Source organism: Eleutherodactylus coqui, chromosome 1, assembly GCF_035609145.1.
Source record: "Eleutherodactylus coqui strain aEleCoq1 chromosome 1, aEleCoq1.hap1, whole genome shotgun sequence".
NCBI lineage: Eukaryota > Metazoa > Chordata > Amphibia > Anura > Eleutherodactylidae > Eleutherodactylus > Eleutherodactylus coqui.
In genome coordinates, this window is record NC_089837.1 from 6,537,874 (window position 1) to 6,609,962 (window position 72,089).

The following is a 72,089-nucleotide window of genomic DNA, read 5'->3' on the forward strand; positions in this document are numbered from 1 at the left end:
CCACCGGCGGTACATAAATAAATCCCATTGCAGTGCCCTGGACAGCAGAGCTAACGTCAGATAAAATACAGATGGGCTATGGCCCACACTGCATGCCCCAGTCAGACTGTTTTTTTTTTATAAATAGTCACAGGCAGGTACAACTCCGCAATGGGAATTACGTGTGCACCCACAGCATGGGTGGCTCCCTGGAACCCACCGGCGGTACATAAATAAATCCCATTGCAGTGCCCCAGACAGCAGAGCTAACGTCAGAAAAAATGCAGGTGGGCTTTGGCCCACACTGCATGCCCCAGTCAGACTGGTGTTTTTTATAAATAGACACGGGCAGGTACAACTCCCCTATGTGAAGTCTGTGTGGACCAACAGCATTAGTGGCTCCCTGGAACCCATCAGAGGTACATAAATAAATCCCATTGCAGTGCCCTGGACAGCAGAGCTAACATCAGATTAAATACAGGTGGGCTTCGGCCCACACTGCATGCCCCAGTCAGACTGGGTTTTTTTTATAAATAGACACAGGCAGTTACAACTCCCCTATGGGAAGTTCGTGTGGACCCACAGCATGGGTGGGCCCAAGGAAGCCACCGGCGGTACATAAAGAAATCCCATTGTAGTGCCCTGTACAGCTGAGCTAACGTCAGATTAAATACAGGTGGCCTTTGGCCCACACTGTATGACCCAGTCAGACTGTTTTTTTTTTATAAATAGTCACAGGCAGGTACAACTCCCAATGGGAATTCCGTGTGCACTCACAGCACGGGTGGCTCCCTGGAACCCACCGGCGGTACATAAATAAATCCCATTGCAGTGCCTAGGACAGCAGAGCTCACGTCACATTAAATATAGGTGGGCTTCAGGCCACACTGCATGCCTATTCAGTCTGGGTTTTTTTGGGGGGGGCCATATACATTGAATACCGCGATGGGAACACTTAGTGCACCCATAGTATGCACAGACCCCTGTAATACTGCTGTAGCAAAGGTATAAGCTGACCCCACTAACAGTTATGTTGCAGAAGTCTAGGGAGACCATAATAATACTTCTGTAGTAACAGTATAGACAGACCCCAGTAACAGTTCAGTAGCTGAAGTATAGGCAGAGCCCAGTATCAGTTACATTTCAGTAGTAACAGTATTGACATTTCCGTAACAGCAGTATAGGCAGAGCCCAGTATTAGTGGGATTTCAGTAGTAACAGTAACAGTATAGACAGATAGACAACAACTATGTGGAAAAGCTAGTATTTTCTGAGACAAGAGAGGGGCATTTGATTGCAATGAAAAGGATATTCAAGGTACTGAATGTCTGCACTCCTCATCTCAAGCTGAAATATGGAACGGCTTCATTCATGTTTTCTGTTGTCCATTTCAAAGTGTTAGCAAATAGCAATCCAAGTTTGCGGCTACTACCACGCATCTTTCTTAGGAATTACCAAAGATGATCACAAGTAAAGGCCTCATCATCAGTCAGTCTAAAATTATTCAGGGAGTACGTGGTTCTCAGCTGGCCTGCTTCCACCAAGGATCGGTGCCTGCTGCTACTCTGTCCCTTGTCTTGCAGGGATGCTGTGTACTATAGTCACCTGTATTCCGACCTCAGCTGTACGCTTATCTTTGGACTTAGCATTACCAACAAGTTGGAAGCCACCATTGCTCTACCAGTCGGCTGAAAGCTTCAGCTAGGGATAACGGACTAGTACCGCGGTTTTATTTATTTAGTTTTCGGAATGTGGCCAGAATTAAGTGGGCCGTGGCGGGGGTGGGGGGTGGGGGTGGGGCTTTCTTATTGTGTCGTTTAAGGTGAAATTCTTGAACTGCCGTCAGACGGACCACTGTGAAAGCATTTGCCAAGAATGTTTTCATTGTTGGAGGAGGAGGAGGGGGATGTTTTTAAGGCAGTACGTGTCCTGTGCACGTCTCCGTGGTTATATGCAGCTTCCCAGTAACCGCGTTGGTGGAAAATTGTTGCGACTGTGGACCTAGTAGCGTGGTTTTATTTAGTTGGTTTTCGGAATGTGGCAAGGATGAAGTTGTGGAGTGTGGACATAATAGCGCGGTTTTATTTAGTTGGTTTTCGGAATGTGGCCAGGATTAAGTTGTGGAGTGTGGGCCTATTAGCACGGTTTTATTTAGTTGGTTTTCGGAATGTGGCCAGGATTAAGTGGGCTGTGGCAGGGGGATTAGTGGTGGGTGGCTTTCTTATTGTGTCATTTAAGGTGAAATTCTTGGACTACTGCCAGACGGACTACTGCGAAAGCATTTGCCAACAATGTTTTTTATTGTTGGAGGAGGAGGAGGAGGAGGAGGATGTTTTTAAGGCAGTACGTGTCCTGTCAACGTGTCCGTGGTTATATGCACCTTCCCAGTAACCGCGTTGCTGAAAAATTGTCGCTCCTGGGGACCTAGTAGCACGGCCTCACCACCATCATGTCTTTGGGAAGCCTCCGTTTCCACAACCCTGTAACATAGCAGTAGCAGCAGTATAGGCATCGCCCAGAAATAGTAACATTTCAGTGGTAAGAGCATGGACAGACCCCAGTAACATTTCTGTAGCAGCAGTATAGGAAGAGCCCAGTATTTGTAATGTTTCCGTTGCAGCAGTATAGACAGGCCCCAGTAACATTTCCATAGCAGCAGTATAGGGAGAGCCCAGTATTAGTAACATTTCAGTAATAGCAGTATTGACAGGCCCCAGAAACATTTCAGTAGTATCAGTACGGACAGACCCCAGTACCATTTCAGTTGCAGCAGTAGGGACACACCCCAGTACCTTTCCAGTAGTATCAGTCGGAAAGACCCCAGTACCATTTCAGTTGCAGAAGTAGGGATAGACCCCAGTAACAAGTCAGTAGTATCAGTAGGGACAGACCCCAGTATCATTTCAGTTCCAGCAGTGCCGACAGACCCCTGTAACATTTCAGTAGTATCAATAGGGACAGACCCCAGTAAAATTTCATTGACAGCAGTACTGATAGACCACAGTAACATTTGAGTTCCAGCAGTGCAGACAGACCCCAGTAACATTTCAGTAGTAACAGTAGTTACAGACCCCAGTAACATTTCAGTAGTAACAGTAGTTACAGACCCCAGTAACATTTCAGTTGCAGCTGAGCAGAAAGACCCCTGTAACATTTCAGTAGTATCAGTAGGTACAGACCCCAGTAACATTTCAGTACTAACAGTATGGAGAGACCCCAGTAACATTTCCTTGGCAGCAGTAGGGACAGACCACAGTAACAATTCAGTCTCAGCAGTGCAGACAGACCCCAGTTAGATTTCAGTAATATTAGTAGGGATAGACCCCTGTAACATTTCAGTAGCAACAGTGTAGACAGAACCCAGTGACTTTTCCGTACTAACAGTAGGGAGAAACCCCAGTAACATTTCATTTGCAGCAGTATAGACAGACCCCTGTAACATTTCAGTAGTATAAGTATAGACAGATCCCAGTAACAGTTCAGTAGTAACAGTAGGGAGAGACCCCACTAACATTTCATTTGCAGCAGTATAGACAGACCCCAGTAACATTTCATTTACAGCTATATAGACAGTATATACAGACCACAGTAACAGTTCAGTTCCAACAGTAGGGAGAGACCCCAGTAACATTTCATTGGCAGCAGTAGGGAAAGACCCAGTAACATTTCAATAGCAACAGTATAGACAGACCCCTGTAACATTTCATTAGCAACAGTGTAGACAGACTCCAGTAACAGTTCAGTAGTAAAAGTAGGGAGAGACCCCAGTAACATTTCATTGGCAGCAGTAGGGACAGACCCCAATAACATTTCATTTGTAGCAGTATAGACAGACCCCAGTAACATTTAATTTGCAGCTCTATAGACAAACCCCTGTAAAATTTCAGTAGTATAAGTAAAGATAGACCCCAGTAACAGTTCAGTACTAACAGTAGGGGAGACCCCAGTAACATTTCATTTGCAGCAGTATAGACAGACCCCAGAAACATTTCAGTAGTATATGTAATGACAGACCTCAGTAACAGTTCAGTACTAACCGTAGGGAGAAACACCAGTAACATTTCATTGACAGCAATAGGGACAGACCCCAGTAACATTTCAGTAGCAACAGATTGGACAGACCCCAGTAACAGTTCAGCAGCAAAAGTAGGGAGAGAAACCGGTAACATTTCATTGGAAGGAATAGGAACAGACCCTCAGTAACATTTCAGTAGTATTAGTAGGGACAGGCCTCAGTTACATTTCAGTTCCAGCTGTGCCGACAGACCCCAGTTACATTTCAGTAGCAACAGTATAGACAGACCCCTGTAACATTTCAGTTTTATCAATAGAGACAAACTCCAGTGATATTTCAGTAGCAACAGTAGAGACAGACCCCAGTAACAATTTAGTAGTAAAAGAAGGGAGAGACCCCAGTAACATTGCATTGGCAGCAGTAGGAACAGACCCCAGTAAGATTTCAGTAGTAACAGTAGGGACCGACCCCAGTAACATTCCATTTGCACCAGTATAGACAGACCCCAGTAACATTTCATTTGCAGCTGTTTAGACAGACCCCTGTAACATTTCAGTAGTATAAGTATAGATATACCCCAGTAACAGTTCAGTACTAACAGTAGGGAGAGACCCCAGTAACATTTCATTGGCAGCAATAGAAACAGACTCCAGTAACATTTCAGTAGCAGCAGTATAGACCTACCCCAGGAATAGTTCAGTAGTAAAAGTAGGGTGAGACGTCAGTAACATTTTTTATTGGCAGCAGTAGGCACAGACCCCAGTAACATTTCATTGGCAGCAGTAGGGAAAGACTCAGTAACATTTCAGTTCCAGCAGTGCAGACAGACTCCAGTGACATTTCAGTAGTATTAGTAGGGACGGACCCCAGTAACATTTCAGTACAAGCAGTAGGGAGAGAACCCAGTAACATTTCAGTTCCAGCAGTGCAGACTGACCCCAGTACCATTTCATTAGCAGCAGTAGTGACAGACCCCAGTAACATTTCAATAGTATCAGTAGGGGCAGGCCCCAGAAACATTTCATTAGTATTAGTAGGGACAAGCCACAGTAACATTTTGGTTCCAGAAGTTCAGGCAGACCCCAGTAACATTTCATTTGCAGCAGTATAGACAGACCCCAATAACATTTCATTTGCAGCTGTATAGACAGACCCCTGTAACATAGCAGTAGCAGCAGTATAGGCATCGCCCAGAAATAGTAACATTTCAGTGGTAAGAGCATGGACAGACCCCAGTAACATTTCTGTAGCAGCAGTATAGGAAGAGCCCAGTATTTGTAATGTTTCCGTTGCAGCAGTATAGACAGGCCCCAGTAACATTTCCATAGCAGCAGTATAGGGAGAGCCCAGTATTAGTAACATTTCAGTAATAGCAGTATTGACAGGCCCCAGAAACATTTCAGTAGTATCAGTACGGACAGACCCCAGTACCATTTCAGTTGCAGCAGTAGGGACACACCCCAGTACCTTTCCAGTAGTATCAGTCGGAAAGACCCCAGTACCATTTCAGTTGCAGAAGTAGGGATAGACCCCAGTAACAAGTCAGTAGTATCAGTAGGGACAGACCCCAGTATCATTTCAGTTCCAGCAGTGCCGACAGACCCCTGTAACATTTCAGTAGTATCAATAGGGACAGACCCCAGTAAAATTTCATTGACAGCAGTACTGATAGACCACAGTAACATTTGAGTTCCAGCAGTGCAGACAGACCCCAGTAACATTTCAGTAGTAACAGTAGTTACAGACCCCAGTAACATTTCAGTAGTAACAGTAGTTACAGACCCCAGTAACATTTCAGTTGCAGCTGAGCAGAAAGACCCCTGTAACATTTCAGTAGTATCAGTAGGTACAGACCCCAGTAACATTTCAGTACTAACAGTATGGAGAGACCCCAGTAACATTTCCTTGGCAGCAGTAGGGACAGACCACAGTAACAATTCAGTCTCAGCAGTGCAGACAGACCCCAGTTAGATTTCAGTAATATTAGTAGGGATAGACCCCTGTAACATTTCAGTAGCAACAGTGTAGACAGAACCCAGTGACATTTCCGTACTAACAGTAGGGAGAAACCCCAGTAACATTTCATTTGCAGCAGTATAGACAGACCCCTGTAACATTTCAGTAGTATAAGTATAGACAGATCCCAGTAACAGTTCAGTAGTAACAGTAGGGAGAGACCCCACTAACATTTCATTTGCAGCAGTATAGACAGACCCCAGTAACATTTCATTTACAGCTATATAGACAGTATATACAGACCACAGTAACAGTTCAGTTCCAACAGTAGGGAGAGACCCCAGTAACATTTCATTGGCAGCAGTAGGGAAAGACCCAGTAACATTTCAATAGCAACAGTATAGACAGACCCCTGTAACATTTCATTAGCAACAGTGTAGACAGACTCCAGTAACAGTTCAGTAGTAAAAGTAGGGAGAGACCCCAGTAACATTTCATTGGCAGCAGTAGGGACAGACCCCAATAACATTTCATTTGTAGCAGTATAGACAGACCCCAGTAACATTTAATTTGCAGCTCTATAGACAAACCCCTGTAAAATTTCAGTAGTATAAGTAAAGATAGACCCCAGTAACAGTTCAGTACTAACAGTAGGGGAGACCCCAGTAACATTTCATTTGCAGCAGTATAGACAGACCCCAGAAACATTTCATTTGCAACTGTATAGACAGACCCCTGTAACATTTCAGTAGTATATGTAATGACAGACCTCAGTAACAGTTCAGTACTAACCGTAGGGAGAAACACCAGTAACATTTCATTGACAGCAATAGGGACAGACCCCAGTAACATTTCAGTAGCAACAGATTGGACAGACCCCAGTAACAGTTCAGCAGCAAAAGTAGGGAGAGAAACCGGTAACATTTCATTGGAAGGAATAGGAACAGACCCTCAGTAACATTTCAGTAGTATTAGTAGGGACAGGCCTCAGTTACATTTCAGTTCCAGCTGTGCCGACAGACCCCAGTTACATTTCAGTAGCAACAGTATAGACAGACCACTGTAACATTTCAGTTTTATCAATAGAGACAAACTCCAGTGATATTTCAGTAGCAACAGTAGAGACAGACCCCAGTAACAATTTAGTAGTAAAAGAAGGGAGAGACCCCAGTAACATTGCATTGGCAGCAGTAGGAACAGACCCCAGTAAGATTTCAGTAGTAACAGTAGGGACCGACCCCAGTAACATTCCATTTGCACCAGTATAGACAGACCCCAGTAACATTTCATTTGCAGCTGTTTAGACAGACCCCTGTAACATTTCAGTAGTATAAGTATAGATATACCCCAGTAACAGTTCAGTACTAACAGTAGGGAGAGACCCCAGTAACATTTCATTGGCAGCAATAGAAACAGACTCCAGTAACATTTCAGTAGCAGCAGTATAGACCTACCCCAGGAATAGTTCAGTAGTAAAAGTAGGGTGAGACGTCAGTAACATTTTTTATTGGCAGCAGTAGGGACAGACCCCAGTAACATTTCATTGGCAGCAGTAGGGAAAGACTCAGTAACATTTCAGTTCCAGCAGTGCAGACAGACTCCAGTGACATTTCAGTAGTATTAGTAGGGACGGACCCCAGTAACATTTCAGTACAAGCAGTAGGGAGAGAACCCAGTAACATTTCAGTTCCAGCAGTGCAGACTGACCCCAGTACCATTTCATTGGCAGCAGTAGTGACAGACCCCAGTAACATTTCAATAGTATCAGTAGGGGCAGGCCCCAGAAACATTTCATTAGTATTAGTAGGGACAAGCCACAGTAACATTTTGGTTCCAGAAGTTCAGGCAGACCCCAGTAACATTTCATTTGCAGCAGTATAGACAGACCCCAATAACATTTCATTTGCAGCTGTATAGACAGACCCCTGTAACATTTCAGTAGTATAATTATATACAGACCACAGTAACAGTTCTGTTCCAACAGTAGGGAGAGACCCCAGTAACATTTCATTGGCAGCAGTAGGGAAAGACCCAGTAACATTTCAGTAGCAACAGTATAGACAGACCCCTGTAACATTTCAGTAGCAAAAGAAGGGAGAGACCCGGTAACATTTCATTGGCAGCAGTACGAACAGACCCTCAGTAACATTTCAGTAGTATTAGTAGGGACAGGCCTCAGTTACATTTCAGTTCCAGCTGTGCAGACAGACCCCAGTCATATTTCAGTAGCAACAGTAAAGACAGACCCCAGTAACAGTTTAGTAGTAAAAGAAGGGAGAGACCCCAGTAACATTTCATTGGCAGCAGTAGGAACAGACCCCAGTAACATTTCAGTAGTAACAGTAGGGACAGACCCCAGTAACATTCCATTTGCAGCAGTATAGACAGACCCCAGTAACATTTCATTTGCAGCTGTTTAGACAGACCCCTGTAACATTTCAGTAGCAAAAGAAGGGAGAGACCCGGCAACATTTCATTGACAGCAGTAGGAACAGACCTTCAGTAACATTTCAGTAGTATTAGTAGGGACAGGCCTCAGTTACATTTCAGTTCCAGCTGTGCAGACAGACCCCAGTTACATTTCAGTAGCAACAGTATAGACAGACCCCTGAAGCATTTCAGTTTTATCAATAGAGGAAAACCCCAGTCATATTTCAGTAGCAACGGTAGAGACAGACCCCAGTAACAGTTTAGTAGTAAAAGAAGGGAGATACCCCAGTAACATTTCATTGGCAGCAGTAGGAACAGACCCCAGTAACATTTCAGTAGTAACAGTAGGGACAGACCCCAGTTACATTCCATTTGCAGCAGTATAGACAGACCCCAGTAACATTTCATTTGCAGCTGTTTAGACAGACCCCTGTAACATTTCAGTAGTATAAGTATGGACAGACCCCAGTAACAGTTCAAAACTAACAGTAGGAACAGACCCAAGTAACATTTCATTGGCAACAGTATAGGCAGACCCCTGTAAAGTTTCAGTTATATCAATAGGGACAGACCCCAGTAACATTTCAGTAGCAACAGTATAGACAGACCCCAGTAACAATTCAGTAGTAAAATTTGGGAGAGACCCCAGTAACATTTCACTGGCAGCAGTAGGGACAGACCCCAGTAACATTTCATGTGCATCAGTATGGACCGGCCCCAGTAACATTTCAGTTCCAGCAGTGCAGACAGACCCCAGAAACATTTCATTGGCAGCAGTAGGAACAGACCCCAGTAACATTTCAGTAGAATCAGTGGGGACAGGCCCCTGTAACATTTCAGTTGCAGCAGTGCAGACAGACCCTAGTAATATTTCAGTAGTATTAGTAGGGAGAGACCCCAGTAACATTTCATTGGCAGCAATAGAAACAGACTCCAGTAACATTTCAGTAGCAGCAGTATAGACCGACCCCAGGAATAGTTCAGTAGTAAAAGTAGGGGGAGACCTCAGTAGCATTTTTTATTGGCAGCAGTACGGACAGACCAAAGTAACATTTCATTTGCAGCTGTATAGACAGACCCCCAGGAACATTTCAGTGGTATTTGTAGGGACAGACCACAGTAACATTTCATTTGCAGCAGTATAGACAGACCCCTGTAACATTTAAGTAGTATAAGTATAGACAGACCCCAGTAACAGTTCAGTAGTAACAGTAGGGGCAGATCCCAGTAATATTTCATTTTCAGCAGAATAAACAGACCCCAGAAACATTTCATTTGCAGCTGTATAGACAGACCCCTGTAACATTTCAGTAGTGCAAGTATAGACAGACCGCAGTAACATTTCAGTACAAACAGTAGGGAAAGAACCCAGTAACATTTCAGTTCCAGCAGTGCAGAGAGACTCCAGTAACATTTCAGTAGTATTAGTAGGGACAGACCCCAGTAACATTTCAGTACAAACAGTAGGGAAAGAACCCAGTAAGATTTCAGTTCCAGCAGTGCAGTCAAACCCCAGTAACATTTCATTGGCAGCAGTAGGACAGACCCCAGTAACATTTCAGTAGTAACAGATGGGGAAGACCCCATTAATATTTCATTTGCAGCAGTATAGACAGACCCAAGTAACATTTCATTTGCAGCTGTATAGACAGACTCCCAGGAACATTTCAGTGGTATTTGTAGGGAGAGACCACAGTAACATTTCATTTGCAGCAGTATAAACAGACCCATGTAACATTTCAGTAGTGTAAGTATAGACAGATCCCAGTAACAGTTCAGTAGTAACAGTAGGGAGAGACCCCACTAACATTTCATTTGCAGCAGTATAGACAGACCCCAGTAACATTTAATTTACAGCTATATAGACAGTATATACAGACCACAGTAACAGTTCAGTTCCAACAGTATAGACAGACCCCTGTAACATTTCATTAGCAACAGTGTAGACAGACTCCAGTAACAGTTCAGTAGTAAAAGTAGGGAGAGACCCCAGTAACATTTCATTTGCAGCAGTAGGGACAGACCCCAATAACATTTCATTTGTAGCAGTATAGACAGACCCCTGTAACATTTAATTTGCAGCTCTATAGACAAACCCCTGTAAAATTTCAGTAGTATAAGTAAAGATAGACCCCAGTAACAGTTCAGTACTAACAGTAGGGGAGACCCCAGTAACATTTCATTTGCAGCAGTATAGACAGACCCCAGAAACATTTCATTTGCAACTGTATAGACAGACCCCTGTAACATTTCAGTAGTATATGTAATGACAGACCTCAGTAACAGTTCAGTACTAACCGTAGGGAGAAACACCAGTAACATTTCATTGACAGCAATAGGGACAGACCCCAGTAACATTTCAGTAGCAACAGATTGGACAGACCCCAGTAACAGTTCAGCAGTAAAAGTAGGGAGAGAAAACGGTAACATTTCATTGGAAGGAATAGGAACAGACCCTCAGTAACATTTCAGTAGTATTAGTAGGGACAGGCCTCAGTTACATTTCAGTTCCAGCTGTGCAGACAGACCCCAGTTACATTTCAGTAGCAACAGTATAGACAGACCCCTGTAACATTTCAGTTTTATCAATAGAGACAAACTCCAGTGATATTTCAGTAGCAACAGTAGAGACAGACCCCAGTAACAATTTAGTAGTAAAAGAAGGGAGAGACCCCAGTAACATTGCATTGGCAGCAGTAGGAACAGACCCCAGTAAGATTTCAGTAGTAACAGTAGGGACCGACCCCAGTAACATTCCATTTGCACCAGTATAGACAGACCCCAGTAACATTTCATTTGCAGCTGTTTAGACAGACCCCTGTAACATTTCAGTAGTATAAGTATAGATATACCCCAGTAACAGTTCAGTACTAACAGTAGGGAGAGACCCCAGTAACATTTCATTGGCAGCAATAGAAACAGACTCCAGTAACATTTCAGTAGCAGCAGTACAGTCCGACCCCAGGAATAGTTCAGTAGTAAAAGTAGGGTGAGACGTCAGTAACATTTTTTATTGGCAGCAGTAGGGACAGACCCCAGTAACATTTCATTCGCAGCAGTAGGGAAAGACTCAGTAACATTTCAGTTCCAGCAGTGCAGACAGACTCCAGTGACATTTCAGTAGTATTAGTAGGGACGGACCCCAGTAACATTTCAGTACAAGCAGTAGGGAGAGAACCCAGTAACATTTCAGTTCCAGCAGTGCAGACTGACCCCAGTACCATTTCATTGGCAGCAGTAGTGACAGACCCCAGTAACATTTCAATAGTATCAGTAGGGGCAGGCCCCAGAAACATTTCATTAGTATTAGTAGGGACAAGCCACAGTAACATTTTGGTTCCAGAAGTTCAGGCAGACCCCAGTAACATTTCATTTGCAGCAGTATAGACAGACCCCAATAACATTTCATTTGCAGCTGTATAGACAGACCCCTGTAACATTTCAGTAGTATAATTATATACAGACCACAGTAACAGTTCTGTTCCAACAGTAGGGAGAGACCCCAGTAACATTTCATTGGCAGCAGTAGGGAAAGACCCAGTAACATTTCAGTAGCAACAGTATAGACAGACCCCTGTAACATTTCAGTAGCAAAAGAAGGGAGAGACCCGGTAACATTTCAATGGCAGCAGTACGAACAGACCCTCAGTAACATTTCAGTAGTATTAGTAGGGACAGGCCTCAGTTACATTTCAGTTCCAGCTGTGCAGACAGACCCCAGTTACATTTCAGTAGCAACAGTATAGAGAGACCCCTGTAACATTTCAGTTTTATCAATAGAGAAAAACCCCAGTCATATTTCAGTAGCAACAGTAAAGACAGACCCCAGTAACAGTTTAGTAGTAAAAGAAGGGAGAGACCCCAGTAACATTTCATTGGCAGCAGTAGGAACAGACCCCAGTAACATTTCAGTAGTAACAGTAGGGACAGACCCCAGTAACATTCCATTTGCAGCAGTATAGACAGACCCCAGTAACATTTCATTTGCAGCTGTTTAGACAGACCCCTGTAACATTTCAGTAGCAAAAGAAGGGAGAGACCCGGCAACATTTCATTGACAGCAGTAGGAACAGACCTTCAGTAACATTTCAGTAGTATTAGTAGGGACAGGCCTCAGTTACATTTCAGTTCCAGCTGTGCAGACAGACCCCAGTTACATTTCAGTAGCAACAGTATAGACAGACCCCTGAAGCATTTCAGTTTTATCAATAGAGGAAAACCCCAGTCATATTTCAGTAGCAACGGTAGAGACAGACCCCAGTAACAGTTTAGTAGTAAAAGAAGGGAGATACCCCAGTAACATTTCATTGGCAGCAGTAGGAACAGACCCCAGTAACATTTCAGTAGTAACAGTAGGGACAGACCCCAGTTACATTCCATTTGCAGCAGTATAGAGAGACCCCAGTAACATTTCATTTGCAGCTGTTTAGACAGACCCCTGAAACATTTCAGTAGTATAAGTATGGACAGACCCCAGTAACAGTTCAAAACTAACAGTAGGAACAGACCCAAGTAACATTTCATTGGCAACAGTATAGGCAGACCCCTGTAAAGTTTCAGTTATATCAATAGGGACAGACCCCAGTAACATTTCAGTAGCAACAGTATAGACAGACCCCAGTAACAATTCAGTAGTAAAATTTGGGAGAGACCCCAGTAACATTTCACTGGCAGCAGTAGGGACAGACCCCAGTAACATTTCATGTGCATCAGTATGGACCGGCCCCAGTAACATTTCAGTTCCAGCAGTGCAGACAGACCCCAGAAACATTTCATTGGCAGCAGTAGGAACAGACCCCAGTAACATTTCAGTAGAATCAGTGGGGACAGGCCCCTGTAACATTTCAGTTGCAGCAGTGCAGACAGACCCTAGTAATATTTCAGTAGTATTAGTAGGGAGAGACCCCAGTAACATTTCATTGGCAGCAATAGAAACAGACTCCAGTAACATTTCAGTAGCAGCAGTATAGACCGACCCCAGGAATAGTTCAGTAGTAAAAGTAGGGGGAGACCTCAGTAGCATTTTTTATTGGCAGCAGTACGGACAGACCAAAGTAACATTTCATTTGCAGCTGTATAGACAGACCCCCAGGAACATTTCAGTGGTATTTGTAGGGACAGACCACAGTAACATTTCATTTGCAGCAGTATAGACAGACCCCTGTAACATTTAAGTAGTATAAGTATAGACAGACCCCAGTAACAGTTCAGTAGTAACAGTAGGGGCAGATCCCAGTAATATTTCATTTTCAGCAGAATAAACAGACCCCAGAAACATTTCATTTGCAGCTGTATAGACAGACCCCTGTAACATTTCAGTAGTGCAAGTATAGACAGACCGCAGTAACATTTCAGTACAAACAGTAGGGAAAGAACCCAGTAACATTTCAGTTCCAGCAGTGCAGAGAGACTCCAGTAACATTTCAGTAGTATTAGTAGGGACAGACCCCAGTAACATTTCAGTACAAACAGTAGGGAAAGAACCCAGTAAGATTTCAGTTCCAGCAGTGCAGTCAAACCCCAGTAACATTTCATTGGCAGCAGTAGGACAGACCCCAGTAACATTTCAGTAGTAACAGATGGGGAAGACCCCATTAATATTTCATTTGCAGCAGTATAGACAGACCCAAGTAACATTTCATTTGCAGCTGTATAGACAGACTCCCAGGAACATTTCAGTGGTATTTGTAGGGAGAGACCACAGTAACATTTCATTTGCAGCAGTATAAACAGACCCATGTAACATTTCAGTAGTGTAAGTATAGACAGACCCCAGTAACATTTCAGTACAAACAGTAGGGAGAGAACCCAGTAACATTTCAGTTCCAGCAGAGCAGAGAGACCCCAGTAACATTTCATTGGCAGCAGTAGGACAGACCCCAGTAACATTTCAGTAGAAACAGTAGGGACAGACCTCAGTAACAGTTCAGTACTAACCGTAGGGATAGACAGACCCCTGTAACATTTCAGTAGTAGTAGTAGGGACAGGCTCCAGTAACATTTTATTTGTAGGAGTATAGACAGACCACAGTAACATTTCAGTGGTGTAAGTGTAGACAGGCCCCAGTAACAGTTCAGTAGTAACAGTAGGAACAGACCCCAGTAACATTTAATTTGCGGCTAAATAGACAGACCCCTGTAACATTTCAGTAGTCTACGTATAGACAGACCCCAGTAGCAGTTCAGTACCAACAGTCGGCAGGGACCCCAGCAAAATTTCATTGACAGCAGTAGGGAGAGACCCCCAGTAACATTTCAGTAGCAACAGTATAGAAAGACCCCTGTAACATTTCAATTGTATCAGTAGGAACAGACCCCAGTAACATTTCAGTAGCAACAGTATAGACAGACCCCTGTAACATTTCAGTAGTATAAGTATGGACAGACCCCAGTAACAGTTCAGTAGTAGCGGTAGGGACAGACCCCAGTAGCATTTCATTTGCAGCAGTATAGACAAACCCCAGTAACATTTCAGTAGCAACAGTATAGACAGACCCCAGTAACATGTCAGTTGTATCAGTAGGGACAGACCCCAGTAACATTACAGTAGCAACAGTACAGACAGGCCCCAGTAACATTTCAGTAGTATCAGTAGGGACAGGCCCCAGTAACATTTCAGTTGCAGCAGTGCAGGCAGGCCCCAGTAACTTTTAAGTTCCAGCAGTGCAGACTGACCCCAGTAACATTTCAGTACAAACAGTAGGGAGAGAGCCCATTAGCATTTCAGTTCCAGCAGTGCAGACAGACCACAGTGCATTTCAGTAGTATTAGTAGGGACAGACCCCAGTAACATTTCAGTACAAACAGTAGGGAGAGAACCCAGTAACATTTTAGTTACAGCAGTGCAGTCAGACCCCAGTAACATTTCATTGGCAGCAGTAGGGCAGACCCCAGTAACATTTCAGTAGTAACAGTAGGGACAGGCCCCAGTAACATTTCAGTAGTATCAGTAGGGACAGGCCCCAGTAACATTTCAGTTGCAGCAGTGCAGACAGGCCCCAGTAACATTTCAGTTCCAGCAGTGCAGACAGACCCCAGTAACATTTGAGTAGTAACAGTAGGGACAGGCCCCAGTAACATTTCAGTAGTACCAATAGGGTCAGGCCCAAGTAAAATTTAATTTCCAGCAGTGCAGACAGACCCCAGTAACATTTCAGTAGTATTAGTAGGGACAGACCCCAGTAAAATTTCAGTACCAGCAGTGCAGACAGACCCCAGTAACATTTCAGTAGCATTAGTAGGGAAAGACCCCAGTAACATTTCATTTGTAACAGTACAGACAGGCCCCAGTAACATTTCAGTAGTATCAGTAGGGACAGGACCCAGTAACATTTCAGTTGCAGCAGTGCAGACAGGCCCCAGTAACATTTCAGTTCCAGCAGTGCAGACAGACCCCAGTAACATTTCAGTACAAACAGTAGGGAGAGAACCCAGTAACATTTCAGTTCCAGCAGTGCAGACAGACCCCAGTAACATTTCATTGGCAGCAGTAGAACAGAACCAGTAACATTTCAGTAGTATCAGTAGGGACAGGCCCCAGTAACATTTCAGCAGTATCAGTAGGGGCAGGCCCAGTAACATTTCAGTTCCAGCAGTGCAGACAGACCCCAGTAACATTTCAGTAGTATTAGTAGGGACAGACCCCAGTAACATTTCATTTGCAGCAGGATGCACTTGAAAAAGGCCATCCAGCCGAAATGCGTTGTGTATTTATTTATTGCACACATTAAAATCGTGAAAATATCTCCATTGCCGTTGGTGTCCATTACCATCTGATAAGTCATTCTGGATTAGGAGTCGCCTTTGCTATAGGCGCCTCCATAAAGTAAGTTTCACTACTCTTTATTCATTTACTCTTATATACTGCACGGTGTGAGCGCTGAGGAACTTTTTTCTTTATTGCATTTGCAGCAGTATAGACAGACCCCTGAAATATTTCAGTAGAATAAGTATAGACAGACCCCAGTAACAGTTCAGTAGTAACAGATGGGGCAGACCCCATTAATATTTCATTTGCAGCAGTATAGACAGACCCAAGTAACATTTCATTTGCAGCTGTATAGACAGACTCCCAGGAACATTTCAGTGGTATTTGTAGGGAGAGACCACAGTAACATTTCATTTGCAGCAGTATAAACAGACCCATGTAACATTTCAGTAGTGTAAGTATAGACAGACCCCAGTAAAATTTCAGTACAAACAGTAGGGAGAGAACCCAGTAACATTTCAGTTCCAGCAGTGCAGAGAGACCCCAGTAACATTTCATTGGCAGCAGTAGGACAGACCCCAGTAACATTTCAGTAGTAACAGTAGGGACAGGCCCCAGTAACATTTCAGTAGTATCAGTAGGGTCAGGCCCAAGTAACATTTAAGTTCCAGCAGTGCAGACAGACCCCAGTAAAATTTCAGTAGTATTAGTAGGGACAGACCCCAGTAAAATTTCAGTACTAACAGTAGGGAGAGACACCAGTATCATTTCAGTTCTAGCAGTGCAGTCAGACCCCAGTAACATTTTATTGGCAGCAGTAGGAACAGAACTTAGTAACATTTCAATAGTATTAATAGGGACAGGCCCCAGTAACATTTCAGTTCCAGCAGTGCAGACAGACTACAGTTACATTTCAATAGTATTAGTAGGGACATGCCACAGTAACATTTCAGTTGCAGCAGTGCAGACAGGCCCCAGTAACATTTTAGTTCCAGCAGTGCAGACAGACCCCAGTAACATTTCAGTACAAACAGTAGGGAGAGAACCCAGTAACATTTCAGTTCCAGCAGTGCAGAGAGACCCCAGTAACATTTCAGTAGTATTAGTAGGGACAGACCGCAGTAACATTTCAGTACAAATAGTAGGGAGAGAACCCAGTAACATTTCTGTTACAGCAGTGCAGTCAGACCCCAGTAACATTTCATTGGCAGCAGTAGGACAGACCCCAGTAACATTTCAGTACTATCAGTAGAGACAGGCCCCAGTAACATTTCAGCAGTATCAGTAGGGGCAGGGCCAGTAACATTTCAGTTCCAGCAGTGCAGACAGACCCCAGTAACATTTCAGTAGTATTAGTAGGGACAGACCGCAGTAACATTTCAATACAAACAGTAGGGAGAGAACCCAGTAACATTTCAGTTACAGCAGTGCAGTCAGACTCCTGTAACATTTCATTGGCAGCAGTAGGACAGACCACAGTAACATTTCAGTAGTAACAGTAGGGACAAGCCCCAGTAACATTTCAGTAGTATCAGTAGGGACAGGCCCCAGTAACATTTCAGTTGCAGCAGTGCAGACAGGCCCCAGTAACATTTCAGTTCCAGCAGTGCAGACAGACCCCACTAACATTTCAGTACAAACAGTAGGGAGAGAACCCAGTAACATTTCAGTTGCAGCAGTGCAGAGAGACCCCAGTAACATTTCAGTAGTATTAGTAGGGACAGACCCCAGTAACATTTCAGTACAAACAGTAGGGAGAGAACCCAGTAACATTTCAGTTCCAGCAGTGCAGACAGACCCCAGTAACATTTCAGTAGTATTAGTAGGGACAGACCGCAGTAACATTTCAATACAAACAGTAGGGAGAGAACCCAGTAACATTTCAGTTACAGCAGTGCAGTCAGACTCCTGTAACATTTCATTGGCAGCAGTAGCACAGACCCCAGTAACATTTCAGTAGTAACAGTAGGGACAGGCCCCAGTAACATTTCAGTAGTGTCAATAGAGTCAGGCCCAAGTAAAATTTAAGTTCCAGCAGTGCATACAGACCCCAGTAACATTTCAATAGTATTAGTAACGACAGACCTCAGTAAAATTTCAGTTCCAGCAATGCAGACTGACCCCAGTAACATTTCAGTAGCATTAGTAGCGAAAGACCCCAGTAACATTTTATTTGTAACAGTACAGGCAGGCCCCAGTAACATTTCAGTAGTATCAGTAGGGACAGGCCCCAGTAACATTTCAGTTGCAGCAGTGGAGACAGGCCCCATTAACATTTCAGCAGTATCAGTAGGGACAGGACCCAGTAACATTTCAGTTGCAGCAGTGGACACAGGCCCCAGTAACATTTCAGTTCCAGCAGTGCAGACAGACCCCAGTAACATTTCAGTACAAACAGTAAGGAGAGAGCCCAGTAACATTTCAGTTCCAGCAGTGCAGTCACACCCCAGTAACATTTCATTGGCAGCAGTAGAACAGAACCCAGTAACATTTCAGTAGTATCAGTATGGGCAGGCCCCAGTAACATTTCAGCAGTATCAGTAGGGGCAGGCCCAGTAACATTTCAGTTCCAGCAGTGCAGACAGACCCCAGTAACATTTCAGTAGTATTAGTAGGGACAGACCCCAGTAACATGTCATTTGCAGCAGGATATACTTGAAAAACGCAATCCGGACGAAACGCGTTGTGTATTTATTTATTGCACACATTAAAATCGTGAAAATATCTCCATTGCCGTTGGTGTCCATTACCATCTGATAAGTCATCCTGGATTAGGAGTCGCCTCTGCTATAGGCGCCTCCATAAAGTAAGTTTCACAACTCTTTATTCATTTTTCTTTAATATACTGCATGGTGTGAGCGCTGAGGAACTTTTTTCTTTATTCCATTTGCAGCAGTATAGACAGAACCCTGTAACATTTCAGTAGAATAAGTATAGACAGACCCCAGTAACAGTTCAGTAGTAACAGATGGGGCACACCCCATTAACATTTCATTTGCAACAGTATAGACAGACCCAAGTAACATTTCATTTGCAGCAGTATAGACAGACGCCCAGGAACATTTCAGTGGTATTTGTAGGGACAGACCACAGTAACATTTCATTTGCAGCAGTATAGACAGACCCCTGTAACATTTCAGTAGTATAGGTATAGACAGACCCCAGTAACAGTTCAGTAGTAACAGTAGGGGCAGATCCCAGTAATATTTCATTTTCAGCAGAATAGACAGACCCCAGAAACATTTCATTTGCAGCTGTATAGACAGACCCCTGTAACATTTCAGTAGTGTAAGTATAGACAGACCCCTGTAACATTTCAGTACAAACAGTAGGGAGAGAACCCAGTAACATTTCAGTTCCAGCAGTGCAGACAGGCCCCAGTAACATTTCAGTTCCAGCAGTGCAGACAGACCCCAGTAACATTTCAGTACAAACAGTAGGGAGAGAACCCAGTAACATTTTAGTTCCAGCAGTGCAGAGAGACCCCAGTAACATTTTAGTATAATTAGTAGGGACAGACCCCAGTAACATTTCAGTTCCAGCAGTGCAGTCAGACCCCAGTAACATTTCATTGGCAGCAGTAGGACAGACCCCAGTAACATTTCAGTAGTAACAGTAGGGACAGGCCCCAGTAACATTTCAGTAGTATCAGTAGGGTCAGGCCCAGTAACATTTAAGTTTCAGCAGTGCAGACAGACCCCAGTAAAATTTCAGTACTAACAGTAGGGAGAGACCCCAGTAACATTTCAGTTCTAGCAGTGCAGTCAGACCCCAGTAACATTTTATTGGCAGCAGTAGGAACAGAGCTTAGTAACATTTCAGTAGTATTAATAGGGACAGGCCCCAGTAACATTTCAGTTCCAGCAGTGCAGACAGACCCCTGTTACATTTCAATAGTATTAGTAGGGACAGACCCCAGTAACAATTTATTTGCAGCAGTATAGACAGACCCCGGTAACATTTCAGTAGTATAAGTATAGACAGACCCCAGTAGCAGTTCAGTAGTAACAGTAGGGGCAGACCCCAGTAACGTTTCATTTACAGCAGTATAGACAGACCCCAGTAACAGTTCAGTACTAACAGTAGGGGGAGACCCCAATAGCGTTTCATTGGCAGCAGTAGGGAGAGACCCCAGTAACATTTCAATAGCAACAGTATAGACAGACCCCTGTAGCATTTCAGTTGTATCAGTTGGAACAGACCCCAGTAACATTTCAGTATCAACAGTATAGACAGACCCCTGTAACTTTTCAGTTGTATCAGTTGGGACAGACCCCAGTAACATTTCAGTAGCAACCGTAAAGACAGACCGCAGGAACAGTTAAGTAGTAACAGTAGGGAGAGACTCCAGTAACATTTCATTGGCAGCAGTAGGACAGACCACAGTTACATTTCAGTAGTATCTGTAGGAACAGGCCCCAGTAACATTTCAGTTCCAGCAGTGCTGACAGACCCCCGTAACATTTCAGTAGTATTAAGAGGAACAGGCCCCAGTAACATTTCAGTAGTATTAGTAGGGACAGACACCAGTAACATTTCAATACTAACAGTAGGGAGAGACCCCAGTAACATTTCAGTTCAGGCCGTGCAGTCAGACCCCAGTAACATTTCATTGGCAGCAGTAGAGATAGACCCCAGTAACATATCAGTGGTATCAGTAGGGAATGGCCCGAGTAACATTTCAGCTCCAGCAGTGCAGACAGACCCCAGAAACATTTAAGTAGTAATAGTAGGGACAGACCCCAGTAACATTTCATTTGCAGCAGTTAAGACAGACCCCTGTAACATTTCAGTAGTATAAGTATAGACAGACACCGGTTACAGCTCAGTAGTAACAGTATGGCAGACCCAGTAACATTTATTTGTAGCAGTATAGACAGACCCCAGTAACATTTCATTTGCAGCTGTATAGACCGACCCCTGTAACATTTCAGTAGTATAAGTATAGACAGACCCCAGTAACAGTTCAGTACTAACAGTAGGGGGAGACCCCAATAGTGTTTCATTGGCAGCAGTAGGGAGAGACCCCAGTAACATTTCAATAGCAACAGTATAGACAGACCCCTGTAGCATTTCAGTTGTATCAGTTGGAACAGACCCCAGTAACATTTCAGTATCAACAGTATAGACAGACCCCTGTAACTTTTCAGTTGTATCAGTTGGGACAGACCCCAGTAACATTTCAGTAGCAACCGTAAAGACAGACCCCAGGAACAGTTAAGTAGTAACAGTAGGGAGAGACTCCAGTAACATTTCATTGGCAGCAGTAGGACAGACCACAGTTACATTTCAGTAGTATCTGTAGGAACAGGCCCCAGTAACATTTCAGTTCCAGCAGTGCTGACAGACCCCAGTAACATTTCAGTAGTATTAAGAGGAACAGGCCCCAGTAACATTTCAGTAGTATTAGTAGGGACAGACACCAGTAACATTTCAATACTAACAGTAGGGAGAGACCCCAGTAACATTTCAGTTCAGGCCGTGCAGTCAGACCCCAGTAACATTTCATTGGCAGCAGTAGAGATAGACCCCAGTAACATATCAGTGGTATCAGTAGGGAATGGCCCGAGTAACATTTCAGCTCCAGCAGTGCAGACAGACCCCAGAAACATTTAAGTAGTAATAGTAGGGACAGACCCCAGTAACATTTCATTTGCAGCAGTAAAGACAGACCCCTGTAACATTTCAGTAGTATAAGTATAGACAGACACCGGTTACAGCTCAGTAGTAACAGTATGGCAGACCCAGTAACATTTATTTGTAGCAGTATAGACAGACCCCAGTAACATTTCATTTGCAGCTGTATAGACCGACCCCTGTAACATTTCAGTAGTATAAGTATAGACAGACCCCTGTAACAGTTCAGTACTAACAGTAGGGGGAGACCCCAATAGCGTTTCATTGGCAGCAGTAGGGAGAGACCCCAGTAACATTTCAATAGCAACAGTATAGACAGACCCCTGTAGCATTTCAGTTGTATCAGTTGGAACAGACCCCAGTAACATTTCAGTATCAACAGTATAGACAGACCCCTGTAACTTTTCAGTTGTATCAGTTGGGACAGAACCCAGTAACATTTCAGTAGCAACCGTAAAGACAGACCGCAGGAACAGTTAAGTAGTAACAGTAGGGAGAGACTCCAGTAACATTTCATTGGCAGCAGTAGGACAGACCACAGTTACATTTCAGTAGTATCTGTAGGAACAGGCCCCAGTAACATTTCAGTTCCAGCAGTGCTGACAGACCCCCGTAACATTTCAGTAGTATTAAGAGGAACAGGCCCCAGTAACATTTCAGTAGTATTAGTAGGGACAGACACCAGTAACATTTCAATACTAACAGTAGGGAGAGACCCCAGTAACATTTCAGTTCAGGCCGTGCAGTCAGACCCCAGTAACATTTCATTGGCAGCAGTAGAGATAGACCCCAGTAACATATCAGTGGTATCAGTAGGGAATGGCCCGAGTAACATTTCAGCTCCAGCAGTGCAGACAGACCCCAGAAACATTTAAGTAGTAATAGTAGGGACAGACCCCAGTAACATTTCATTTGCAGCAGTTAAGACAGACCCCTGTAACATTTCAGTAGTATAAGTATAGACAGACACCGGTTACAGCTCAGTAGTAACAGTATGGCAGACCCAGTAACATTTATTTGTAGCAGTATAGACAGACCCCAGTAACATTTCATTTGCAGCTGTATAGACCGACCCCTGTAACATTTCAGTAGTATAAGTATAGACAGACCCCAGTAACAGTTCAGTACTAACAGTAGGGGGAGACCCCAATAGCGTTTCATTGGCAGCAGTAGGGAGAGACCCCAGTAACATTTCAATAGCAACAGTATAGACAGACCCCTGTAGCATTTCAGTTGTATCAGTTGGAACAGACCCCAGTAACATTTCAGTATCAACAGTATAGACAGACCCCTGTAACTTTTCAGTTGTATCAGTTGGGACAGACCCCAGTAACATTTCAGTAGCAACCGTAAAGACAGACCGCAGGAACAGTTAAGTAGTAACAGTAGGGAGAGACTCCAGTAACATTTCATTGGCAGCAGTAGGACAGACCACAGTTACATTTCAGTAGTATCTGTAGGAACAGGCCCCAGTAACATTTCAGTTCCAGCAGTGCTGACAGACCCCAGTAACATTTCAGTAGTATTAAGAGGAACAGGCCCCAGTAACATTTCAGTAGTATTAGTAGGGACAGACACCAGTAACATTTCAATACTAACAGTAGGGAGAGACCCCAGTAACATTTCAGTTCAGGCCGTGCAGTCAGACCCCAGTAACATTTCATTGGCAGCAGTAGAGATAGACCCCAGTAACATATCAGTGGTATCAGTAGGGAATGGCCCGAGTAACATTTCAGCTCCAGCAGTGCAGACAGACCCCAGAAACATTTAAGTAGTAATAGTAGGGACAGACCCCAGTAACATTTCATTTGCAGCAGTAAAGACAGACCCCTGTAACATTTCAGTAGTATAAGTATAGACAGACACCGGTTACAGCTCAGTAGTAACAGTATGGCAGACCCAGTAACATTTATTTGTAGCAGTATAGACAGACCCCAGTAACATTTCATTTGCAGCTGTATAGACCGACCCCTGTAACATTTCAGTAGTATAAGTATAGACAGACCCCTGTAACAGTTCAGTACTAACAGTAGGGGGAGACCCCAATAGCGTTTCATTGGCAGCAGTAGGGAGAGACCCCAGTAACATTTCAATAGCAACAGTATAGACAGACCCCTGTAGCATTTCAGTTGTATCAGTTGGAACAGACCCCAGTAACATTTCAGTATCAACAGTATAGACAGACCCCTGTAACTTTTCAGTTGTATCAGTTGGGACAGACCCCAGTAACATTTCAGTAGCAACCGTAAAGACAGACCCCAGGAACAGTTAAGTAGTAACAGTAGGGAGAGACTCCAGTAACATTTCATTGGCAGCAGTAGGACAGACCACAGTTACATTTCAGTAGTATCTGTAGGAACAGGCCCCAGTAACATTTCAGTTCCAGCAGTGCTGACAGACCCCAGTAACATTTCAGTAGTATTAAGAGGAACAGGCCCCAGTAACATTTCAGTAGTATTAGTAGGGACAGACACCAGTAACATTTCAATACTAACAGTAGGGAGAGACCCCAGTAACATTTCAGTTCAGGCCGTGCAGTCAGACCCCAGTAACATTTCATTGGCAGCAGTAGAGATAGACCCCAGTAACATATCAGTGGTATCAGTAGGGAATGGCCCGAGTAACATTTCAGCTCCAGCAGTGCAGACAGACCCCAGAAACATTTAAGTAGTAATAGTAGGGACAGACCCCAGTAACATTTCATTTGCAGCAGTAAAGACAGACCCCTGTAACATTTCAGTAGTATAAGTATAGACAGACACCGGTTACAGCTCAGTAGTAACAGTATGGCAGACCCAGTAACATTTATTTGTAGCAGTATAGACAGACCCCAGTAACATTTCATTTGCAGCTGTATAGACCGACCCCTGTAACATTTCAGTAGTATAAGTATAGACAGACCCCTGTAACAGTTCAGTACTAACAGTAGGGGGAGACCCCAATAGCGTTTCATTGGCAGCAGTAGGGAGAGACCCCAGTAACATTTCAATAGCAACAGTATAGACAGACCCCTGTAGCATTTCAGTTGTATCAGTTGGAACAGACCCCAGTAACATTTCAGTATGAACAGTATAGACAGACCCCTGTAACTTTTCAGTTGTATCAGTTGGGACAGACCCCAGTAACATTTCAGTAGCAACCGTAAAGACAGATCCCAGGAACAGTTAAGTAGTAACAGTAGGGAGAGACTCCAGTAACATTTCATTGGCAGCAGTAGGACAGACCACAGTTACATTTCAGTAGTATCTGTAGGAACAGGCCCCAGTAACATTTCAGTTCCAGCAGTGCTGACAGACCCCAGTAACATTTCAGTAGTATTAAGAGGAACAGGCCCCAGTAACATTTCAGTAGTATTAGTAGGGACAGACACCAGTAACATTTCAATACTAACAGTAGGGAGAGACCCCAGTAACATTTCAGTTCAGGCCGTGCAGTCAGACCCCAGTAACATTTCATTGGCAGCAGTAGAGATAGACCCCAGTAACATATCAGTGGTATCAGTAGGGAATGGCCCGAGTAACATTTCAGCTCCAGCAGTGCAGACAGACCCCAGAAACATTTAAGTAGTAATAGTAGGGACAGACCCCAGTAACATTTCATTTGCAGCAGTAAAGACAGACCCCTGTAACATTTCAGTAGTATAAGTATAGACAGACACCGGTTACAGCTCAGTAGTAACAGTATGGCAGACCCAGTAACATTTATTTGTAGCAGTATAGACAGACCCCAGTAACATTTCATTTGCAGCTGTATAGACCGACCCCTGTAACATTTCAGTAGTATAAGTATAGACAGACCCCAGTAACAGTTCAGTACTAACAGTAGGGGGAGACCCCAATAGCGTTTCATTGGCAGCAGTAGGGAGAGACCCCAGTAACATTTCAATAGCAACAGTATAGACAGACCCCTGTAGCATTTCAGTTGTATCAGTTGGAACAGACCCCAGTAACATTTCAGTATCAACAGTATAGACAGACCCCTGTAACTTTTCAGTTGTATCAGTTGGGACAGACCCCAGTAACATTTCAGTAGCAACCGTAAAGACAGATCCCAGGAACAGTTAAGTAGTAACAGTAGGGAGAGACTCCAGTAACATTTCATTGGCAGCAGTAGGACATACCACAGTTACATTTCAGTAGTATCTGTAGGAACAGGCCCCAGTAACATTTCAGTTCCAGCAGTGCTGACAGACCCCAGTAACATTTCAGTAGTATTAAGAGGAACAGGCCCCAGTAACATTTCAGTAGTATTAGTAGGGACAGACACCAGTAACATTTCAATACTAACAGTAGGGAGAGACCCCAGTAACATTTCAGTTCAGGCCGTGCAGTCAGACCCCAGTAACATTTCATTGGCAGCAGTAGAGATAGACCCCAGTAACATATCAGTGGTATCAGTAGGGAATGGCCCGAGTAACATTTCAGCTCCAGCAGTGCAGACAGACCCCAGAAACATTTAAGTAGTAATAGTAGGGACAGACCCCAGTAACATTTCATTTGCAGCAGTAAAGACAGACCCCTGTAACATTTCAGTAGTATAAGTATAGACAGACACCGGTTACAGCTCAGTAGTAACAGTATGGCAGACCCAGTAACATTTATTTGTAGCAGTATAGACAGACCCCAGTAACATTTCATTTGCAGCTGTATAGACCGACCCCTGTAACATTTCAGTAGTATAAGTATAGACAGACCCCAGTAACAGTTCAGTACTAACAGTAGGGGGAGACCCCAATAGCGTTTCATTGGCAGCAGTAGGGAGAGACCCCAGTAACATTTCAATAGCAACAGTATAGACAGACCCCTGTAGCATTTCAGTTGTATCAGTTGGAACAGACCCCAGTAACATTTCAGTATCAACAGTATAGACAGACCCCTGTAACTTTTCAGTTGTATCAGTTGGGACAGACCCCAGTAACATTTCAGTAGCAACCGTAAAGACAGATCCCAGGAACAGTTAAGTAGTAACAGTAGGGAGAGACTCCAGTAACATTTCATTGGCAGCAGTAGGACAGACCACAGTTACATTTCAGTAGTATCTGTAGGAACAGGCCCCAGTAACATTTCAGTTCCAGCAGTGCTGACAGACCCCAGTAACATTTCAGTAGTATTAAGAGGAACAGGCCCCAGTAACATTTCAGTAGTATTAGTAGGGACAGACACCAGTAACATTTCAATACTAACAGTAGGGAGAGACCCCAGTAACATTTCAGTTCAGGCCGTGCAGTCAGACCCCAGTAACATTTCATTGGCAGCAGTAGAGATAGACCCCAGTAACATATCAGTGGTATCAGTAGGGAATGGCCCGAGTAACATTTCAGCTCCAGCAGTGCAGACAGACCCCAGAAACATTTAAGTAGTAATAGTAGGGACAGACCCCAGTAACATTTCATTTGCAGCAGTAAAGACAGACCCCTGTAACATTTCAGTAGTATAAGTATAGACAGACACCGGTTACAGCTCAGTAGTAACAGTATGGCAGACCCAGTAACATTTATTTGTAGCAGTATAGACAGACCCCAGTAACATTTCATTTGCAGCTGTATAGACCGACCCCTGTAACATTTCAGTAGTATAAGTATAGACAGACCCCTGTAACAGTTCAGTACTAACAGTAGGGGGAGACCCCAATAGCGTTTCATTGGCAGCAGTAGGGAGAGACCCCAGTAACATTTCAATAGCAACAGTATAGACAGACCCCTGTAGCATTTCAGTTGTATCAGTTGGAACAGACCCCAGTAACATTTCAGTATCAACAGTATAGACAGACCCCTGTAACTTTTCAGTTGTATCAGTTGGGACAGACCCCAGTAACATTTCAGTAGCAACCGTAAAGACAGACCCCAGGAACAGTTAAGTAGTAACAGTAGGGAGAGACTCCAGTAACATTTCATTGGCAGCAGTAGGACAGACCACAGTTACATTTCAGTAGTATCTGTAGGAACAGGCCCCAGTAACATTTCAGTTCCAGCAGTGCTGACAGACCCCAGTAACATTTCAGTAGTATTAAGAGGAACAGGCCCCAGTAACATTTCAGTAGTATTAGTAGGGACAGACACCAGTAACATTTCAATACTAACAGTAGGGAGAGACCCCAGTAACATTTCAGTTCAGGCCGTGCAGTCAGACCCCAGTAACATTTCATTGGCAGCAGTAGAGATAGACCCCAGTAACATATCAGTGGTATCAGTAGGGAATGGCCCGAGTAACATTTCAGCTCCAGCAGTGCAGACAGACCCCAGAAACATTTAAGTAGTAATAGTAGGGACAGACCCCAGTAACATTTCATTTGCAGCAGTAAAGACAGACCCCTGTAACATTTCAGTAGTATAAGTATAGACAGACACCGGTTACAGCTCAGTAGTAACAGTATGGCAGACCCAGTAACATTTATTTGTAGCAGTATAGACAGACCCCAGTAACATTTCATTTGCAGCTGTATAGACCGACCCCTGTAACATTTCAGTAGTATAAGTATAGACAGACCCCTGTAACAGTTCAGTACTAACAGTAGGGGGAGACCCCAATAGCGTTTCATTGGCAGCAGTAGGGAGAGACCCCAGTAACATTTCAATAGCAACAGTATAGACAGACCCCTGTAGCATTTCAGTTGTATCAGTTGGAACAGACCCCAGTAACATTTCAGTATCAACAGTATAGACAGACCCCTGTAACTTTTCAGTTGTATCAGTTGGGACAGACCCCAGTAACATTTCAGTAGCACCGTGAAGACAGACCCCAGGAACAGTTAAGTAGTAACAGTAGGGAGAGACTCCAGTAACATTTCATTGGCAGCAGTAGGACAGACCACAGTTACATTTCAGTAGTATCTGTAGGAACAGGCCCCAGTAACATTTCAGTTCCAGCAGTGCTGACAGACCCCAGTAACATTTCAGTAGTATTAAGAGGAACAGGCCCCAGTAACATTTCAGTAGTATTAGTAGGGACAGACACCAGTAACATTTCAATACTAACAGTAGGGAGAGACCCCAGTAACATTTCAGTTCAGGCCGTGCAGTCAGACCCCAGTAACATTTCATTGGCAGCAGTAGAGATAGACCCCAGTAACATATCAGTGGTATCAGTAGGGAATGACCCGAGTAACATTTCAGCTCCAGCAGTGCAGACAGACCCCAGAAACATTTAAGTAGTAATAGTAGGGACAGACCCCAGTAACATTTCATTTGCAGCAGTAAAGACAGACCCCTGTAACATTTCAGTAGTATAAGTATAGACAGACACCGGTTACAGCTCAGTAGTAACAGTATGGCAGACCCAGTAACATTTATTTGTAGCAGTATAGACAGACCCCAGTAACATTTCATTTGCAGCTGTATAGACCGACCCCTGTAACATTTCAGTAGTATAAGTATAGACAGACCCCTGTAACAGTTCAGTACTAACAGTAGGGGGAGACCCCAATAGCGTTTCATTGGCAGCAGTAGGGAGAGACCCCAGTAACATTTCAATAGCAACAGTATAGACAGACCCCTGTAGCATTTCAGTTGTATCAGTTGGAACAGACCCCAGTAACATTTCAGTATCAACAGTATAGACAGACCCCTGTAACTTTTCAGTTGTATCAGTTGGGACAGACCCCAGTAACATTTCAGTAGCAACCGTAAAGACAGACCCCAGGAACAGTTAAGTAGTAACAGTAGGGAGAGACTCCAGTAACATTTCATTGGCAGCAGTAGGACAGACCACAGTTACATTTCAGTAGTATCTGTAGGAACAGGCCCCAGTAACATTTCAGTTCCAGCAGTGCTGACAGACCCCAGTAACATTTCAGTAGTATTAAGAGGAACAGGCCCCAGTAACATTTCAGTAGTATTAGTAGGGACAGACACCAGTAACATTTCAATACTAACAGTAGGGAGAGACCCCAGTAACATTTCAGTTCAGGCCGTGCAGTCAGACCCCAGTAACATTTCATTGGCAGCAGTAGAGATAGACCCCAGTAACATATCAGTGGTATCAGTAGGGAATGGCCCGAGTAACATTTCAGCTCCAGCAGTGCAGACAGACCCCAGAAACATTTAAGTAGTAATAGTAGGGACAGACCCCAGTAACATTTCATTTGCAGCAGTAAAGACAGACCCCTGTAACATTTCAGTAGTATAAGTATAGACAGACACCGGTTACAGCTCAGTAGTAACAGTATGGCAGACCCAGTAACATTTATTTGTAGCAGTATAGACAGACCCCAGTAACATTTCATTTGCAGCTGTATAGACCGACCCCTGTAACATTTCAGTAGTATAAGTATAGACAGACCCCTGTAACAGTTCAGTACTAACAGTAGGGGGAGACCCCAATAGCGTTTCATTGGCAGCAGTAGGGAGAGACCCCAGTAACATTTCAATAGCAACAGTATAGACAGACCCCTGTAGCATTTCAGTTGTATCAGTTGGAACAGACCCCAGTAACATTTCAGTATCAACAGTATAGACAGACCCCTGTAACTTTTCAGTTGTATCAGTTGGGACAGACCCCAGTAACATTTCAGTAGCAACCGTAAAGACAGACCCCAGGAACAGTTAAGTAGTAACAGTAGGGAGAGACTCCAGTAACATTTCATTGGCAGCAGTAGGACAGACCACAGTTACATTTCAGTAGTATCTGTAGGAACAGGCCCCAGTAACATTTCAGTTCCAGCAGTGCTGACAGACCCCAGTAACATTTCAGTAGTATTAAGAGGAACAGGCCCCAGTAACATTTCAGTAGTATTAGTAGGGACAGACACCAGTAACATTTCAATACTAACAGTAGGGAGAGACCCCAGTAACATTTCAGTTCAGGCCGTGCAGTCAGACCCCAGTAACATTTCATTGGCAGCAGTAGAGATAGACCCCAGTAACATATCAGTGGTATCAGTAGGGAATGGCCCGAGTAACATTTCAGCTCCAGCAGTGCAGACAGACCCCAGAAACATTTAAGTAGTAATAGTAGGGACAGACCCCAGTAACATTTCATTTGCAGCAGTAAAGACAGACCCCTGTAACATTTCAGTAGTATAAGTATAGACAGACACCGGTTACAGCTCAGTAGTAACAGTATGGCAGACCCAGTAACATTTATTTGTAGCAGTATAGACAGACCCCAGTAACATTTCATTTGCAGCTGTATAGACCGACCCCTGTAACATTTCAGTAGTATAAGTATAGACAGACCCCTGTAACAGTTCAGTACTAACAGTAGGGGGAGACCCCAATAGCGTTTCATTGGCAGCAGTAGGGAGAGACCCCAGTAACATTTCAATAGCAACAGTATAGACAGACCCCTGTAGCATTTCAGTTGTATCAGTTGGAACAGACCCCAGTAACATTTCAGTATCAACAGTATAGACAGACCCCTGTAACTTTTCAGTTGTATCAGTTGGGACAGACCCCAGTAACATTTCAGTAGCAACCGTAAAGACAGACCCCAGGAACAGTTAAGTAGTAACAGTAGGGAGAGACTCCAGTAACATTTCATTGGCAGCAGTAGGACAGACCACAGTTACATTTCAGTAGTATCTGTAGGAACAGGCCCCAGTAACATTTCAGTTCCAGCAGTGCTGACAGACCCCAGTAACATTTCAGTAGTATTAAGAGGAACAGGCCCCAGTAACATTTCAGTAGTATTAGTAGGGACAGACACCAGTAACATTTCAATACTAACAGTAGGGAGAGACCCCAGTAACATTTCAGTTCAGGCCGTGCAGTCAGACCCCAGTAACATTTCATTGGCAGCAGTAGAGATAGACCCCAGTAACATATCAGTGGTATCAGTAGGGAATGGCCCGAGTAACATTTCAGCTCCAGCAGTGCAGACAGACCCCAGAAACATTTAAGTAGTAATAGTAGGGACAGACCCCAGTAACATTTCATTTGCAGCAGTAAAGACAGACCCCTGTAACATTTCAGTAGTATAAGTATAGACAGACACCGGTTACAGCTCAGTAGTAACAGTATGGCAGACCCAGTAACATTTATTTGTAGCAGTATAGACAGACCCCAGTAACATTTCATTTGCAGCTGTATAGACCGACCCCTGTAACATTTCAGTAGTATAAGTATAGACAGACCCCTGTAACAGTTCAGTACTAACAGTAGGGGGAGACCCCAATAGCGTTTCATTGGCAGCAGTAGGGAGAGACCCCAGTAACATTTCAATAGCAACAGTATAGACAGACCCCTGTAGCATTTCAGTTGTATCAGTTGGAACAGACCCCAGTAACATTTCAGTATCAACAGTATAGACAGACCCCTGTAACTTTTCAGTTGTATCAGTTGGGACAGACCCCAGTAACATTTCAGTAGCAACCGTAAAGACAGACCCCAGGAACAGTTAAGTAGTAACAGTAGGGAGAGACTCCAGTAACATTTCATTGGCAGCAGTAGGGACAGACCCCAGTAACATTTCAGTAGTATTAGTAGGGACAGACTCCAGTAACATTTCATTTGCCGGAGTATAGACAGACCCCAGTAACATTTCAGTAGTATAAGTATAGACAGGCCCCAGTAACAGTTCAGTAGTAACAGTAGGGACAGACCCCAGTAACATTTAATTTGCAGCTATATAGACAGACCCCTGTAACATTTCAGTACTCTAAGTATAGACAGACCCCAGTAACAGTAGGCAGGGACCCCAGTAACATTTCATTGGCAGCAGTAGGGAGAGACCCCCAGTAACATTTCAGTAGCAACAGTATAGAAAGACCCCTGTAACATTTCAATTGTATCAGTAGGAACAGACCCCAGTAACATTTCAGTAGCAACAGTATAGACAGACCCCTGTAACATTTCAGTAGTATAAGTATAGACAGACTCCAGTAACAGTTCAGTAGTAACGGAAGGGACAGACCCCAGTAGCATTTCATTTGCAGCAGTATAGACAAACCCCAGTAACATTTCATTTGCAGCTGTATAGACAGACCCCTGTAACATTTCAGTAGTATAAGTCTGAACAGACCGCAGTAACAGTTCAGTACTAACAGTAGGGAGTAACCCCAGTAACATTTCATTGGCAGCAGTACAGACAGACCCCAGCAACATTTCAGCATCAACAGTATAGACAGACCCCAGTAACATGTCACTTGTATCAGTAGGGACATACCCCAGTAACATCACAGTAGCAACAGTACAGACAGGCCCCAGTAACATTTCAGCAGTATCAGTAGGGACAGGCCCCAGTAACATTTCAGTTGCAGCAGTGCAGACAGACCCCAGTAACATTTCAGTACAAACAGTAGGAAGAGAACCCAGTAACATTTCAGTTCCAGCAGTTCAGAGAGACCCCAGTAACAGTTCAGTAGTATCAGTAGGGACAGGCCCCAGTAACATTTCAGTTGCAGCAGTTCAGACAGGCCCCAGTAACATTTCAGTTCCAGCAGTACAGACAGACCCCAGTAACATTTCAGTACAAACAGTAGGGAGAGAACCCAGTAACATTTCAGTTCCAGCAGTGCAGTCAGACCCCAGTAACATTTCATTGGCAGCAGTAGGACAGACCCCAGTAACATTTCAGTAGTAACAGTAGGGACAGGCCCCAGTAACATTTCAGTAGTATCAGTAGAGACAGGCCCCAGTAACATTTCAGTTGCAGCAGTGCAGACAGGCCCCAGTAACATTTCAGTTGCAGCAGTGCAGACAGACCCCAGTGACATTTCAGTACAAACAGTAGGGAGAGAACCCAGTAACATTTCAGTTCCAGGAGTGCAGAGAGACCCCAGTAACATTTCAGTAGTATTAGTAGGGACAGACCCCAGTAACATTGCAGTACAAACAGTAGGGAGAGAACCCAGTAACATTTCAGTTCCAGCAGTGCAGTCAGACCCCAGTACCATTTCATTGGCAGCAGTAGGACAGACCCTAGTAACATTTCAGTAGTAACAGTAGGGACAGGCCCCTGTAACATTTCAGTAGTATAAGTATAGACAGACCCCAGTAACAGTTCAGTAGTAGTAGGGACAGACCCCAGTAACATTTCATTTGCAGCAGGATACACTTGAAAAAGGCCATCCGACCGAAACGCGTTGTGTATTTATTTATTGCACACATTAAAATCGTGAAAATATCTCCATTGCCGTTGGTGTCCATTACCATCTGATAAGTCAGCCTGGATTAGGATTCGCCTCTGCTATAGCGGCCTCCATAAAGTAAGTTTCACAACTCTTTATTCATTTACTTTTATATACTGCATGGTGTGAGCGCTGAGGAACTTTTTTCTTTATTGCATTTGCAGCAGTATAGACAGACCCCTGTAACATTTCAGTAGAATAAGTATAGACAGACCCCAGTAACAGTTCAGTAGTAACAGATGGGGCAGACCCCATTAACATTTCATTTGAAGCAGTATAGACAGACCCAAGTAACATTTCATTTGCAGCTGTATAGACAGACCCCCAGGAACATTTCAGTGGTATTTGTAGGGACAGACCACAGTAACATTTCATTTGCAGCAGTATAGACAGACCCCTGTAACATTTCAGTAGTATAAGTATAGACAGACCCCAGTAACAGTTCAGTAGTAACAGTAGGGGCAGATCCCAGTAATATTTCATTTTCAGCAGAATAGACAGAACCCTGAAACAATTCATTTGCAGCTGTATAGACAGACCCCTGTAACATTTCAGTAGTGTAAGTATAGACAGACTCCAGTAACAGTTCAGTACTAACATTAGGGAGAGACCCGAGTACCATTTCATTGGCAGCAGTAGGGAAGGACGAAAGTAACCTTTCAGTAGCAACAGTATAGACAGACCCCTGTAACATTTCAGTTGTATCAGTAGGGACAGACCCCAGTAACATTTCAGTAGCAACAGTATAGACAGACCCCAGTAACATTTCAATTGTATCAGTAGAAGCAGACCCTCGTAACATTTCCGTAGCAACAGAATAGACAGACCCCTGTAACAATTCGGTAGTAACAGTAGGGAGAGACCCCAGTAACATTTCATTGGCAGCAGAATGGACAGTCCCCAGTAACATTTCAATTGTATCAGTAGGAACAGGCCCCAGTAACACTTCAGTTCCAGCAGTGCAGACAGACCCCAGTAACATTTCATTGCCAGCAGTAGGGACATACCCTAGTAACATTTCAGTAGTATCAGTAGGTACGGGCCCCTGTAACATTTCAGTTGCAACAGTGTATACAGACCCCAGTAACATTTCAGTGGTATTAGTAGGGACAGACCCTAGTAACATTTCAGTACCAACAGTAGGGAGAGACCCCGGTAACAATTCAGTTGCAGCAGTGCAGTCAGACCCCAGTAACATTTCATTGGGAGCAGTAGGACAGACCCCAGTAACATTTCAGTAGTATCAGTAGTGACAGGCCTCAGTAACATTTCAGCAGTAACAGTAGCGGCAGGCCCCGGTAGTATTTCAGTTCCAACAGAGCAGACAGACACCAGTAACATTTCAGTAGTATTAGTTTGGACAGACTCCAGTAACATTTCATTTTCAGCAGTATAGAGAGACCCCTGTAACATTTCAGTAGAATAAGTATAGACATACCCGAGTAACAGTTCAGTAGTAACAGTAGGGGCAGACCCCAGTAAAATTTTAGAAGGAACAGAATAGACAGACCTCTATAACAATTTGGTAGTAACAGTAGGGAGAGACCCCAGTAACATTTCATTGGCAGCAAAAGGGACAGTCCCCAGTTACATTTCAGTAGTATCAGTAGGAACAGGCCCCAGTAACATTTCAGTTCCAGCAGTGCAGTCAGACCCCAGTAACATTTCATTGGCAGCAGTAGGGACAGACCCCAGAACCATTTCTGTAGTATCAGTAGGGACAGGCCCCTGTAACATTTCAGTTCCAGCAGTGCAGACAGACCCCAGTAACATTTAAGTAGCATTAATAAGGAAAGACCCCAGTAACATTTCATTTGCAACAGTATAGACAGATCCCAGTAACATTTTACTAGTATTAGTAGGGACAGGCCCTAGTAACATTTCAGTTCCAGCAGTGCAGACAGACACCAGTAACATATCATTGCCAGCAGGAGGGACAGACCATAGTAACATTTCAGTAGTATCAGTAGGGACGGGCCCCAGTAACATTTCAGTTCCAGCAGTTCAGAAAGACCCCAGTAACATTTCATAGGCAGGAGGAGGGACAGACCCCAGAACCATTTCCGTAGTATCAGTAGGGACAGGCCCCTGTAACATTTCAGTTCCAGCAGTTCAGAAAGACCCCACTAACATTTCATAGGCAGCAGGAGGGACAGACCCCAGAACCATTTCCGTAGTATCAGTAGGGACAGACCCCAGTAACATTTCAGTAGTATTAGTAGGGACAGGCCCCAGTAACATTTCAGTTCCAGCAGTGCAGACAGACCCCAGTAACATTTCAGTAGCATTAGTAGGGAAAGACCCCAGTAACATTTCAGTAGTATTAGTAGGGACAGACGCTAGTAACATTTCAGTTGCAGCAGTGCAGACAGACCCCAGTAACATTTCATTGCCAGTAGTAGGGACAGACCCCAGTAACATTTCAGTAGTATTAGTAGGGACAGACCCCATTAACATTTCAGTACAAACAGTAGGGAAAGAACCCAGTAACATTTCAGTTCCAGCAGTGCAGTCAAACCCCAGTAACATTTCATTGGCTTCAGGGAGGTGTCCGGTAGTGGTTCTCCCTGTTGACAGTTCTCCCTGTTGAGACACAGCTGGTGGAGCCGGAAGTGACGTCAGATGCCAGGAGCAACGCGCCGAGACAGAGGCACGAGTGGGGGGCTGAAGGGGACAGCGGATCAGCTCAGCAGCTGATACCGGCGCCGAAGCAGGTGCGGGGGCAGTAGGAGAGACCGGAGCGCAGTAGCCGGCGCCAAGAGGCCACCAGGAGTCCAGCGCCAGCAGCAGCGGAGGGGACCAGAACGGAGCAGCTGAGACAGGAGGGCAGAGTGAGCGGTCGCCGTGACAGTGGGTGACGTCACCAGGAGGAGTGGAGGAGCTGATAAGTATCTTCTGTGTGTGTTTGTGAACTAAGTGTGTGTCTTCTGTGTATCTGGTTAGTTGTGTCTTCTGTGTGTGTGTGTGTGTGTGTCTGGGGGTCTAAGTGTTTGTGAGGGGAAAAAAAAAATTTTGTGACCAGTTGCGCACAAGTGTCAGCGGGTAAGTGGTTGCGCGAGAGCGGCAGCGTGTGAGTGGTTGCACAGAGGCAGCAGCGTGTGAGCGGTTGCAGCAGCGTGTGAGCAGTTGAGCGGTTGCAGCAGCGTGTGAGCGGTTGCAGCAGCGTGTGAGCGGTTTTCAGCAGCGTGTGAGCGGTTTTCAGCAGCGTGTGAGCGGGTTGCAGCAGCGTGTGAGCGGGTTGTAGCAGCATGTGAGCGGGTTGCAGCAGCGTGTGAGCGGAGGCAGCAGCGTGTGAGCGGTTGAGCGGTTGCAGCAGCGGCTGAGTGGTTGCAGCAGCGGCTGAGCGGTTGCAGCAGTGGGTGAGCGGTTGCAGCAGCGGGTGAGCGGTTGCAGCAGCAGGTGAGCGGTTGAGCGGTTGCAGCAGCGGGCGAGCGGTTGCAGCAGCGTGTGAGTGGAGTGTGAACAAGTCTATCTTCACTACTTCCGAAAGTAAATTGTAGATCCCCATTAGGATGAGCTCCATGTCTGGCAATGTCATCCAGTGTGCTACTTGTGCAATGTATGCGGTCCTTGATCAGCCGATCGAGGGTGCATACTGTTGCGCAAGATGCATGCACATCGCACATTTAGAAGCCCAAATTCTGGATCTAAATGAGCAACTGGCAACACTGAGAGCCATTAACAACATGGAAAGGAGTTTGGTGCTCACTGAGCAAGCACTCGCTGGGGTAGAGGTAGATGATAGTACGGGAGAGCAGAGGGAGGAGGCGGTAAGCTGGGTGACAGATAGAAGGAGGCGTAGAGGGAATAGAACCAGGGAGGCTGGTCCTGAACTGGCATAACCCCACATGTCTGCAACATTAGCAGATGGGGGCGATGCCATTACAGAGCCAGCACCGCTACAGCACAACATGCCCTCTGAACGCCAGGGGGATGACTGCTCCGGTGAGACGGGGACGTGGAGTGCAGGGCAGGCTAGACAGGTTCTAGTGCAGTCAGACCCCAGTAACATTTCATTGGCAGCAGTAGGGACAGACCCCAGTAACATATCAGTGGTATCAGTAGGGAAAGGCCCCAGTAACATTTCAGTTCCAGCAGTGCAGACAGACCCCAGAAACATTTAAGTAGTATTAGTAGGGACATACCCCAGTAACATTTCATTTGCAGCAGTAAAGACAGACCCCTGTAATATTTCAGTAGTATAAGTATAGACAGACCCCAGTTACAGCTCAGTAATAACAGTATGGCAGACCCAGTAACATTTATTTGTAGCAGTATAGACAGACCCCAGTAACATTTCATTTGCAGCTGTATAGACAGACCCCAGTAACAGTTCAGTACTAACTGACCCAAGTAACATTTCAGTAGCAACAGCACTGACAGAACCCTGTAACATATTAGTTGTATCAGTAGGAACAGACCCTAGTAGCATTTCAGTAGTAACAGTATTGACAGACCCCTGTAACATTTCAGTTGTATTAATTGAGACAGACCCCAGTAACATTTCAGTAGCAACAGTATTGACAGACCCCAGTAGCAGTTCAGTAGTAAACGTAGGGAGAGACCCAAGTAACATTTCATTGGCAGCAGTAGGGACAGCCCCCAGTAACATTTCAGTAGTATAAGTAGGGACAGACTCCAGTAACATTTCATTTGCAGGAGTACAGACAGACTCCAGTAACATTTCAGTAGTATAAGTATAGACAGGACCCAGTAACAGTTCAGTAGTAACAGACCCCAGTAACATTTAATTTGCAGCTATATAGACAGACCCCAGTAACAGTTCAGTACTAACAGTAGGCAGGGACCCCAGTAACATTTCATTGGCAGCAGTAGGGAGAGACCCCCAGTTAAATTTCAGTAGCAACAGTATAGAAAGACCCCTGTAACATTTCAATTGTATCAGTAGGAACAGACCACAGTAACATTTCAGTAGAAACAGTATAGACAGACCCCTGTAACATCTCAATAGTATAAGTATAGACAGACCCCAGTAACAGTTCAGTTGTAACGGTAGGGACAGACCCCAGTAGCATTTCATTTGCAGCAGTATAGACAAACCCCAGTAACATTTCATTTGCAACTGTATAGACAGACCCCTGTAACATTTCAGTAGTATAAGTATGAACAGACCGCAGTAACAGTTCAGTACTAACAGTAGGGAGAGACCCCAGTAACATTTCATTGGGAGCAGTAGGGACAGACCCCAGTAGTATTTCAGTAGCAACAGTATTGACAGACCCCAGTAACATGTCAGTTGTATCAGTAGGGACAGACCCCAGTAACATTACAGTAGCAACAGTACAGACAGGCCCCAGTAACATTTTAATAGTATCAGTAGGGACATGCCCCAGTAACATTTCAGTTGCAGCAGTGCAGACAGGCCCAAGTAACATTTCAGTTCCAGCAGTGCAGAGAGACCCCAGTAACATTTCAGTAGTATTAGTAGGGACAGACCCCAGTAACATTTCAGTACAAACAGTAGGGAGAGAACCCAGTAACATTTCAGTTCCAGCAGTGCAGTCAGACCCCAGTAACATTTCATTGGCAGCAGTAGGACAGACCCCAGTAACATTTCAGTAGTAACAGTAGGGACAGGCCCCAGTAACATTTCAGTAGTATCAGTAGGGACAGGCCCCAGTAACATTTCAGTCGCAGCAGTGCAGACAGGCCCCAGTAACATTTCAGTTCCAGCAGTGCAGACAGACCCCAGTAACATTTCAGTACAAACAGTAGGGAGAGAACCCAGTAACATTTCAGTTCCAGCAGTGCAGTCAGACCCCAGTAACATTTCATTGGCAGCAGTAGGACAGACCCCAGTTACATTTCAGTAGTAACAGTAGGGACAGGCCCCAGTAACATTTCAGTAGTATCAATAGGGTCAGGCCCAAGTAAAATTTAAGTTCCAGCTGTGCAGACAGGCCCCAGTAACATTTCAGTAGCATTAGTAGGGAAAGACCCCAGTAACATTTCATTTGCAACAGTACAGACAGGCCTCAGTAACATTTCAGTAGTATCAGTAGGGACTGGCCCCAGTAACATTTCAGTTGCAGCAGTGCAGACAGGCCCCAGTAACATTTCAGTTCCAGCAGTGCAGACAGACCCCTAGTAACATTTCAGTACAAACAGTAGGGAGAGAACCCAGTAACATCTCAGTTCCAGCAGTGCAGTCAGACCCCAGTAACATTTCATTGGTAGCAGTAGAACAGAACCCAGTAACATTTCAGTAGTATCAGTAGGGACAGGCCCCAGTAACATTTCAGCAGTATCAGTAGGGGCAGGCCCAATAACATTTCAGTTCCAGCAGTGCAGACAGACCCCAGTAACATTTCAGTAGTATTAGTAGGAACAGACCCCAGTAACATTTCATTTGCAGCAGGATACACTTGAAAAAGGCCATCCGACCGAAACGCGTTGTGTATTTATTTATTGCACACATTAAAATCGTGAAAATATCTCCATTGCCGTTGGTGTCCATTACCATCTGATAAGTCAGCCTGGATTAGGATTCGCCTCTGCTATAGCGGCCTCCATAAAGTAAGTTTCACAACTCTTTATTCATTTACTTTTATATACTGCATGGTGTGAGCGCTGAGGAACTTTTTTCTTTATTGCATTTGCAGCAGTATAGACAGACCCCTGTAACATTTCAGTAGAATAAGTATAGACAGACCCCAGTAACAGTTCAGTAGTAACAGATGGGGCAGACCCCATTAACATTTTATTTGCAGCAGTATAGACAGATCCAAGTAATATTTCATATGCAGCTGTATAGACAGACCCCCAGGAACATTTCAGTGGTATTTGTAGGGACAGACCACAGTAACATTTCATTTGCAGCAGTATAGACAGACCCCTGTAACATTTCAGTAGTATAAGTATAGACAGACCCCAGTAACAGTTCAGTAGTAACAGTAGGGGCAGATCCCAGTAATATTTCATTTTCAGCAGAATAGACAGAACCCAGAAACAATTCATTTGCAGCTGTATAGACAGACCCCTGTAACATTTCAGTAGTGTAAGTATAGACAGACTCCAGTAACAGTTCAGTACCAACACTACGGAGAGACCCGAGTAGCATTTCATTGGCAGCAGTAGGGAAGGACCAAAGTAACATTTCAGTAGCAACAGTATAGACAGACCCCTGTAACATTTCAGTTGTATCAGTAGAGGCAGATCCCCGTAACATTTCAGTAGCAACAGAATAGGCAGACCCCTGTAACAATTCGGTAGTAACAGTAGGGAGAGACCCCAGTAACATTTCATTGGCAGCAGAAGGGACAGTCCCCAGTAACATCTCAATTGTATCAGTAGCAACAGGCCCCAGTAACATTTCAGTTCCATCAGTGCAGACAGACCCCAGTAACATTTCATTGCCAGCAGTAGGGACATACCCCAGTAACATTTCAGTAGTATCAGTTGGTACGGGCCCTAGTAACATTTCAGTTGCAGCAGTGTATACAGACCCCAGTAACATTTCAGTAGTATTAGTAGAGACAGACCCCAGTAACATTTCAGTACAAAGAGTAGGGAGAGAACCCAGTAACATTTCAGTTCCAGCAGTGCAGACAGACCCCAGTAACATTTCATTGGCAGCAGTATGACAGACCCCAGTCACATTTCAGTAGTATCAGTAGGGACAGGCCCCAGTAACATTTTAGTAGGATCAGTAGGGGCAGGCCCCAGCAACATTTCAGTTCCAGCAGTGCAGACAGACCCCAGTAGCATTTCAGTAGTATTACTAGGGACAGATCTCAGTAACATTTCATTTGCAGCAGTATAGACAGACCCCTGTAACATTTCAGTAGTATAAGTATAGACAAACCCCAGTAACAGTTCAGTAGTGACAGTAGGGACAGACCACAGTAACATTTCATTTGCAGCAGTATATACAGACCCCTGTAACATTTCATTTGCAGCAGTATAGACAGACCCCTGTAACATTTCAGTAGTATAAGTATAGACAGACCCGAGTCACAGTTCAGTACTAACAGTAGGGAGAGTCTCCAGTAACATTTCAGTAGCAACAATATAGACAGACCCCTGTAACATTTCAGTTGTATCAGTAGGAACAGACCCCAGTAGCATTTGAGTAGCAACAGTATAGACAGACCCCTGTAACATTTCAGTTATATCAATAGAGACAGACCCAAGTAACATTTCAGTAGCAACATTATAGACAGACCCCAGTAACAGTACAGTAGTAACAGTAGGGAGAGACCCCAGTAACATTTCATTAGCAGCAGTAGGGACAGACCCCAGTAACATTTCAGTACTATCAGTAGGAACAGGCCCGAGTAACATTTCAGTTCTAGCAGTGCACTCAGACCCCAGTAAAATTTCGTTGGCAGCAGTACTGACAGACCCCAGTAACATTTCAGTAGTATCAGTAGAGACACGCCCCTGTAACATTTCAGTTCCAGCAGTGCAGACAGACCCCAGTAACATTTCAGTAGTATTAGTAAGTACAAACCCCAGTAACATTTCAGTACTAACAGTAGGGAGAGGCCCCAGTAACATTTCTATTCCAGCAGTGCAGTCAGACCCCAGTGACATTTCGTTGGCAGCAGTAGAGACAGACCCCAGTAACATTTCAGTGGTATTAGTAGGAACAGGCCTCAGTAACTTTTTAGTTCCAGCAGTGCAGACAGACCCAGTAAGATTTCAGTATTATTTGTAGGGACAGACCCCAGTAACATTTCAGTCCTATTAGTAGGGAGAGACGACAGTAATATTTTAGCTCCAGCAGTGCAGACAGACCTCAGTAACATTTCAGTAGTATCAGTATGACAGGCCCCAGTAACATTTTAGTTCCAGCAGTGCAGACAGTCCCCAGTAACATTTCAGTAGTATTAGTAGGGACAGACCAAACTAATATTTCAATAGCATCAGTAGTGATAGGCCCCAGTAACATTTCAGTTCCCGCAGTGCAGACAGACCCCAGTAAGATTGCATTGGCAGCAGTAGGGACAGACCCCTGTAACATTTTCGTAGAAGCAGTATTGGCAGAGCCCAGTATTAGTAACATTTCAGTAGTAGTAGTATAGACTGGCCCCAGTAACATTTCTGAAGAAGCAGTATGGGCAGAGCTCAGTATTAGTAACATTTCAGTAGTAGCAGTATAGACAGGCCCCAGTAACATTTCTGTAGAAGCAGTATAGGCAAAGCAGCAGATTAACATTTCCGTTGCAGCAGTATAGGGAGAGCCCAGTATTAGTAACATTTCAGTAGTAGTAGTATAGACTGGCCCCAGTAACATTTCTGAAGAAGCAGTATGGGCAGAGCCCAGTATTAGTAACATTTCAGTAGTAGCAGTATAGACAGGCCCCAGTAACATTTCTGTAGAAGCAGTATAGGCAAAGCAGCAGATTAACATTTCCGTTGCAGCAGTATAGGGAGAGCCCAGTATTTTTAACATTTCAGTAGCAGCAGTATAGACAGGCCCCAGTAACATTTCCGTAGAAGCAGTATGGGCAGAGCTTAGCTTTAGTTACATTTCAGTAGTAGCAGTATAGATAGACCCCAGTAACATTTCCGTAGAAGCAGTATGGGCAGAGCCCAGTATTTGTTACATTTCAGTAGTAGCAGTATAGACAGACCCCAGTAACATTTCCGTAGAAGCAGTATGGGCAGAGCCCAGTATTAGAAACATTTCAGTAGTAGCAGTATAGACAGGCCCCAGTAACATTTCCGTAGAAGCAGTATAGGGAAAGCAGCAGATTAACATTTCCGTTGCAGCAGTATAGGAAGAGAACAGTATTTTTAAGATTTCAGTAGTAGCAGTATTAACAGGCCCCAGTACCATTTCCATAGAAGCAGTATGGGCAGAGCCCACCATTAGTTACATTTCAATAGTAGCAGTAGAGACAGACCCCAGTAACATTTCCGTAGAAGCAGTATGGGCAGAGCCCAGTATTTGTTACATTTCAGTAGTAGCAGTATAGACAGGCCCCAGTAACATTTACGTAGCAGCAGTATAGGCAGAGGCCAGTATTAGAAACATTTCAGTAGTAGCAGTATAGACAGGCCCCAGTAACATTTCCGTAGAAGCAGTATAGGGAAAGCAGCAGATTAACATTTCCGTTGCAGCAGTATAGGAAGAGAACAGTATTTTTAAGATTTCAGTAGTAGCAGTATTGACAGGCCCCAGTACCATTTCCATAGAAGCAGTATGGGCAGAGCCCACCATTAGTTACATTTCAATAGTAGCAGTATAGACAGACCCCAGTAACATTTCCGTAGAAGCAGTATGGGCAGAACCCAGTATTTGTTACATTTCAGTAGTAGCAGTATAGACAAGCCCCAGTAACATTTACGTAGCAGCAGTATAGGCAGAGGCCAGTATTAGAAACATTTCAGTAGTAGCAGTATAGACAGGCCCCAGCAACATTTCCGTAGAAGCAGTATAGGGAAAGCAGCAGATTAACATTTCCGTTGCAGCAGTATAGGAAGAGAACAGTATTTTTAAGATTTCAGTAGTAGCAGTATGGACAGGCCCCAGTACCATTTCCATAGAAGTAGTATGGGCAGAGCCCAGCATTAGTTACATTTCAATAGTAGCAGTATAGACAGACCCCAGTAACATTTCCGTAGAAGCAGTATGGGCAGAGCCCAGTATTTGTTACATTTCAGTAGTAGCAGTATAGACAGGCCCCAGTAACATTTACGTAGCAGCAGTATAGGCAGAGGCCAGTATTAGTAACATTACAATAGTAACAGTAAAAACAAACCAAGGTCACATTTCAGGAGCAGAAGTATCGGCAGACCGAAGTTACATTTCTGTTGCAGAAGTATAGGCAGACCCCTCTAGCATTACTGTGGCAGAATTATAGGTAGGCAGAACAGAGTTACATTTCTGTAGCAAAAGTGTAGGCCAACCCCAGACACATTGGTGTACCATGAGTGCAGGCGAAGCCCATAAAAATTACTTGGATTACATTGTAGATGAGGGCCCAAAAAATTGGTGTACCAACAGTACAAATGTACCCCAGAAAAATTGCCCATGCCAAACCCAGAGGGCAGGTGAAACTCATTAATCGCTTAGCTTACTGTGGCTTAATTTGTAACTAGGCCAGGAGGCAGCCCAAGCTAAAATAAAAATTGGTTCAGGTGGAAGTTTCAATGCTTTAATGAGAATTGAAACGTATAAATATTGTTTACAAAAGTTATATGAGTCTTTTGGGCCACAGAAAAATTGCCCGTTCGGGGTGATTACGTGAGGTTTCAAGAGAAGGAGCAGGAGGAGGAGGACGAATATCATACACAGATTGACAAAGGTAAAGGTCCCCATTTTTTACGGTGATAGAGAACAATGCTTGCATCCGCAGTTGCAGCGAAAATAATCTTTAGGTACCGCTGCTGTCCGCTGGTGGAGAAGAGAAGTCTGGGGAAATCCAGGCTTTGTTCATCTTTATGAGTGTAAGCCTGTCAGCACTGTCAGTTGACAGGCGGGTACGCTTATCCGTGATGATTCCCCCAGCTGCCTTAAACACCATCTCTGACAAGACGCTAGCAGCAGGGCAAGCAAGCACCTCCTGGGCATACAGCGCGAGTTCATGCCACGTGTCCAGCTTTGAAACCCAGTAGTTGTACGGAGCAGAGCCATCACAGAGGACGGTCGTACGATCGGCTACGTACTCCCTCACCATCCTTTTACAGTGCTCCCGCCGACTCAGCCTTGACTGAGGAGTGGTGACACAGTCTTGCTGGGGAGCCATAAAGCTAGTAAAAGCCTTGGAGAGTCTTCCCCTGACTGCGCTGAACATGCTGCCTGATCTCCGCACCTCCCCTGCTACTTGGCCCTCAAAACTGCGCCTTCTGCCACTAGCGCTGTCGGATGGGAAGTTTACCATCAGTTTGTCCACCAGGGCCCTGTGGTATTGCATCACTCTCGAACCCCTTTCCTCTTCGGGAATTAGAGTGGAAAGGTTCTCCTTATACTGTGGGTCGAGCAGTGTGTACACCCAGTAATCCGTAGTGGCCAGAATGCGTCTAACGCGAGGGTCACGAGAAAGGCATCCTAACATGAAGTCAGCCATGTGTGCCAGGGAACCTATACGGAACCCATGGCTGTCCTCACTAGGAAGATCACTTTGAGGGTCCTCCTCCTCCTCCTCCGCAGGCCATACACGCTGAATGGATGAGAGGCAAGCATCATGTTTACTCTCTGCAGTGGGCCCAGCTTTCTCTTCCCCTTCCTCCTCCTCCTGCTCCTCCCGCTCCTCCTCCTCGATGCGCTGAGATATAGACATGAGGGTGCTCTGACTATCCAGCGACATACTGTCTTCCCCCGCCTCTGTTTCCGACTGCAAACCATCAGCCTTTATGCTTGGCAGGGAACTTATCAACAGGCATAGCAGTGGAATGTTGACGCTAATGATTGCAGCATCGTCGCTCACCATCTGGGAAGACTCCTCAAAGTTTCCAAGGACCTGGCAGATATCTGCCATCCAGGCCCACTCCTCTGTAAAGAATCGAGGAGGCTGACTCCCACTACGCCGCCCATGTTGGAGTTGGTATTCCACTGTGGGAGATTTCCAATAGGTTCACCATTTTGTATGTATTTTCTGTTGTAAACTGTAAACATACTATATTTTGTCTATAATGTAAACCTCTGGGGGAAGGGAACATCGCCCCCCACCCCGCCCCTCCTCCACAAGAATTTAAGGAGCAGTGCTTATTGTCCATAAACTGGTCAAACCAGTTCTAACTGGCAGGAACCTATCTAGGAATGTTTTTGCCTTTGTCTTGGTCAAGCAGAGAGGAGAAACAGGATGATCTTCTCATGAGACCAAATTCAAGAATGAACTGAGCGTGCTCACCGAAGTTCCTCCCAGATGAATGACCTCACAAGCGACCTCACAAATACCTTTCTCTGAGTATGACCTATCAGCTCACAAAATAATGTAACTGTATCCTAAATTACTTCACTTCCTGTGTTGAGATTTTATTTAAACTTTACGCGCTTGAATAAAGGCAGACTCTTTTGGGACACATGATGTGAGACGTGTGATCTTTGAAAGGCTCTCCAGGCCTGTACATATTATCTAATTTGAAACGCACAGTATATATGAAATAGCGAATTTTGCGCTAACACACTATAGCTCTGCACTGCTCATACAGCCTGGCCAACATGTGGAGCGTAGAGTTCCACCGTGTGGGCACGTCGCAAAGCAGGCGGTGCAGGTTAAACTGATGTTGCAGGGTCAGCAGGGTGGCAGCGTTTGTGTTGGACTTGCGAAAATATGTGCTGACCCGGCGCACCTTGCCGAGGAGGTCTCACAAGTGTGGGTAGCCTTTCAGAAACCGCTGAACTACCAAATTAAAGACGTGGGCCAGGCATGGCACGTGCGTGAGGCTGCCGAGCTGCAGAACCACTACCAGGTTACGGCCGTTGTCACACATGACCATGCCCGGTTGGAGGCTCAGCGGTGAAAGCCAGCGGTCGGCCTGCTCTGTCAGACCATGCAACAGTTCGTGGGCCGTGTGCCTCTTTTCTCCTAAACTGAGTCGTTTCAGCCAGGCGACACGGACTGCTGGTGACGTGCTGCTGCTGACACATCTGGATTGCGAGGCAGAGATTGCATAGGAGGAGAAGGAGGAAGGTTTAGTGGAGGTGGCATACACCGCCGCAGATACCAGCACTGATCTGGGGCCCGCAATTCTCGGGGTGGGTAGAATATGAGCGGTCCCAGGCTTTGACTCAGTCCCAGCCTCCAATAAATTCACCCAATGTGCCATCAGGAAGATATAGTAGACCAGCCCACCTGTGCTTGTCCACGTGTCCGTTGTTAAGTGGACCTTCCCAGTAACCACGTTGGTGAGGGCGCATACAACGTTGCGGGAGACGTGGTCGTGCAGGGCTGAGACGGCACACCGTGAAAAATAGTGGCGACTGGGGACAGAGTAGCGCAGGGCCGCCGCCATCATGTTTTTGAAAGCCTCCGTTTCCACGAGCCTGTACGGGAGCATCTCCAGGCTGATCAATTTGGCTATGTGGACATTTGAAGCTTGAGCGTGCGGGTGCGTGGCGGCGTATTTGTGCTTTCGATCCAACGATTCTCTTAGCGACAGCTGGACGCTGCGGTGAGAGACATTGCTGGATGGGGCCGAGGATAGCGGAGGTGAGGGTGTGGGTCCAGGCCTGGAGACGCTCATACCTGTGTCGTGAGAGGTGGGTTGGATCTCAGTGGCAGCTTGGGGCCCAGGGGGAGAGGCAGTGTTGCAACCCGGAGGCGGTGAACGGCCTTCGTCCCACCTTGTGGGGTGCTTGGCCATCATATGCCTGCGCATGCTGGTGGTGGTGAGGCCGGTGGCTCTCCGACTGATCTTGGCGAGACAAAGGTTGCACACCACAGTTCGTCGGTCGTCCGCGGTCTCAGTGAAAAACTTCTTCTTCTGAAGACCTTGGCCTCTGCACGGTGGCTTGGCGCGAGGGGGTGCTTTGGGAAACAGCTGGGGGATAATTCGCTCTGGCCCTGCGTCTACCCATGGCCACCCCACAGCCTCTTCCAATCTGTCCTGCGGCTGCAATTGCCTCCCCCTCTGAAGACGTGTCCTCATTTGGCTTATCACACCAGGTTGGGTCAGTCACCTCACGTCCAGCGACTCTTCCTCCGAATCCTCTGTGCGCTCCTCCCTCAGACTTACTGACCTTACTACTGCCTCACTGATAGACAACTGTGTCTCATCGTCATCGTCCTCCCCACCCACTGAAAGCTCTTGAGACAGTTGCTGGACGTCCCCAGCCTCATCCCTTGGACCCCGGGAACTTTCCAAAGGTTCGGCATCGGTTACGACAAACTCCTCTGGTGGGAGAGGAACCATTGTTGCCCAATCTGGGCAGGGGCCCAAGGACAGTTCCTGGGAGTCTGCCTGCTCCTCAGAATGTGTCATTTTCATGGAGTGAGGAGGCTGGGAGGAAGGAGGAGCAGCAGCCAGAGGATTCAGAGTAGATGACTGGGTGGTCGATAGATAGCTGGATGCAATTTCTGCCATCCACGAAAGGACCTGCTCACACTGCTCGTTTTTTAATAAAGGTCTACGACGTGGACCCAAAAATTGTGATATGAAGCTGGGGACCCCAGAAACTTTCCTCTCTCCTAATCCCACAGCAGCCGGCTGCGATTCACCAGAACCAGGAACTGGGCCTATGCCTACACCCTCACGTGGAACTCCGCGCCCTCGACCGCGTCCACGTCCTCTACCCCTACCCCTCAGCATGGTGGATTAAGAATCGAGCAGACACCGAGCGGTGTAAACATTTTTGTGAATTATTGCCACGCAGTTGGTGGCTGCCAGCGGTTATATAACACAAAATGAAGCCAGAGATAAATTATAAGGAAGGATGCAAGCAGGACTAGCTGTGCAATATGCAATTGTGATGCACCTGAACTCCCACAGGCCACACAGTCAAATGCACTGGGTCATAGGTAGCCATAAAAAGCATTTCTTTTTTAATATCTGTTTTTTTCAATGCAATGCAGGCTATACAGCGTGTATCGGACTTTCCCTCTATGGGTGTCTGTCACCGTACACTGTGCAGGCAGCTGACAACTAACACAGAGTGGTGTAAAAAATGTGTTGTATGTTGGCGTGCACTTAGCGGCAGACAGCGCTTACGTTACACTAATTGCACCCAGCAAAAAATTTAACTGAAGGCTGAATGCAGGCCTTGCTCTGCCCTATGCAGTGTTGATGCACCTTAAGTCCCACAGGCCACGCAGTGAAATGCACTGGGCGACAGGCAGCCGTAAAAAAGATTTCTATTTTAAAATTAGTTTTTTTCAATGCAATGCAGGCTATGAAGCGCGTATTGGACTTTCCCTCTATGGGTGTCTGCCACCATACACTGTGCAGGCAGCTGAGGGCTAACACAGAGCGTGGAAAAAAATTGTGGTTTCTTGGCGTGCACTTGGAGGCAGACAGCACTTACGTTATACTAACTGCACCCAGCAAAAATTTTTACTGAAGGCTGAATGCAGGCCCTGCTGTGCAATACTGAGGTACTACAACTCACAGCAACCGCGGAGTTAAATGCACACGGTCGCAGGCAGCCCTAAGAAGGACCGTTGGGATTGTTGTAGACAGGATTCCACACTAACACTGTCCCTGCCTCACCAATACTTCCCCTATACTACGTAGAACAGACTGCAGCCTGAGAACGCTATAGCTGTAATGGGGCTGCACGCCCGATATACAAAAAAAAAGTGCACAGCTGCTTCCAGCAGCCAAAACAGTAGTGCACTAGGTGAGCTGTGGCCCTAAGAAGGACCGTTGGGGTTCTTGTAGACACTAACACTCTCCCTATAGCAGCAGCAGCACAGTCCCTAATCTCTGCCAGTGTGTGTCTGTGGCGAGCCGCGGGCGGCCCCACTTTATATACTAGGCGGTCACTTGATCTCACCAGCCACTCACTGCAGGGGGGGGGATAGGACTGGAACGTCACAGAAGGAAGTTGTAATGCCTTCCCTGCATGTCTGTTGGCCAGAAAATGGCGCAAATTTTTCAGGGAAGGATATGGAATTGACTTGAACACCGCGTGGTGCTCATCACGAGTAACGAGCATCTCGAGTACCCTAATACTCGAACGAGTATCAAGCTCGGGCAAGTACAATCGCTCATCTCTAACTAGCACGTCACAGGAGGAAGTGGTAATTAGAGATGAGCGAGCATCAAAATGCTCGGGTGCTCGTTACTCGGGACAAAATTATCGCGATGCTCGAGGGTTCGTTTCGAGTAACGAATCCCATTGAAGTCAATGGGCGACCGGAGCATTTTTGTATTCCGCCGATGCTTGCTAAGGTTTTCATGTGTGAAAATCTGGGCAATTCTAGAAAGTGATGGGAACGACACAGCAACGGATAGGGCAGGCGAGGGGCTACATGTTGGGCTGCATCTCAAGTTCACAGGTCCCACTATTAAGCCACAATACCGGCAAGAGTGCCCCCCCCCCCCTCCCAACAACTTTTACTTCTGAAAAGCCCTCATTAGCATGGCATACCTTAGCTAAGCACCACACTACCTCCAACAAAGCACAATCACTGCCTGCATGACACTCCGCTGCCACTTCTCCTGGGTTACATGCTGCCCAACACCCCCACCCCCCACGACCCAGTGTCCACAGCGCACACCAAACTGTCCCTGCCCAGCCTTCAGCTGCCCTCATGCCACGCCACCCTCATGTCTATTTATAAGTGCGTCTGCCAGAGGAAAAGCAGGCAAAAACTGCAGAGGGTTGGCATGGCTAGGCAGCGACCCCCCCCCCCCCATAAAAGGGGCGGGCCGATAGTCCACAATGCTGTACAGAAGCAATGAGAAATCCAATCCTGTGCCACCTCCATCTGGAGCTGCACACGTGGGCATAGCAATGCGGAACCTATGTGCCACACACTATTCATTCTGTCAAGGTGTCTGCATGCCCCAGTCAGACCGCGTTTTTTTATAAATAGTCACAGCAGGTCCAACTCCGTAATGGGAATTCCGTGTGCACCCACAGCATGGGTGGCTCCCTGGAACCCACTGGCGGTACATAAAAATATCCCATTGCATTGCCCATCACAGCTGAGGTAATGTCGTGCTTAATACAGGTGGGCTTCGGCCCACACTGCATGCCCCAGTCTGACTGGGGTTCTTTACAAGTGGACAGATGTAGGTTAAACTCCGTGTGCACCTACAGCATGGGTGGCTCCCTGGAACCCACCGGTGGTACATAAAAATATCCCATTGCATTGCCCATCACAGCTGAGGTAATGTTGTGGTTAATGCAGGTGGGCTTCGGCCCACACTGCATGCCCCAGTCAGACTGATGTTCTTTACAAGTGGACAGATGTAGTAACAACTCCCTGTGGACCCACAGCATGGGTGGGTGCCAGGAAGCCACCGGCGGTACATAAATAAATCCCATTGCATTGCCCCTCACAGCTGAGGTAATGTCTTGGTTAATGCAGGTGGGCTTTGGCCCACACTGCATGCCCCAGTCAGACTGGGGTTCTTTACAAGTGGACAGATGTAGTAACAACTCCCTGTGGACCCACAGCATGGGTGGGTGCCAGGAAGCCACCGGCGGTACATAAATATATCCCATTGCAGTGCCCTACTCAGCAGAGCTAACATCAGATACAATACAGGTGGGCTTCGGCCCACACTGCATGCCCCAGTCAGACAGGGGTTCTTTACAAGTGGACAGATGTAGGTTCAACTCCGTGTGCACCTACAGCATGGGTGGCTCCCTGGAACCCACTGGTGGTACATAAATAAATCCCATTGCATTGCCCATCACAGCTGAGGTAATGTTGTGGTTAATGCAGGTGGGCTTCGGCCCACACTGCATGCCCCAGTCAGACTGGGGTTCTTTACAAGTGGACAGATGTAGTAACAACTCCCTGTGGACCCACAGCATGGGTGGGTGCCAGGAAGCCACCGGCGGTACATAAATAAATCCCATTGCATTGCCCATCACAGCTGAGGTAATGTCGTGGTTAATGCAGGTGGACTTCGGCCCACACTGCATGCCCCAGTCTGACTGGGGTTCTTTACAAGTGGACAGATGCAGTTACAACTCCGTGTGGACCCACAGCATGGGTGGCTCCCTGGAACCCACCGGCGGTACATAAATATATCCCATTGCAGTGCCCTACTCAGCAGAGCTAACGTCAGATACAATACAGGTGGGCTTTGGCCCACACTGCATGCCCCAGTCAGCCTTAACAGTAACCTCGTTGGTGGTAATGTGGTGGTGACTGCGGACCTAGTAGCGCGGTTTTATTTAGTTGGTTTTCGGAATGTGGCCAGGATTAAGTGGGCCGTGGCGGGGGGATGGTGGTGGTGCTCTCTTCTTGTGTCGTTAAAGGTGAAATTCTTGGACTGCCACCAGACGGACCAATGCAAAGGTATTTGCCAAGAATGCTTTCATTGTTGGAGGAGGAGGGGGATGTTTTGGAGGCACTATGTGTCCTCTCCACGTGTCCGTGGTTATATGCACCTTAACAGTAACAGCGTTGGTGGGAAATGGCCTCGCCGCCATCATGTCTTTGTGAAGCCTCTGTTTCCACGCCCCAGTGACATACCATTAGCAGCGGTATAGGCAGAGCCCAGAATTATTAACATTTCAGCAGTAGCATTAGGACAGGCCCCACTAACATATCACTAGCAGCAGTATTGGGGGAGCGCAGTCTTAGTTCCATTTCAGTAATAGTAGCACTCAAGACAGGCCCCAGTAACATTCCCATTGCAGCAGTTTAGGGAGATAACAGTCTCTTTCACATTTCAGTAGCTGCAGTATAGACAAGGCCCCAGTTACATTTATGTAGCTAAAGTGTAGGCCAACCCCACACACCTTTCTGTACCATGAGTGCAGGCGAAGAACATAGAAATTACTATGATTACACTGTAGGTGAGGGCCCAAAAAAATTGGTGTACCAACAGTATTAATGTACCTCAGAAAAAATTGGCCATGCCCAACCAAGATGGCAGGTGAAACCCATTAATCGCTTTGGTTAATGTGGCTTAAGTGGTAACTAGGCCTGGAGGCAGCCCAGTTTAACGAAAAATTGGTTCAAGTTAAAGTTTCAACGCTTTTAAGAGCATTGAAACGTATAAAAATTGTTTAGAAAAATTATATGAGTGAGCCTTGTGGCCCAAAGAAAAATTGCCCGTTCAGCGTGATTACGTGAGGTTTCAGGAGGAGGAGCAGGAGGAGGAGGAATATTATACACAGATTGATGAAGCAGAAATGTCCCCGTTTTGGATGGTGATAGAGAACGATGCTTCCATCCGCGGGTGCAGCCTACGTATTGCTTAGGTATCGCTGCTGTCCGCTGGTAGAGAAGAGAAGTCTGGGGAAATCCAGGCTTTGTTCATCTTGATGAGTGTAAGCCTGTCGGCACTGTCGGTTGACAGGCGTGTACGCTTATCTGTGATGATTCCCCCAGCCGCACTAAACACCCTCTCTGACAAGACGCTAGCCGCAGGACAAGCGAGCACCTCCAGGGCATACAGCGCGAGTTCAGGCCACGTGTCCAGCTTCGACACCCAGTAGTTGTAGGTGGCAGAGGCGTCACGGAGGACGGTCGTGCGATCGGCTACGTACTCCCTCACCATCCTTTTACAGTGCTCCCGCCGACTCAGCCTTGACTGGGGAGTGGTGACACAGTCTTGGTGGGGAGTTATAAAGCTGTCCAGGGCCTTAAAGAGTGTTGCACTGCCTGTGCTGTACATGCTGCTCGATCTCCGCACCTCACCTGCTACCTGGCCCTCGGAACTGCGCCTTCTGCCACTAGCGCTGTCGGATGGGAATTTTACCATCAGCTTGTCCGCCAGGGTCCTGTGGTATAGCAACACTCTCGAACCCCTTTCCTCTTCGGGAATGAGAGTGGAAAGGTTCTCCTTATACCGTGGGTCGAGCAGTGTGTACACCCAGTAATCCGTAGTGGCCAGAATGCGTGCAACGCAAGGGTCACGAGAAAGGCATCCTAACATGAAGTCAGCCATGTGTGCCAGGGTACCTGTACGCAACACATGGCTGTCTTTACTAGGAAGATCACTTTCAGGATCCTCCTCCTCCTCCTCCTCCTCAGGCCATACACGCTGAAACGATGACAGGCAAGCAGCATGGGTACTGTCAGCAGTGGGCCAAGCTGTCTCTTCCCCCTCCACCTCATCCTCCTCATGCTCCTCCTCCTGAACGCGCTGAGATATAGACAGGAGGGTGCTCTGACTATCCAGCGACATACTGTCTTCCCCCGCCTCCGTTTCCGAGCGCAAAGCATCTGCCTTAATGCTTTGCAGGGAACTTCTCAAGAGGCATAGCAGAGGCATGGTGACACTCATGATTGCAGCATCGCCGCTCACCACCTGGGTAGACTTCTCAAACTTTCCAAGGACCTGGCAGATGTCTGCCAACCAGGCCCACTCTTCTGAAAATTATTGAGGAGGCTGACTCCCACTGCGCCGCCCATGTTGGAGTTGGTATTCCACTATAGCTCTACGCTGCTCATAGAGCCTGGCCAACATGTGGAGCGTAGAGTTTCACCGTGTGGGCACGTCGCACAGCAGTCGGTGCACTGGCAGATTAAACCGATGTTGCAGGGTGCGCAGGGTGGCAGCGTCCGTGTGGGACTTACGGAAATGTGTGCAGAGCCGGCGCACCTTTACGAGCAGGTCTGACAAGCGTGGGTAGCTTTTCAGAAAGCGCTGAACCACCAAATTAAAGACGTGGGCCAGGCATGGCACGTGCGTGAGGCTGCCGAGCTGCAGAGCCGCCACGAGGTTACGCCCGTTGTCACACACGACCATGCCCGGTTGGAGGCTCAGCGGCGCAAGCCAACGGTCGGTCTGCTCTGTTAGACCCCACAGCAGTTCATGGGCCGTGTGCCTCTTATCTCCTAAGCTGAGTAGTTTCAGCACGGCCTGCTGATGCTTGCCCACCGCTGTGCTGCCACGCCGTGCGACACCGACTGCTGGCGACGTCCTGCTGCTGCTGACACATCTAGATTGCGAGACAGAGGTTGCGGAGGAGGGTGCTTTAGTAGAGGAAGCATACACCGCCGAAGATACCAACACCGAGCTGGGGCCCGCAATTCTGGGGGTGGGTAGGACGTGAGCGGTCCCAGGCTCTGACTCTGTCCCAGCCTCCACTAAATTCACCCAATGTGCCGTCAGGGAGATGTAGAGGCCCTGCCCGCCTGTGCTTTTCCACGTGTCCGTTGTTAAGTGGACCTTGGCAGTAACCGCGTTGGTGAGGGCGCGTACAATGTTGCGGGAGACATGGTCGTGCAGGGCTGGGATGGCACATCGGGAAAAGTAGTGGCGACTGGGAACTGAGTAGCGCCGGGCCGCCGCCGCCATCATACTTTTGAAGGACTCCGTTTCCACAACCCTATACGGCAGCATCTCAAGGCTGATAAATTTGGCTATGTGGACGGTTAACGCTTGAGCGTGCGGGTGCGTGGCGGCGTACTTGCGCTTGCGCTCAAACACTTGCGCTAGCGATGGCTGGACGGTGCGGTGCAAGACATTAGTGGATGGGGCCGGGGACAGCGGAGGTGAGGGTGTGGGTGCAGACCAGGAGACGGTAGTGCCTGTGTCCTGAGAGGGGGGTTGGATCTCAGTGGCAGGTTGGGGCACAGGGGGAGAGGCAGCGGTGAAAACTGGAGGCGGTGAACGGCCTTCGTCCCACCTTGTGGGGTGCTTGGCCATCATATGTCTGTGCATGCTGGTGGTGGTGAGGCTGTTGGTGGTGGCTCCCCGGCTGATCTTGGCGCGACAAAGGTTGCACACCACTGTTCGTCGGTCGTCAGGCGTCTCTGTGAAAAACTGCCAGACCTTAGAGCACCTCGGCCTCTGCAGGGTGGCATGGCGCGAGGGTGCGCTTTGGGAAACAGTTGGTGGATTATTCGGTCTGGCCCTGCCTCTACCCCTGGACACCGCACTGCCTCTTGCAACCTGCCCTGCTGCTGCCCTTGCCTCCCCCTCTGAAGACCTGTCCTGAGTAGGTGTTGCAAACCAGGTGGGGTCAGTCACCTCATCGTCCTGCTGCTCTTCCTCAGAATCCTCTGTGCGCTCCTCCCTCGGACTTACTGCCCTTACTACTACCTCACCGATAGACAACTGTGTCTCATCGTCATCGTCCTCCTCACCCACTGAAAGGTCTTGAGACAGTTGCCAGAAGTCCCCAGCCTCATCCCCCGGACCCCGGGAACTTTCCATTGGTTGGGCATCAGTGACGATAAACTCCTCTGGTGGGAGAGGAACCAATGCTGCCCAATCTGAGCAGGGGCCCGAGAACAGTTCCTGGGAGTCTTCCCGCCCCTGAGCATGTGTCATTGTAGTGGAGTGAGGAGGCTGGGAGGAAGGAGGAGCAGCAGCCAGAGGATTCGGATTTGCAGCACTGGACGGCGCAGAACTGTGGGTGGACGATAGCTTGCTCGAAGCACTTTCTGCCATCCACGACAGGACCTGCTCACACTGCTCATTTTCTAATAAAGGTCTCCCGCGTGGACCCATTAATTGTGCGATGAATGTGGGGACGCCAGAAACGTGCCTCTCTCCTAATCGCGCAGCATTCGGCTGCGATCCACCTGGATCAGGAGCTCGGCCTGTGCCCACACCCTCACTTGGGCCTACGCGTCCTCGGCCGCGTCCACGTCCTCTAGGCCTACCCCTACCCCTCAGCATGCTGTATTACCAGTGATTTGATTTCCCAGCCAGGAAATAAATTGGCGCAAGCCTGCTGTTAAACTTAGCTGGCTGCGTATGATTTTTGTTTAAGTTCTCCACCCAGCACACACGTACCCAGAACGCTGAGGACTGTCAGAGGCAGGCCAAATAGAATAGTTGCCCTTTTTTTTTAAAGGAAAGGCCCACTGTCTATATTCAATCAATAATAAATGTGTTGTGGCCCTGCAGTGTGTCACAGAACTGCAGTGTTGCACTGTTATTAACTACAGCAGAGCGGTGATTTCCCAGCCAGGAAATAAATTGGCGCAAGCCTGCTGTTAACCTTAGCTGGCTGCGTATGATTTTTTTACGTTCTCCACCCACCACACACGTACCCAGAACGCTGAGGACTGTCTGAGGCAGGCCAAATAGAATTGTTGCCCTTTTTTTTTAAAGGAACAGCCCACTGACTATATTCAATCAATAATAAATGTGTTGTGGCCCTGCTGTGTGTCACAGAACTGCAGTGTTGTACTGTTATTAACTGCAGCAGAGCGGTGATTTCCCAGCCAGGAAATAAATTGGCGCAAGCCTGCAGGCCAAATAGAATTGTTGCCCTTTTTTTTTAAAGGAAAGGCCCACTGACTATATTCAATCAATTAATAAATGTGTTGTGTGGCCCTGCTGTGTGTCACAGAACTGCAGTGTTGTACTGTTATTAACTGCAGCAGAGCGGTGATTTCCCAGCCAGGAAATAAATTGGCGCAAGCCTGCAGGCCAAATAGAATTTTTGCCCTTTTTTTTTAAAGGAAAGGCCCACTGACTATATTCAATCAATTAATAAATGTGTTGTGTGGCCCTGCTGTGTGTCACAGAACTGCAGTGTTGCACTGTTATTAACTGCAGCAGAGCGGTGATTTCCCAGCCAGGAAATAAATTGGCGCAAGCCTGCTGTTAAACTTAGCTGGCTGCGTATGATTTTTTTTACGTTCTCCACCCAGCACACACGTACCCAGAACGCTGAGGACTGTCAGAGGCAGGCCAAATAGAATTCTTGCCCTTTTTTTTTTAAGGAAAGGCCCACTGCCTATATTCAATCAATAAAATATGTCTTCTGGCCCTGCCTACTCAATTCTGTCCCTGGAGTATTACTGCAGGGCGCAATGCTCTGCACGGCCAATTTTGAAAAAAAAAAAAAGTGCAACACTGCTAACAGCAGCCTCCACAGTACTGCACACGGTTAGATGTGGCCCTAAGAAGGACCGTTGGGGTTCTTGAAGCCTACACTAACTCCTAACACTCTCCCTACAGCAGCTCCAACACAATACCACTGTCCCTGATCTCTGTCACAACGCATCTGAGGCGAGCCGCGGGAGGGGCCGACTTTTATACTCGGGTGACACCTGATCTCCCCAGCCACTCACAGCAGGGGGGTGGTATAGGGCTGGAACATCACAGGGGGAAGTTGTAATGCCTTCCCTGTCTTTCAATTGGCCAGAAAAGCGCGCTAACGTCTCAGAGATGAAAGTGAAAGTAACCCGAACATCGCGTGGTGCTCGTTAAGAGTAACGAGCATCCCGAACACCCTAATATTCGCCCGAACATCAAGCTCGGACGAGTACGTTCGCTCATCTCTAGTGGTAATGCCTTCCCCGCATGTCTATTGACTAGAAAATGGCGCTAAACATGCTGGGAAGGAAATGCAATTGACTCGCGTACCACGTGGCGCTCGTCTCGAGAAACGAGCATCTCGAGTACCCTAATGCTCGAACGAGCATCAATCGCGGACGAGTGTGCTCTCTCATCTCTACTCGCCAGCAGTCAGTAGCGCGCGGCACGGCAGCACAGTGGTGGGCAAGCGTCAGCAAGCCGTGCTAAAACTAATCAGCTTAGGTGACAAGAGCCACATGGCCCCCGAGCTGTTGCAGGGTCTGACAGAGCAGACCGACCTCTGGTTTTTCACGCTGAGCTTCCAACCGGGCATGGTCGAATGTGACAATGGCCGTACCCTGGTGGCGGCTCTGCAGCTCGGCAGCCTTACACACGTGCCATACCTGGCCCATGTCTTCAATCTGGTGGTTCAGCGGTTTCTGAAAAACTACCCCCACTTGTCTGACCTGCTCGGCAAGGTGCGCCGCGTCTGTGCAAATTTCCGCAAGTCCACAACGGACGCTGCTACCCTAAGGACCCCGCAACGTCGGTTTCAGCTGCCAGAGCACCGACTGCTGGGCAATGTGCCCACACGCTGGAATTCTACGCTGCACATGTTGGCCAGGCTGTATGAGCAGCATAGAGCAATAGTGGAATACCAGCTGCAACATGAGCGTCGGAGTGGTAGTCAGCCTCCGCAATTCTTTACTGAGGAGTGGGCATGGATGGCAGATATCTGCCAGGTCCTTGCAAAATTTGAGGAGTTCACCCAGATGGTGAGCGGCGATGCGGCCATCATTAGCGTTACCATCCCGATGCTTTGCCTTCTGAGAAGTTCGCTGCTAAGCATAAAAGCCAACGCTTTATGGTTGGAATAGGAGATGGGGATGACAGTATGTTGCTTGATAGCCAGACCATCCTCATGTCTATATCACAGCGTGTTGTGGAGGAGGAGGAGCAGGAAGAGAGGGAGGAGCAGGAGGAGGAGGGGGAAGAGATAGCTGGGCACACTGCAGAGGGTACCCATACTGCTTGCCTCCCATCTGTTCAGCGTGTATGGGCTGAAGAGGAGGAGGAGGATCCTGAAAGTCATCTTAGTGAGGACAGCGATGTGTTGCGTACTGGGACCCTGGCACACATGGCTGACTTCATGTTAGGTTGCCTTTCCCGTGACCCTCGCGTTAGACGCATTCTGGCCAACATGGATTACTGGGTGTACACCCTTCTAGATTCACGGTATAAGGAGAACCTTTCCAATCTCATTCCCAAAGTGGAAAGTGGTACGAGAGTGATGCAATACCACAGGGCCCTGGTAGGCCAACTTGCAGGGGAGACGCGAGGATCAAGCAGCATGTGAGGCGCAGGCAGTGGACACTCTCCAAGGCCTTTGCCAGCTTTATGGCTCCCCAACAAGACTGTGTCACACTCCGTAGTCAAGACTGAGTCGGAGGGAGCACTGTAAAAAGATGGTGAGGGAGTACGTAGCCGATTGTACTACTGTCCTCCGTGATGCCTCTGCTCCATACAACTATTGGGTGTCAAAGCTGGACACGTGGCACAAACTTGCACAGTACGCCCTGAAGGTGCTGGCCTGCCCTGCCACTAGCGTCTTGTCAGAGAGGGTGTTTAGTGCAGCTGGGGGAATCATCACGGATAAGTATACCCACATGTCAACTGCCAGTGCCAACATGCTTACACTCATAAAGATGAGCAAATACTGGATTTCCCCGGACTTCTCTTCTTCACCGGCAGAAAGCAGCGGAACCTAATGATTCTTTTCACTGCAACAGGAGAAAAATGCATTCTCTATCACCATAAAAAAGGGGGAATTAGTTTTGTCAATCACTCTCGGATATTATTACGCCTCCTCCTAAAACAGCATGTCATCACGCTGAACTGCCAATTTTTCTGTGGCCCAAAAGGCTCTGTTTAAAATTTTTTTTACAATTTTTAAAGTTTCAAGAGTATTTATACCTTAACAGAAACCAATTTTTTTTTTCACAGGGCTGCCTCCAGGCTCTGTTACAAATTAAGCAAGAGCAAGCTATAGCTTTAAAAAATGTTTATGGGTTTCACCTACCCTCATGGTTGAGCAGTTTTTCAGGTGTGCACTTGTACTCTTGGTACACCAATTTTTCAGTCCCTTGCCTATACTGTTATCTAACTAATTTTTCCGGCCTTCGCCTACACTATTGGTAACCAAATTTTTTCAGGTGTTCGCCTACACTCTTGGTAAAGAAATGTTACAGAGGTTCGCCTATACTCTTGCTACATAAATGTTACTGGGGTCTGCCTACACTCTTGCTACAGAAATGTTACAGGGGTCTTGCTACAGAAATGTTACAGGGATTCGCCTATACTCTTGCTGCAGAAATGTTACTGGAGTCCGACTATACTCTTGCTACAGTCATGTTACAGGGGTCTGCCTATACTCTTGCTACATAAATGTTATTGGGGTTCGACTGTACTCTTGCTACAGAAATGTTACAGGCGTCCACCTACGCTCTTGCTACATAAATGTTACTGGGGTCTGCCTATACTCTTGCTATAGAAATGTTACTGGGGTCTGCCTATACATTTGCCACTGAAAGGTTTAAGGGGTTCGCCTATACTCTTGCTACAGAAATGTTACTGGGGTCCACCTATACTCTTGCTACAGACATGTTACAGAGGGTCTGCCTAAACTCTTGCTACAGAAATGTTACTGGGGTCCACCTATACTCTTGCTACAGAAAGTTACAGGGGTCTCCCTATACTCTTGCTACAGAAATGTTATTGGGGTCCGCCTATACTCTTGCTACAGAAATGTTATTGGGGTCCGCCTATACTCTTGCTACTGAAATTTTACAGGTGTTTGCCTATACTCTTGCTACAGACATGTTAAAGGGGTCCGCCTATAGTCTTGCTACAGAAATGTTATTGGGGTTCCTCCTATAATCTTGCTACAGAAATGTTACTGGGGTCTGCTTATACTCTTGTTACATAAATGTGATTGGGGTCCGCCTAACTCTTGCTACAGAACTGTTACTGGGGTCCACCTATACACTCGCTACTGAAAGGTTTGAGAGGTTTGCCTATATTCTTGCTATAGAAATGTTATTGGGGTCCGCCTATACTGTAGGTGCATGAAGGTTTCCCATTGCGGTGTTCAGCTACCTGACACATACGCAGAATGAAGTGTGTGGGGACACATGGATTTCCCATAGCTATTTAATTCACAGCACTTTGGGTCTCACAAGGTGGAGGCTGGGACCGAGCCTGACCCAGGGCCCACTCACATACTTCCCTCACAGAGTATTGCGGGTCCTACCTCCATCATGGTTTCTCAGCTTTATTATGCCACCTCTTCCTCCTGCTTGGGGTCTGGGGATCAGCGGTGGGCAACATGTATTTTCTCTCATTTTACCACAGTTATCCGAGACAGTGGTTTGGGCCAAACAAAAGGAGCGCTATTGTATTAATGAGACGTTCACAGCTGCACTAGCATCCGAGTCCGCTTGAGGCCCACGATTACTGAAGGTGTGGGCAGAGGCTAAAGTCCTGGGGGAAAAGAATCAACTGTGCCAGGTATGGCCTGTTGAACTTCTTTGTGGTTCATCCAGTCTTTGGAGCGATAAAAGCAACCGTGACTGATTTAAAAAGACGTTCACAGCTATACTGAGTCCGCTTTATGCCCACGATTACTAAGGGTGTGAGCCGTGGCTGAGGTACTTGGTGTGAAACTGCTTTGTTTGGCTGCTCTGATTTCTTTATGTGTAATACCGTCTTTGAGTTTCATGGGCTCACCTATGCTGTGGGTGCAAAAAAACTTTCCATTGCGTTGTTTTACCTTCTGGCAGACAAATACACTGACTGACTTGGGTAGGATGCAGACAGCTTTCCTATTGTTGTGTTTTATCTATCTGCCACAAATATACTGAATGACCAGAAGTGTTGGCCAAGGTCCTGGGCGGGGTAAATTCTGCCATGTTTGGGCACTCTCTTTTCTTCCTGCTTAATTTTTGACCCTTGGTTCCAGGGGCTCGCCTATACTGTGAGTGCACAAAGGCTTCCCCATTGCATTGTTAATCTATCTGACACATACAAAGAATGAATTGGGCAGAAATGTGGGCCGAGGCGGAGGTCCTTGGTGGGGTGAAACTCTGCCATGTTTTGGCACTCTGATTTCTTCATGTGTAATATTTTCCTTGAGTTCCTGGGGCTTGCTTATGCTGTGGGTGCACAAAGACTTGCCATTGCATTATTTTACCTGTCTGGCACAAATACACGGACTGACTAGGGCAGAAATGTGGGCCGAAGCCGAGCCCTTGGCGGGGTGAAAATCTGCCATGTTTGGGCACTCTGTTTTCCTCATGTGTAATACCATCTTTCAGTTCTTTGGGCTTGCCTATGCTGTGAGTGCACAAAGACTTCCGATTGGTGTTTTTCGTGTCTGGCACAAATACACTGACTGACTAGGGTAGAAATGTGGGCGGGGTGAAACTCTGCCATGTTTGAGCACTCTCATTTCCTCATTTGCAATAACATGTTTGAGTTCCTTGGCCTCGCCAATGCTGTGGGTGCACAAAGACTGCCCATCGCAGTGTTTTACCTGTCTGGCACAAATACACTGACTGACTAAGGCAGAAATGTGGGCCGAGGCCAAGGTCCTTGGGGGGTGAAACTCTGCCATGTTTGGGCACACTGATTTCTTCCTGTGTAATACCATCTTCGTGCACCAACAGCATAGGTGAGCCCAAGGAACTCAAAGACTTACCATTGTGGTGTTGAGCTATCTGACACCTACACAGAATGAATTATGTGGGGACACATGGATTTCCCATTGCTATGCAACTCACGGCACCTTGGGTCACACAAGATGGAGGCTGGGACTGAGCCTGACCCTGGGCCCGCTCACATGCTTCCCACACAGAGTATTGCTGCATTGTGGAGATGTGTAGAAGTGCACGCACCTGAGTCCCTTTATGCCCACATTTGCGGCTCCTGACAATTTTGTGATGGAGGTGGCACGGGATTGGAATGATGATCGTACGTCAATTTATCATCCATTCTCAACAGCATTGTGGGCTATCACCCACACTTTAAAAGAGCGTCGCTGCCTGGCCCTGCCAACTCCCTGCAGTGTGTGCATACGGTTCCTCCTCATCCAGTACACACTTATAAATCGACATGAGGGTGGTGTGGCTTTGAAGCGAGTGTGTGGCATGAGGGCAGCTCAACGCTGGGCAGGGAAACTTTTGTGTGCGCTGTGGACGCAGGGTCGTGCTCAGGGTTGGACAGCAATGCCAGCATGTAACCCAAGAGAAGAGGCAGCGGTGTCACCCGCATGCAGGGATTGTCCTTGGTTGCAGATACTGTGGTGCTAAGCTAAGGTGTGCCTTGCTTATTAGGGTTTGTCCGAAGTAAATTGTTAGGGGGGGTGACTGCCAGGCTCTTGCCCCATTTTTGCTTAATAGTGGGACCTGGAAGCCTCAGATGCAGCCATGCATGCTGCCCCTGCCCTTCCCTATCCGTTTCTGTGGTGTTTCCATGACTTTCTAATGTTTTCCTGTGTTTCACAAGTCATCAACTATGTGGAGCATTGGTTCCATACAAGAATGCTCGAGTCGCCCATTGACTTCAATGGGGTTCCTTACGCAAAACGAGCTCTCGAGCATCACAAAAAGTTTGACTCAAGTACCGAGCACCCGAGCATTTTGGTACTCGCTCGTCTCTAATCTGGAACGAACACACTCAGGAAACCTCTCTTCTTCTTCCATTCTTCACCACATGGGAGTTGAAGGTACCCCCATGTGGCTGGCACTCTCAGAAACCCAGAAGAATCTCTGATGAAAGCCCTTTCCCGCTCTCAAACACTCACATTTATAACTTCATTCATACCACATGTAGAGACAGAAATTGTTACATTTTCCAGACAGTCATGCCCCAGCCTCAAGCAAACAGTTAACCCATCCCACGCTGCAGCTGTGCAATACACATAACAGAATGACTAGACACTTTTGCGCAGCGCACCAACATAAGACATTACATATATGACATTATGGAGAGGCCAGGAAAGTACGTACTGGGCTACTACACAGTGAGAAGATGGACTGATCAAGCTGAGGAGTAACACAAGGTTGTGCTGAGTTACAGAGAAGGATGACAATAGAACAGGGACACTTGGGATAAATGCCTGATGGGACATCCTGTTATAAGCAGCCTGATGGGAGCAGAACATGTTATAAAAACTTATGTCACTTTTGGAAGTAAGTAAGATAAGAGATAAATCTGATTTAATGGAAACGTGTTATTTTCTAAGACCAGGGAAACATTTCAGTCAGTAAACAGCTGAGCCTCGACCTAAATCCAGACCAGAGATGTATGATACTGTACTGCATAAAAGGAGGGGAGATGCTGACATCTAGTACATTGCCCTTGGTCCTACACCATGCCTCATGACCCTGCGCTCCACAAACACCTGGACCCGCTTTGTGTTATATTGGGGTTCCCTGTGCTGCATGATGTTTTATGACCCGATACTCTACAGCCAGCTGCTCCTGCTCTGTGTTATATTGGGGTTCACAGCTTTATCTGGGGGAGTCCTGCGCAGATCTCTATTCTCCGCACACTCCAGGACAGCCCTGTTACTTGTACTGATTCTCTATGTGACACATTGCAGCTCCCAGAATCCACCACCAGCAGTCTGTAATCTGCACCTAGTGAACTCCGTTGAGGACTATGAATATTTTCAGGATGGAGACATCATTGTCGGAGGAGTTTTCACCATCAATTATTTTGTGAATTACATAAGCTTTGATCGCTTTATTTATAATTACCTTTGCTTGAGGTAAGTGGGACTGTCTTGGGGTGAGCAGTGACGAACTCTCAGGGTGAGTCGTGAGGAATGCGCGGTATAGGTGATGAAGAGTTCTCAGGCTCACATGACAAATTTGGTACCACATTTCTCAGATTATAAGAAGCCCCTGGGTTTAGACAACAGAAAACAGGAAAATATTTCATACTAATTTAAATGTCTCTGGGGGTCTAACGAAGTGTAGAGTTTACAGTCATTAACTTTGATGGTCCAGTATAGGAAAGAGGGTTAACAGTGAGCAGTCAGCTTCTATCAGACCTAGTGTGTCCACTTAAACAATGGAGTAATCACATAAATTCACATTATACACAGCCCTGCTGCACACAGATGTACACAGCTCTGCAGCATTCACATACAGCTCTGCTACATGCGCACACACACACACACACACACACATCCAGCTTTGCTACATGCACACAAACTTAAAGCTTATCCAGCTCTGCTGCATACACACATACAGCTCATCCAATACTGCTACATAAACGCACACACATACAGCTTATACAGCTCTGCTACCTGCACGAACAAATACAGCTTTGCTACATGCACACACAGCTCATCCAGGTCTGCTACATGCAACACAGCTCATCCAGCTCTGCTACATGCACACACACAGCTCATCCAGCTCTGCTACATGCACACACACAGCTCATCCAGCTTTGCTACATGCACACACACACAGCTCATCCAGCTCTGCTACATGCACACACACACACACACACACAACTCATCCAGCTCTGCTACATGCACACACAGCTCATCCAGCTCTGCTACATGCACACACACACACACACACACAGCTCATCCAGCTCTACTACATGCACACACACACACACACAGCTCATCCAGCTCTGTTACATGCACACACACACACACACACAGCTCATCCAGCTCTGTTACATGCACACACACACACACACACAGCTCATCCAACTCTGTTACATACACACATCTGCAGTTGGCATGTTAGACTTTCATTTTATCCCCAATAAATCCCCCCATACAAGTGTAGTAATACATGACCCCCTCTAGCGGCTCCTGGTCACATGATTATGACATCATCTGTGGTCTTGCTCTTACTGCAAGCACTTTCATCTTTGCTCTTGTCTGTCCCTGTGTGTACAGAGGAGCATTCCTTCTGAAAACTATACTGGGATTTTCTGATATTTGTCCGATAAACATGGGGTCCCCTTTTAAAATACTCCAGTGTTTACTCAGAAGGATTTTCATTTTTTTATGTTTGGAGTTATAGCGAGTGATGAATTGTAATTCTGAGCTTTGATTTAGCCGGATGCTCTTTTCTCCATTCAATCTATGCTTTCCTTCTTTTTCTGCTCCTTCTAAAGATGCCAGAATCAAGTTTTCTGGATAGCTCTTCTCTCTAAAACGCTTTGTCAAAGCCTCCGATTGTTTTTTTTAAAACTTGTAGGGATGAGTAATTCCGCCTGATGCCTTTATATCGTCTAAAGGGAACATTAAGTTTCCATTTTTTGGCATGACAGCTAAACAAATCTAAAAAACTATTGCAGTCTACCGGTTTAAGATGGGTTTTTGTCTGAATGCAGCCCTCCTCTATATATGGATCCAAATCTAGAAAAGGGATATTCCCTGAGTTAAAGGATCCCATACATTTTAGACCCCATGTATTAGTATTTAAAGTCTGAATAAAAAAATGTCAATCTCCTCACAAGTGCCATCCCATATAAAAGGAACATCATCAATAAACCTAATGCAGGGGTTATTAATACATTGTTCCTCAGATGCCCCCATGTACAAATTCACATAACAAGGGGCACACTTAGTCCCCATTGCTGTTCCCTTTAGTTAAATATAAAATTGGTCATTAAAAGTGAAATAATTATTAGTAAGAATAAAATTAATCAAGTATAAGTTCTTTTTGTCGATCTGGCATCAATGGGTCTTGGTTTAAAAAATATTTGACTACTTTCAGGCCTAGATTGTGTGGAATATTTGAATATCGGGGCGCTCACATCTAGAGACACCCATATATCGGGTTCTCTCCATGGGATTGTTATCAGAGATAACAGGTGACTCTTACAAATCTCTGGAGCTGTCTGCTGATATACTCTGACAGACCACTAGTCAAGGACCTAATACCCACTATAATGGGTCTTCCTGGGGGTCTTGTCAAGGACTTATGGATCATTGAAATCTTTGTGAGCTGCTTCAGGATGTTTCGGATGTAGAAACTCTTTTTCTAGTTTATTTAGACACTTATTATCACATGCTTGTTTTATAAGATCTTTCAAATCTTCCATTAGTTCAGCTGTCTGATCACTCTTAAGTTTTCTATAATACTGTTGATCATCTAAAAATTCTTGTAGCTTCCTCCAAGTAATACCTCATATCCATCAATACGATGCCCCCACCTTTATCTGCCCCTTTAATGATTATGTCCTTATTTTTAGACAAGGTATACATACAAGACCGTTGTTCCTGATTTACATTCCCTTTTCTGGAACTCTCCCCATTTTTGGATTTTGTCTCCTTCACTGTCACTTTCTTAAGATCTTCCATTACTTCATCATAAAAGGTCTCTACAAACCGGCGTTTATATTCTGTTGGTTAAAAGCTACTCTTAGGTTTTAGGTTTGTCATTACAGGAGCTTCTAAGATGCTTTCAGCATCTCAACAAGTATCTTCTTCACTACCCCTTGTTATTTTAAACTATTTTGTAAAAAGAATTTCTTAAGGGTTAATTTCCTTATAAACCGATTAAGATCTATAAACCATTCAAATATTTCTGTTTCACTTGACGGTTCATTAAATACTAGAATAAGTGTATACCTACTATGTACTTTTAATGATATTTATGGATCATATGATCCGAACTGGGTCACCTGTGCAGTGTATATGACAGTATCACACAGTTTTGGTATGCATGGTTGCGCAAGACCCGTCCAATAGCGCCGAGGAGTCTTCTACAGTGGAACGCTTATTGCGTTCCAACAAGGAGCTCCCCGGTCACATGAACGCGACTCACATTGCGTCAATAGCCGGCGCCCCCGCCCCCCTCCCCACACACACACACACACACACTCCACTGTGTTTCAACGAGGAACTTCTGGTCACATGAACGCGACCGATATCACGTCATCAACCGGCGTCACTTCCCTGCATCGGAGAATGGCGTGAGGAGGTGGGTAAGAACCTTTCTAATATATATATATATATATATAATGTCATTCCAGTACGTATTTTACTGATTGAGAAAGGCTTCCTGTTAGCAGAAACACGTTATATTTATGTCTGAATAAAAGAACTTGTCTTTGGAACGTGTGAAGTCTCGCATCACCACAAATTTCCATCTAACCATAAGTGGTATTCAGGTGGTACTGGATAAGGGGTGCACTCATCAGATGCACCCCTGTGAAGTTAGTTCTTCACCATCTACAATGATGAAGCTCTGAGTTTTTTTTTATAAGATTTACCTATACTATTGGTTTTTGCTTTCACCCCCGATGAACTATTCTTCGGATTCCCATTGATGCTCTCCCAAGTGGATGTCTTAACCCCTTGAGTAGCATGCCCGGAAATTTTTCGGGACGAGCTCCATTGCCCATAGCCCATAGATTTCTGGGCTTTATTTCACTATGGAACCTGCAGAGCACAATGCTATAAGCTGTTGCATTGTGCTCTGCCTGCACAGTCACACACAGAGCAGTGCAGGACTTAGAAAATAGAAGCAGGAAGATATTACCGATCTGCCAGCACTGATATTACCAAACTCCAGCACTGCTTTTTTTACAGGTTGCCATGGAGACCATCATCTTGTCAGAAGCCAGATGATGGTCTCTGTGGAAGTGAGAGTTGGTACTTGGCTGTCAGAGGATAGCCAGGCACCAGCTCTTACAGCATAGATGGGAGAAAACCCCTGATCTCTGCTGTGTTAACCCTTTGCATGCCGTAGTCTATACTACCAGAGCATGTAAAGGGCTGACAGAGGGAGGGGGCTCCCTCTGTCAGAGGATTGCTGAACACTAGCTCTTACACAGCAAAGATTGGAGAAAACCTCCGAACTCTGCTGTGTTAACCCTTTACATGCCACGGTCTATGCGACTACAGCATGTAGAGGGCTGTCACTATTGGACCCCCGGAATGTGATCAGAGGGTCCTGATGGGTCTCTGTTGAGGGACAAATTTTTTTAAAAAAGTTAAAAAAAAGTAAAAAAAAATAAAAATAACAACAATTTTCTCTCTTTACTTTGTAAGAAATTAAAAACAAAGTTACATATGTGGTATCCCGACGTCGTAATGACCCAGAGAAGGAAGTTAGTACATTATTTATCCCCTTAATGACGCGCCCGCCCCCTTTTTTCCCTTTCTCTTTTTTCCCTATCCTGTTTAAAAAACTCATACCTCCTTTATTTACCCATTAACTTCGCTGCATGGGGCTTGGTTTTTGCTGAATGAGTTGTACTTTTTTAATGCTGCTATTTAAAGTACCATATAATGTACTGAAAAACCTTTACAAAATTCTAAGTAAGGAAAATAAAAAAATAAAAAATGACATTCCACCATCTTTCAGCGCATTTTGTTTCTACGGCGCACAAGTTGCAACAAAAATGACATGATAGCATTTTTCTATGGGTCAGTACTAGAGATGAGCGAGCGTACTCGTCCGAGCTTGATGCTCGGGCGAATATTAGGGTGTTCGGGATGCTCGTTACTCTTAACGAGCACCACGCGATGTTCGGGTTACTTTCACTTTCATCTCTGAGACGTTAGCGCGCTTTTCTGGCCAATAGAAAGACAGGGAAGGCATTACAACTTCCCCCTGTGACGTTCCAGCCCTATACCACCCCCCTGCTGTGAGTGGCTGGCGAGATCAGATGTCACCCAAGTATAAAAATCGGCCCCTCCCGCGGCTCGCCTCAGATGCATTGTGACTTAGCTGAGGGAAAGTGCTATCGTGCTGGAGCTGCTGTAGGGAGAGTGTTAGGAGTGAGTGTAGGCTTCAAGAACCCCAACGGTCCTTCTTAGGGCCACATTTAACCATGTGTAGTACTGTGGAGGCTGCTGTTAGCAGTGTTGCACATTTTTTTTTTTCAAAATTGGCCGTGCAGAGCATTGCGCCCTGCAGTAATACTCCAGGGACAGAAGTGGTGGTTAGGCAGGGAGAGTGTTAGGAGTGAGTGTAGGCTTCAAGAACCCCAACGGTCCTTCTTAGGGCCACATTTAACCGTGTGCAGTACTGTGCAGGCTGCTGTTAGCAGTGTTGCAGATTTTTTTTTTTTCCAAATCGGCCGTGCAGAGCATTGCGCCCTGCAGTAATACTACAGGGACAGAATTGTGTAGGCAGGGCCAGAAGACATATATTATTGATTGAATATAGTCAGTAGGCCTTTCCTTAAAAAAAAAAGGGAAACATTCTATTTGGCCTGCCTCTGACAGTCCTCAGCGTTCTGGGTACGTGTGTGGTGGGTGGAGAACGTAAAAAAATCATACGCAGCCAGCTAAGTTTAACAGCAGGCTTGCGCCAATTTATTTCCTGGCTGGGAAATCACCGCTCTGCTGCAGTTAATAACACTGCACTTCTGTGACACACAGCAGGGCCACAACACATTTGTTATTGATTGAATATAGTCAGTGGGCCTTTCCTTTAAAAAAAAAAGGGAAAAATTCTATTTGGCCTGCCTCTGACAGTCCTCAGCGTTCTGGGTACGTGTGTGGTGGGTGGAGAACGTAAAAAAATCATACGCAGCCAGCTAAGTTTAACAGCAGGCTTGCGCCAATTTATTTCCTGGCTGGGAAATCACCGCTCTGCTGCAGTTAATAACAGTGCAACACTGCAGTTCTGTGACACACAGCAGGGCCACTGAACACATTTGTTATTGATTGAATATAGTCAGTGGGCCTTTCCTTTAAAAAAAAAGGGAAAAATTCTATTTGGCCTGCAGGCTTGCGCCAATTTATTTCCTGGCTGGGAAATCACCGCTCTGCTGCAGTTAATAACACTGCACTTCTGTGACACACAGCAGGGCCACAGAACACATTTATTATTGATTGAATATAGTCAGTGTGCCTTTCCTTTAAAAAAAAGGGCAAAAATTCTATTTGGCCTGCAGGCTTGCGCCAATTTATTTCCTGGCTGGGAAATCACTGGTAATACAGCATGCTGAGGGGTAGGGGTAGGCCTAGAGGACGTGGATGCGGCCGAGGACGCTTAGGCCCAAGTGAGAGTGTGGGCACTGGCCGAGCTCCTGATCCAGGTGTATCGCAGCCGACTGCTGCGCGATTAGGAGAGAGGCACGTTTCTGGCGTCCCCACATTCATCGCACAATTAATGGGTCCACGCGGTAGACCTTTCTTAGAAAATGAGCAGTGTGAGCAGGTCCTGTCGTGGATGGCAGAAAGTGCTTCGAGCAAGCTATCATCCACCCACAGTTCTGCGCCATCCAGTGCTGCAAATCCGAATCCTCTGGCTGCTGCTCCTCCTTCCTCCCAGCCTCCTCACTCCACTACAATGACACATGCTCAGGAGCGGGAAGACTTCCAGGAACTGTTCTCGGGCCCCTGCTCGGATTGGGCAGCAGTGGTTCCTCTCCCACCAGAGGAGTTTATCGTCACTGATGCCCAACCATTGGAAAGTTCCCGGGGTCCGGGGGATGAGGCTG